The 72,089-nt window shown below is 37.9% G+C and overlaps 3 protein-coding genes and 1 pseudogene across 9 annotated transcripts in view; 2 read left to right on the top strand and 2 right to left on the bottom strand.

The window, feature by feature from the left end:
• Positions 1 to 1,441, bottom strand: part of LOC147486341 (disease resistance protein RGA2-like) — a 4,613-nt gene extending 3,172 nt beyond the window's left edge. The window contains exon 1 of the mRNA XM_086572564.1: positions 1 to 1,441. This exon is cut by the window's left edge and continues 3,172 nt beyond it. Within this exon, the coding sequence (XP_086428690.1) occupies positions 1 to 940 (940 nt within the window). The 5' untranslated portion in view covers positions 941 to 1,441.
• A 4,808-nt stretch (positions 1,442 to 6,249) lies between these two features.
• On the top strand, positions 6,250 to 6,996 carry LOC147486340 (uncharacterized). Its single transcript, XM_086573712.1, has one exon. The coding sequence runs from the start codon at positions 6,250 to 6,252 to the stop codon at positions 6,994 to 6,996; it is 747 nt and encodes a 248-aa protein (XP_086429838.1).
• Positions 6,997 to 23,850: 16,854 nt separating this feature from the next.
• LOC147486338 (stemmadenine O-acetyltransferase-like) lies at positions 23,851 to 53,884 on the bottom strand. Of its 6 annotated transcripts, none has more exons than XR_015200891.1 (4): positions 53,561 to 53,861; positions 53,128 to 53,199; positions 26,010 to 26,088; positions 23,851 to 24,031 (listed from the first exon to the last, which is right to left on the bottom strand). XR_015200891.1 is itself a non-coding variant. In XM_086570259.1 (2 exons), the coding sequence occupies exon 2, from the start codon at positions 53,058 to 53,060 to the stop codon at positions 51,693 to 51,695; it is 1,368 nt and encodes a 455-aa protein (XP_086426385.1). In that variant the 5' UTR covers positions 53,061 to 53,199; positions 53,561 to 53,764; the 3' UTR covers positions 51,522 to 51,692. The 6 variants fall into 6 exon arrangements, 2 of the variants coding, with proteins under 2 accessions (XP_086426385.1, XP_086426386.1); XR_015200890.1 differs by lacking the exon at positions 23,851 to 24,031 and adding an exon at positions 24,215 to 24,676; XR_015200892.1 differs by lacking the exons at positions 23,851 to 24,031; positions 26,010 to 26,088 and adding an exon at positions 35,620 to 38,397 and having other exon boundaries at positions 53,128 to 53,196; positions 53,561 to 53,884.
• Positions 41,186 to 52,075, top strand: LOC147486339 (DELLA protein GAI1-like; annotated as a pseudogene). Its single transcript, XR_015200893.1, has one exon. The product of XR_015200893.1 is annotated as a DELLA protein GAI1-like (transcript).
• Positions 53,885 to 72,089: the final 18,205 nt, after the last annotated feature.

The raw sequence follows: 72,089 nt of genomic DNA, 5'->3' as shown, positions 1-72,089 counted from the left end.
TGGTTACCAAGACTCTACTTCCTGAAGCACCGCCATCTAGAGAGAGTTTCAGTGGGTACCAATGATTAGCATCATCTGTCCAAACATCGTCTAGGACTAAAAGAAACTGCTTTTCCTTAAGTGAGTCACACAAACATTTATGCAGAGCATCCCACCCAACCACATTTGGAAACTTCTCTCCAGCTTGTTCAATAATTTCCCTCGCAACCCTTACAAGATCAAATGGCTTCGAGACACAAACCCACATCTTCTTTTCAAAGGTAGTTATCACTTTCTCTTCTTTAAGGACTAGTTTAGCAAGAGTTGTCTTTCCAAATCCCCCAGTCCCAATTATGGCGATTACCTGGACGGGCATATCTTGATGGCTATTATTCTCATCCAACAGCATGTTCATTACAATTGCTTTGTCATGATCACGACCACATATCTCTGACACATTGACATGAGAGCTTGTTAGGTGTCGAGGTTCCTCGTGGTTCATAACAATGAGCTTGTGCTGATCCTTATCATGGGCGACAACATCTAGACGTTGTCTTATTTCCTTTATCCTCTGACCAATGTCGTAGTGTATAATAACAGATCTAAAACAAAAGCAAGGACAAAACAAGTAGGATACTACCTTCTTGCGCTTGCCAGCGTTGACATCGACATCGGCAACGGCATCATCATCTCCCTGGTTTTGGGAGATTCGAGTCCTTGTCTGCCACTCATCCAACAGATCGTCAGCAACATAGGCAATGTCTTTCAACTCTTCTAACCATACTTTCACTGCACGATCCTTGACTTGCTTCTCCTCCGCATCATTAAGCACAGCTTGCACCATTTTGAATGTTTTCATGAGCTTTCCAACTTCTTCCCGAACACCCACCACAAGTCCCACCTCTTGCTGGACATATGATGCCAATTGCTCCAACACAATAAGAATGAGAGAATCAGCCATTAAGAAGTATTGAGTGATACGATCAGAAGTGAGAAAGCACCAGAGGACGTTCAACACTTCAACTTGTAGGCAGGCCCGAAGTAGTACTGTCTTTCTTTGACTTTTTTTTATTGACCTACTGATTTTTCACTGACAAGTTACAACAAAGTAATAAGATTAAACTGCCATATTGCTCTGAAAAAAAACCATGAAGAGGCATAAGAACGCGTTTGGGTCCACAGCTCCACAAGCAAATTCTGTATTGAAAACTCAACGACAGAAGAGTTGTTGAACTGTCATTTACTGAAAAACACATTATGTAGAATGCTTGGTCATAGAAGATGGCAAGACCAATTCAAAGATTCAGCTAAATTTTATCTTTACTTGGGCTGTGGCTGACAATAATTTGCATCCTGCCGATTCTACAGAACTTAACTAGTGTACTGTTTACTATCGCAAGTAAAATGTTCGATATGGACCACTTATCACCAGAAGAGAGAGAGAGAGGAATCATCCACACGAGTACACGACCATACCTAACGACCTGGATGAATACTGAAGAGCCATGTTGTCACACTCCGAATTTCTAAATAATTACAAAGTGAATATTTGAAATATAAATATCTCAAACATCACTCGGTTCAATTATCTAAAAACCCAGGCCATTCTATGACGGGATGGATAGAACACATGTCAAACCCTAAAACCCATACCATAAATAATCAACTTAATAACAAAATATCTCCAAAAATTTCTCAACCATCACTTTATTAAACGACTATCTTCTGTTTAAAAATCATCATATAAAACTCTAAGAATAATAGGTCTTCAACATCATATTCTCATGTCATATGAATATGCAACTATGTTATTACATACTTCCAAAAAGATCAGACCTATTAAAATAAACTCCCGGACTGCTCCAGAAACAAATCCAAATCAAACACCGCGGTTCCACTGCCTTCCACCTATGTTCCCAAGAACACACCCACGTTACCAAAACAATGCAAACATGGGTCAGCAAAATGGAATTTGCTGGTATGAGTAGACTAACCACATATAAACATTTCTAATATTTAATTATCCAACTAACACTTTAAATATATTATAATATAATCATTCTCAGCTTGGAAGACAGGTAGTTCCGTCATTTCAACCGGCATAGTTTTTTCCCAAGCAAGACTTCCATTTTATTAACTCATTATGATAACTTGTTTTAATAACTAAGTCATTAAATTAAAACTTACCGATATTCACTGCTGTATAAGGGTAGGACCGCGTCCATGCACAAAATGTTATTAAGTCCTACCATCATGCAAAAGAAAGTTAGAACTTCTATATAACATATGTAGATATCCTATAGGTATTCAAAAGTAAGCCGAAACACACTCGCATAATCAAATCAATTTCTCTTATCAATTAATCAATTTCTTTTCTTATACACTCACCATTTAGTACCTATGTACCTTAGGTCATTCCCGCCACATTCAAGGAATACCCAACCCTACATTCCCGTACACTCAAGGAATACAAGTAACCCGCAAGGCGAATACCTTAGTTTCTCTTTAGGGCAGTCCAAAAAATCTAGTCATTCATGGCACATTCAATGAATACCTGGGTCATTCATGACACATTCAATGAATACCCAATTATAACGCTAACGGGCCATTTATGGCACATTCAATAAATACCCACCTATCACATGACATCTTCAGTCATAAGTCTCATTTTCAAAACTTGATGCGTGGAGAGATCTAATAGGTTGCGGTAAATTTGTTTATGCATTATTGAACTTTATTGCATAAATTATTTCAGAAAACGAAGGAGTACCTTAATTCATGTATTTTTGGTTTACGCGTTATTAATTTCATGGATGTATAAGTGTCATAACGTTGTATATCATAAAAGACTGAAATATCACAGAGTAGTAAATACACGTACATAAGTATATTTAGAAAGGTCTTAGCCTAAAGTCAAGCATGCTAATAGTCCTAGACCTATCCTAATAGACTGAATCATAATCTGAGTTAAAAGTCAACTCTGGTCAACTAGTCAAAGTCAACTCTGGTCAACGGTCAAAGTCAACCAGCCCCAAACTCCTCTAACCCAAAAGCCCAAAGTCTAAAACTAAAAATCCAAATTGAAAATCTAAAAATTAAACATTCAAGCCCACCCATTTATATCGGCCCAAGCCCAACAACAAAAAAAAAAGAATGAACAGGACGTTCTTCTTCTTCCTCTTCCTCACGGTGCCCCTACCACTACAGCAGCCACCACCGGCCATCTATCTCCAATATAAAACCCGCGATTTGACTCCTCACAAAAAACCCAATCCACCGATACCCTCAAAACGCGATTTTCTTATACTGAAAAAAAACGGGATCGGCGCCATTAATGGCTGCTCAGAGCTTCACAACACTCATACCATGATTCCACCACTACCAATCATTCCCCGACGACAACAACTCATCTATTATTCACCAAACAACAACCAACAACCAAGGAAAATACCACCCTTCAATTCAATCGACAACAAAAGAAAACAAAGATATCACTTCATCAAAACAGTTTACACTCGTGGCAATCAATAAGTTTTGAGTCCATGTAAGAACAATTAACTATATCATTAAATGGAAACTCGATTTCATTCCTGGTTAAACAAAAAAAACAATCTTGCGAGGTTACAGTTTATCTGTTCTTGCGTTAACAATCTTATGTATTTCTTAGTTTTATACCATTTAGTTCTAACAATCACACGCGTATACAACTATATTTCCGACCTTTACAGTCGACAAAAATGATGATTCCGCAGTAAATCAGTGTTTTAGAATTTTATCAAAGTGTAACATTTTATATCGTTGAAAGTATCTACTCACCTTTAGTGCGCTCCGACTATTAATCAGCTACTAGAAAAATCTTCCTTTTCTATTGTCAGTAAAACCCCTCCCTTTTTTTTTTTCTCCTCTCTATAAAACTCTCGCTGTGTTTTTGACCAACCCTATTCTGTTTCCTTTTTGTTTAAAAACAAACCCCCCGAAATAGAGAAGAAGGTTTATACCATAAACCCACGTCTCCTATTTCCACTAACAATAACACTTATCCTATTTTATTTTATCTATTATCTATTATTATTATTATTAGGAAAAAGAATAAAACACGGGGTGTTATACATGTCATCCACTCCTTTCTTACCAGTTACCCTACACAAACACATATGACTATATATATATATATATATATGAATATAGGTGCTGACTAGTAAAGGTCGGTAAAATTTTTGGATGATAATACTAGAGGTCTAGGACTCGAACCCGCCAGCATCAAAGAGTTACTAATCATATTTAAAATAGGCTTACCAAACAAAAAAAAACTATATATATGAGTATATGTATGCAAGTAAGCACGTGTCTCTCTGTTCGAATTTGTTCTAATCTAGCTGGCTTTTATTTAGCAATATTTAAATAACAAAATAAATTAAACACGGATTACGTTTGATTAAAAATAGAATGAAAACAAAGATTTCTCGTTAACAAGGACATCAAGAATTGGGCGACTTATATTCTCTAAGAAAACAAATTTCAGATTTTTTTTCATTACCTTGATTTAGCATAATAGGAAAAATCAGAGGTTTATTGCCTGGCGACATTCTCAACATATACAAATAGTGAAGTAAGAACTGTATCTACCAAATTCATGACCATGGGGATGACATGTCCCAGAGACCGAGGTAACTTAAGAGACCAGAGAGTGAGAGCATAGGATACAGGCCGCGATACTTGAGGCCGTAGTGGACGGTTAGCGGTTATGGAAGGGAGAGGTGGAGATCGTGGAATCGGAAAGCAGTTAGCAGTTATGAAGTATAAGAAGAGAAGGGGGAAAAAGAAAAAAAAGAAAAAAGGAGGGGTGAAGAGAGAGGAAGTCAGTAGTGAGAAAATCTGATCATACATTTGGCGCCGTCTGTGGGGATCACCGGAGTGACCTACAATTTAGAGACAAGAAGAAAGGGTTATAGGATGGCAACGATAGCTAAGAAAGGGAGAGGGAGACCAAAAAAAGTGAGAGAGGGAATCGATGAGGAAGAGGCTCTGAGTGTGGAGTTGGAAGAAACACCAGAGAAAGTTCAAGACGCGACGGTGGAGGCAACCCGGACTCTTGCGGGGAAAAGAAGCGAGATTGAGGGAGGAGAATGAAGATCTTAGAAGAAAAGGAAACTACACAAAGAGGGGAGGGGACTAGAGAGCCGAGAAATAGCGAGGTGGGGAACAGGGCGAGGAAGCCTCGGGCCAAGAGGTGATCTTGAGGGAGGGGTCACGCCGGGAGGTGATCTAAGCAATGATTGAAAAGGATAGAGAAATAAGTCGGGCAGCGGAAAAAGAAAAGCCAAGGGGCGGTGAAGAAGGTGGTGGCCGGACTTAATCAGAACCTCGCTAGCAGATTCTGTTTGGAATTCCGAGGTACCGAAGAGGTTTACGCAACCGAGGTTCGAGCGATATGACGGGAAGGGTGATCCTGCGGACCACTTACACCACTTTAGGCAGCAGATGCCGCTGTGGCAAGAGAGTAAATATGACGGACTCCGCTGCATGATGTTCCCCGCTAGTCTGAAAGGGGGAGCTTCGGATTGGTATTACCGATTGACGTCACGCAGTATAAATAAGTTCGAGGAGTTGGAACAAGCATTTGTGGACCATTTCATTCATCAGAAACGGAGAGTTGTGGATATCGCAGACCTTTTCAATGTCAAACAGAAATCCGCCGAGACACTGAGGGAATTTTTGTGTAGGTTCAAGGAGGAGACGTTGAGGGTGGAGAATTTGGATGAGCACACCGCAGTAATAGCATTCCAAAGATGGGTTGAAGCGGGTACTAGAGTCCACGAATCAGATCCAAAATCGAAGTCACAACGTTACATGCGTTGTATCCAAAGGTCGAGAAGTACATACAATATGAGGATATACTTTACTGAGAACCGCTAAGAGCCTAGGAAGACGGAGAGAAATCAGTGCATAGTGTAGACGTAACGACCCGGAAAAGACGGAGGAAAAGCTACGGCCCGTGAGGGGGATCTTACAGGAAGAGACACACAAAGTCGAGAGGTCGAGACATGGCTAGGAGAGACATTCATGAGAAAAAACCATACCAGCGATATAGCGACAACTCCTTTGAACAAAACTTTAGAGGAGATATTGCCGCTAATCAAAGGGATGCAGTATTTTGAAGGTCCGAGAAGCACGCCTAGAGAATTGGAAGAGAAGCCGTTTTGCGCATACCACCAGATCCAAAACCACAGAACCAATGAGTGTTTCGTGTTGCATTGGTTGGTAGAGAGAATGATAGAAAATGGGTTGCTGAGAGAGTTCATCAGGGAGGCACATCCGGTCAAAGAAGCGCCAGCCGTAGCGAGGATCCTAGGAACCATCAATGTCATCTTTAGTGGGGAAACAATAGGAAGGAATGCTCACAGGGACAAAGTAAGGAGGACGTCCAGCTTACAGCAGATAAATGAGGTCTCGAGTATTCCGCGGCCAGTTCCAGGAACCACGGAAGGGGATGGGAAGATAGAATTCACGCCAAAGGATCTGGAAGCGGTAATCTCTCCCCACGAGGATGCGCTGGTGATAACAATAGCAGTGGGTAACTACATGGTGAAGAGGGTGTTAATAGACTGCGGAAGCTCAGTTGATTTGTTGTTTAGCGGTGCGATGGAGGAAATGAACATTGAGAAGAAACAATTGAAGCCTCCCCGGACCAATCTGTTTGGATTCAACGGTAGCATGACCGAACCTATAGGGGAACTGGAGCTACCAGTAACTGCAGGTCCGGTAACGGTGTTCACCCGTTTCATGGTCGTGGACTCCACTTCGCAATTTAATGCAATCCTGGGAAGAAGATGGATTCACGAGATGAAGGCAATTCCATCCACCTACTATCAAGTGATCCGTTTCCCGACTAAGGGAGGAATGTATAAGATAAGAGGGGAACAAGCCGTGGCTCAGAAAATACACCAGGTGGTGGTTCGAGAGTTGATCCGCGCACCAGATAAGGGGGCGCGGAAAGAGGGCGGACCCGAGGCGTAGCAATCACAGATCACGGTAACGGCCCCAGAAGTGCCAGTGGGGGCCAAGACAATGGATGAGGTTGAGACAGTGAACGTAGGTACTGGAGAAGAAGAGAAACTGGTGTCTATTGGGGCCGATTTACCGGAGAATTGGAAAGCAAAATCGACCGCCTTGTTGATTGAGAACAACGATGTGTTCGCATGGTCCGTAGAGGATCTGGTGGGACTGGATCCAGAATTTGCTTGTCACAGTTTGCATATGAGAGAAGGGGCCAAGCCCATCCGGCAAAAGATGAGAGGCTTAAAGCCGCAGTATGCGCAGGGGATACGAGAGGAGATACATAGGTTGAAAGCGGCGGGGATTATTCGCGAATGCAAGTTCACGGAATAGCTCTCCAACATTGTCGCGGTTCCAAAAAAGAATGGGAAAGTAAGAATGTGTGTCGATTTCACGGATGTCAATTTACAATGTCCAAAAGATTGCTACCCAATGCCGCGGATAGATGAGTTGGTGGATCAAACTGCGGAGTTTAAGTTCTTCTCTTTCATGGACGCGATCCATGGGATACAATCAGGTGTTCATGTATGAGCCGGACCAAGACAAAACCGCGTTTATAGTAGAAGGGGGAGTTTATTGTTATAATTCGAATGCCTTTCGGCGAAGAATGTCGGGGCTACCTTCGGAGGATAGGAGAGAAGATGTTTGAGAGCAAAATCGGGCGGGGAATGGAAATCTACATAGGCGACATGGTGGAAAAGAGTATGACCGAGGAGGAACATCCGGAGGGATTGAAGGAGACGCGTTCCGCGATACTACGGACATATAAGCTGATGTTGAACCCGGACAAATGCACCTTTGGGGTGACGTCGGGAAAGTTCTTGGGTTATATCGTCACATACCGCGGAATAGAAGCAAATCCGGACCAGATCAGGGCTTTGGTAGAGATGCAATCACCCCAGGATGTGAAGGAGGTCCAGAGGTTGGCAGGAAAAATCGCGGCTCTCAACAGGTTCATTTCAAAATCCTCGGACAAGTGTAGACCTCTGTACCTACTCTTGTGGAAAACAACTGACTTCCAATGGACCGAGGCGTGTGAAAAAGCTTTCCAGGAGTTAAAGGTTTATTTGGGAAGAGCCCCTATCCTGTCGCGACCAGGGCAAGGTGAAAAATTGTATCTATACTTGGGGGTGTCAGAGTACGCAATCAGCTCCGTGTTTATAAGGGTGGTGGACAAGACGGAGAGGCCGGTGTATTTTCAGAGCAAGAGCATGTTAGATGCAGAAACCAGATATAGCAGGATAGAGAAATTTGCTCTGGCGTTGGTTTTCTCAGCTTTGAAATTAAAACCGTACTTCGATGCTCACTCAGTAGTGGTGGTGACAAACTTGCCACTCAAACAGGCCTTGAAAGCGGACAAGTCAGGAAGAATGTTGAAGTGGGCGGTAGTGCTGAGTTCTTACGACATAGAGTACCAGATCAGGACCCTTGCAGAGAAGCGCATTGCTATGGCGAGAATTCTGGCGAAATTCCCAGCCGAGGACCCTACATGGGGAGAAGAAATGGTTATGGAACGAGAGGGCGATCCTAGTCATGACCCATTCGACCCATGGGATATGAGAAATGAGTGGAGGGTCTTCGTAGATGGATCCGCGACTGACACCGGAAGTGGAATCGGGGTGGTGTTGGTTACACCAGAGAATAACCGGTTAGAATTGTCGATGAAGTTGGGGTTCGCAGCTTCGAATAATGAGTCGAATCTGGCGGTGATAGCGAGGGGTTGGAAATGGCGGCTCTCGATCTCGGAGTGAATTGATTGATGTATTGATTCCAACCTGGTAATATGTCAAATGAACGGAGGAGAGTTTGCGGCCCGGTGCCCCGGGATGGCAAAATATTTAGAAGTATTACAGAGAAAGGCTAGCAAGTTTACTCGGATCAAATTAAGCTCACCGGCGCGGTGAGAACGGAACACGCCGGCAGCGTTAGCATATGTTGGGCGGTGCTACCAGAACCGGGCGAGCCATTGAAATTAGGTCTTGAAGCAAACCAAGTACATCAGAGGGTGAAGCGGTTTTAGGAGTCACCGAGAAAGAGACAGGGTGGATGGAACCCATAAAAAGTTTTCTTGCGGGGTCAGAGATCGAGGACAAACGGGAGAGAAGGAGAATGGAACAGGTGTCTCAAAGATACACTCTGATAGATGGTGACTTATACAGACGCAATGTCAGCGGACCGTTATTGAAATGTATTGGGCGTAAACAGGCGGAAGAGGTCTTGAGTGAGATTCATGAGGGGGATTGTGGGAGTCATTCTGCGGGTAGGACGACGGCACATCGATTATTATCTCAAGGGTATTTTTGGCCGCACATGAAGCGAGACGCAACGGAGTATGCAAAGAGATGTGAGAAATGCCAAAGATTCTCACCGCTAATACACGCTCGGCCGAAGTTTTGCATAAGGTGTTTAGCCCTTGGCCTTTCGCCATGTGGGCGCTGGATATCGTTGGACCGCTCCCCTTGGCCAGTGGCAAACGAAGGTTCGTGTTAGCCGCGACGGATTATTTCACCAAATGGGTTGAGGGTGTGGCACTATAGCAGGTTAAGGAGGAGCAAGTCAAGAAATTCATGTGGGAAAACGTAATTTGCAGATTTGGGCTGCCGCATACCATAATCGCAGATAACGGTACTTTCGATTCAGCATCAGGGCAAAAAGCGTGAATTCCTCCAAGCATTCAAGGTGAAGCAAGGATTCTCAGCTCCTTACAATCCAGAGGGGAATGGTCAGGCAGAATCCTCTAACAAGACTATAATGGATAATTTGAAGAAGAAGTTAGAGGATCGAAAGGGGGCGTGGGCAGACGAGTTGAATCAGGTGCTATGGGCGTACCAAACCACACCACGAACTTCCACTCAAGAGTCGCCATTTGCCATGGCCTATGGAGTGGAGGTGGTGATTCCCGTTGAGATGGTGGAGGCGACAACTAGAACCAGAGCCGTAGAAGAAGGAGTCAATGAAGTTATATTAGCTGCGGACTTGAACCTTACAGAGGAAAAAGGAGGGATATGGCGCATCAAGTTGGTTGGAGGAATACCACAGGAGATTGCAGAGGCAATATGACAAGAGGGTGAAGCCACGGCAGTTCCAGGTGGGGGACCGCGTTCTTAGAAGAGTGACCCCAGCCACCAGAAAAGAGAAAGACGTAAAGCTGGGGCCCAACTGGGAGGGGCCATACACCGCGGGTCGCGAAGGGTCAGGGACCTATCGGTTGCAGAGGCTAGCGGCGGGGAGGACATCACGAGACCTTGGAACATAAGAATGTTGAAGAAATTTTATGAGTGATGCTTTATACAGTGTTATTTTAATTAAAAACAAGCTCTTGAATCACCAGAGTATCATTTGAGTGTATGATGATGTTTTGTGTCACCCATCTTTGTCAAAAATACTGTGACCAAAGAATTTGAATCGAGTGCAATTGAGACCAAAGAATTTGGTGGCATAATGGCCGTGAACACAATAAACGATGCTACCCAAAGCGAAGCCGCTCCAACGAGCCTCCCGGGCAGTAGAGGCCAAAACCAATAAGGGGCCACGAGAGCCCCTTCGGACAACGAGGTCTAAAACCAACTGGGGGCAAACCGAGGCTACCCCAAAGAGCCTCACGGCTGTTAGAGATAACGGAGGGGCACGAGCCCTTCATGGATGAGGAGGTCCAAAAAATATCCAAATACATCGGGGCCAACCGAGTTTGTCCCCAAAGAGCCTCAACAAGGTACTTGTACAAAGAGATAAAACGGAGGGGACGAGCCGCTTCGCGGGACGAGAGGTCCGAAAACCAACCGGGGCTAATTGAGCTGCCCGGGATAGCCTCCACGGCTGCCGAGGCGGTGAGGTGGGAAGCCATCCGCGGATGCCGCGGGGTCCGTAAATCAAATTTTGGGCAAACCGTGTTGCCCCCAAAATAAATCATCCGCAGATAGCCAAGCATAATCTGATTGAGCAAGTTGGTAAAACATATTGCACAAAAATATCCTTCGGGATCGAAATACATCGAGATTGCACAAAAACATATTCTGCATCTCTTGGCGGGTGGCCTGCGCTGCGGCGCCGAAGTCGGTCCTCGCCAGCTCATCTTCGTGGTCATGTCCCACAATTTGAGTTTGTTGACATCCATGTTTTGGGTGGGCGGAGGGGAGTTGGAGACTGCAAAATCGTCCTCCCAATCGGCAAGGGAAGAATATGAGCCGGGGACACCTGCTGGGGTGGATGGGTCTGGAGTAGCGGTAGAGGGTTTTTTGGACCGTGCGGCGGCGGCTCTTAGGGCCTCGGCTTGTGAATGGGAGATTTTCTTGGTGTAGCCCCTCTTCTTAGTCTTGGGGGGAGAAGGTTTGGGTAATCTCTCTTTAGGTGGAGGCAGACGGTAGAAAGGGCCTTGGTATGGGCCGAAGTCTTTGAGGGTTGGGTCTAGAAGGAGCGAGTGGCTTTTTCAGGATCAATGCCTAGAGGGCGCGATCGGTCGTTTCCCAGATCGCGGAGTTTCTGGAAGATTGCGGAGTAGACGCCGTTGTAAAGTTGGGAATGAGAATCGGGCCTCCAACCTGTGACAAAGAAAGTTAGCGGCGATGTCAAGAACGGAAGAAGAATAAGTACAAGGACACACCAACCGATCAGCTACACTTACCGCTCTTGAGGAAGTGTAAGTGCCTTTAGAAAACCTCGGGGAGGTATGTCCGCTGACAGAAAGTTCCCGGACACATACAAAGGGTAATGGTGCCACACTTTATCAGAGGTGGTGATGTGAAGAATGAAAGATTTCTTCTGCGGACGACTACAAAAGGATTGATAGCCTACACTGCCAAACTTGGTACTCTTTTTGATGAAGTAATGGGCAATGATATCGCGGAGTTTGATTTGGGGAGAGTTGGTTTTGTTGTAAAAGTTGGCAGCGTACATGACACGCCATAAATTGCCAATGCCTTGACATGGCGGAATGTTGAAATGATTGCATACTTCTACGTCAAGCAAGGACAGGGGGGAACCTTAAGCCGGCCACTATTTGCCCAATCAGAACGACCCGTGCCCCGGCCGCGGTTCTACAAGATGGGGAAAATGAGTTATGCCCGACACATGCTCTAACAGCACATCATCAGGGATGTCGTAAGCGGCTTTGACCGCGTCTAGGTTGGGTCTGCGGTAATATGAAGGGGGTGGGGGAAGCTTAAACGATCTCCCCGAGGTAGAGGGGATAGCGGCAGGGCTTGTCGACCCGGAGGTGGGGGACTCTGACCCGTTCGCGATGGTGTTACTAGATCTAGAGGGCGGGGTGTCCGATTGATCAGATCGGACGACGGGGGAGTTCGAAGACTCCGAAGCAGACATGAGATTCGAAAGCGGGCGAGGCAGAGAAGCAGTGATTTCCAAAAATGGAATCAAGATAACGATAGCACAAAGCCTAATGGGCGGGGAAAAGAGGTGAACGGTGATCGGAAACTAAAAAAAAACAAGAATGGAAAAGAGTGAAAGGGAAGAAGAGCAAACTTGACTTTCAACGTAGCTGCAAGCAAGGAAAAAAAGCGTGTAAGACGGGGACAGTAACCGATAAGAGGACCACTGGAAGAAGATGCCAACGAGAAGAACGGGACAAGGAGAGCAGAGGAAGAGGAAGAAGGGAGAGAGGTGCTGAGGTTGGGGAATGAAGGATGGAGGAATAATGGGAAAGATGAAGGGTTTGAGGGTTTGAGCGGGATTTGAAGCATCGGGGGTAAAAGAGTAATTTTCCGGGGGGTACGACCCAAAAGCCAAGAGAAATGAACCAGAGGATGGGCGCCACGTGGATATCGAAGAACGAGGAGTCAGGTTCTGCAGGTAATCATGACGCGTGCAGCCGTGCTAAGCACGCGTGTGAGAGGGCAGAGCAAGCACGTGCCCGTTGAGAGAAAGCACACGCTGATATCATGAAGCAAGAGAAGGAGGGGCCGCGGATCAATAAAATTGAGGATATCTCGGACCCCCTAACGAAGTTCTTCACAAGGTTAGGGGGGCCAAGAGGGGGCATTTGTATCTACCAAATTCATGACCATGGGGATGACATGTCCCAGAGACCGAGGTAACTTAAGAGACCAGAGAGTGAGAGCATAGGATACAGGCTGCGATACTTGAGGCCGTAGTGGACGGTTAGCGGTTATGGAAGGGAGAGGTGGAGATCGTGGAATCGGGAAGCAGTTAGCGGTTATGAAGTATAAGAAGAGAAGGGGGAAAAAGAAAAAAAAGAAAAAAGGAGGGGTGAAGAGAGAGGAAGTCAGTAGTGAGAAAATCTGATCATACAAGAACCTAATTAACATCATTACAAGCAATGAGAGACTTGAAGTTTTATACGTAACAAATCGGATTGATCAATGTAACGATACTAAACTTCTAATGGAAGTATGGAACAACCCTTGTGATCATGAAGGCCAGGGTGAAAACACCAACATTAAAGATTCAAAATCTAGTTATTGCCATTGTAGTTATATGTGTCTACCAAAATTGACTTTTTAATTGAGATTTCTAATAGCTTATTGCCATTTTTAATTGTTTGTATAATTTTGTATTGACACATTCATTAGTGGTAATTTCCTACTCCTGAAAAATCATATTCTCCTAATTCATTCATTTAAAGAACTAGTAAACGGGCACGTGCGTTGCATGTGTTAGGAAAGAAAAATTGGGAAAAAGAATGAACGCATGTAAATTAGAATAGCAAATTAAAAAGTTCAATAAGGAAAAAACACTTCAATACCCTAGTTGTATTTTTTGTTTGATTCGATTTTTGATGCTCTACCATCAGTTCTTTTTTTTTGTTGGTTTAAATAAGTAGGTAGCTTGGACAGAGAAAGGATTTGTAGCTAGCTTAAAAAAACAATATTTATTTATTTAGAAACGATCACATTTGGAAACAATTAGAAAAAAATGCATTGGACACTGTTAATATTTGGAGTGAATTGAATGTGTAAATAATAGCTTTACGGAAGATGATTATGTGGCAAGATTACAATTTAAAAACTTTCAATATAATATATATCTTATTTCATGTGTATGGAGATTGAATGATCCAAATGATGGAGTGTTGTTTTTTTTCAATCCATCTATATGGAGGCGACAAAAGGAAGAAATTATGGATGTTAGCTAGTTGCATCACTGAATTCTTATATTGGTTATTGGTCCCCATTCTGAAAATGGTATTAGCACCCAACTCCACATGCAGAACTTTGACAGATTTTGGGCTTCAACTTGATTAACATAATGCAATGCAATGTTGGTTCTTTGAGAGTCAAATTACATGTAATGATTGAGTAGTTAGCAGCAGGTGCAGAGTGCACAATGAAAGAGTGCAGAGGCATTATAAGCGTGATCCATTGTGCATAATCACTATGCTATGCCTAGATGATTATAGAAATATTTTGTCAAGCGGCAACAATTTGATTATAGAAACATCCATAATACATACTAGTGTACTGGAAAAAATGGTAGTGCTCTTCGTAAAAAAAAAAAATTGTTGGACTCGTATTAAAAACTCTAATATTGCTTCAACTAAAGATGAGACATGTCATGATTGGTAATTTCAGGTATGCACATGCAGCTCAGGGCATAACTTCAATTCCTATTAATCATCATAACAAATTAATCCAAAAGTTTTAAAACTGTAACACCCAAATTAAGCTTAACTACAAATACCCAGATCGCTAAATAAGTTGACTAAAGAAATGGAGATACGCTAGTGGAAAATTTCATGGGTTCAATGAGAGTAACGAGATTGGCATATCCCAAGAGTTGATCAATCTGGTCTTGGGTAATCTCGTCCTTAAACTTTGCCATCAATACGTGTTTCACCAATCCAGTCGCTTGCTTCCTCCATTTCTATCTCACTGTTATCTCCAAGAAATGAGAAATGGGGCCTTAGCTAGCTACCTCATTTCACTGCTATCTCTCTCCTAGAAATGAGAAGTGATCTAGGAACTGATGACTTTTTTTGGATCTGGGCTTCTATACTCAAAGCATCCCACTTTGAAATTGAAACTTCGAAGTTCAAACATACAAAATGTACTGGAATGCTTATTTGCGTTTCAACCAGTGTTCTAAAAAATGCTCTAAAAAATGGTAGGTGGTAGTCGGCCGGTGGAAGAGCGCCTAGGCCTTCTAGACAGTGCCTAGACGGGCTAGGCGCTAGACGGTTTTTCCCCCTAATATATATAGTAATACATACTTATACTATAAGAAATGAAGAAAATCATTTACCGGCCATCATAATTCAAAAAATAAACACAAACAAAAATACTTATTACAAAAATGCGTAATAGTTAAAAAATATCGACTTCATATATAAAAACATACTCTTTGTTATAGTGACATATAATTTATATTAGACTTTAGTCTTTTAAACTCATTCAAATCTTAAGCCTACACGGGCCTTTAATTTTCGACATTTAATCATTAAAAAAAATAAAAAAATAAAAAATGGCTGGACCGCCTAGAGGCCGCCTAGCCCGCCTAGTCGGTCCACTGATTTTTTAAACGACTTTGGCCTAGGCGAGTCGGTTGGGCACCACCTAGCGCCTAGAGACCGCCTAGACCGATTTTTAGAACAGTGGTTTCAACAACCTTTGAATCAATTAAGAACTATAAAAAAGTTAATTGACTTCTAAATCATTCATTTAGTTGGTTAATTTAATACTGAACTTTCAGGAAAAAAAAACACACTTCAGTATTTGACTTTCTTCTACAGATGGATTAGGATTGAACTGCTAACTACTGTTGGGAGGTTACACAGAGAGTACAAATATCTAAAGTGTAAATTGAAGACATGATATCCATTATTCTGACTCCCCTTGAGAAACCCTGTAAGGAAAATAAATAGAAACTAAAAGTCGATGCAACTCAAAAGCTCTAGAACCATTTCCATAAACAAACATGAAAAACAATTCTCAGATATAAGGAGCGCCATTTACACAGGCTGAACTGCAAGTACCATGTAATACAAATGCAGCAAACCAAGCCAATACACTTTTTGGAACTTCAATTTCTATCAACCTTCTCGTATTCTCATCTTACAAAGCACTGAAAGTTTGGGCGTAGTGATCAAGAAATTAAACCGTGGCAGAACTATTCGCAGTCTGAAATAGCCTAGTAGGTATAAAAAAAATACAGATACAAACAAAACCAGGTACAACCCTCCCTTTTTTTCATTCTCTTGATTCAGTCACTCTAGTTTACTATGCAAACCAATAGTATTTTTCAACTAAAAATTCAAACAACGCTGAAAGCAGACTGTAATGTAGATGAGAAACAGGATGCAATAGTCTGAGAGGCAAAAGCTTGAATCTATTTCTTCGCAACTACAGGAAGATAAGACGTAGTTGAGAACATCAAATCAAGGAATACAAAAATAACAATCCGAGAAGTTGAGAAGTAGAATAACTAAAGATAGAATGGTTACATAGTTACATTCTAAGAAAATAAAAAGGACTATAAGCTTATAAACCATTCAAATGTAATTTAGTAAAAAAGCATACTTTACTAACACAATAACTAACAAAGTCTGATTATTTTTCTCTTCATGATATTGTGAATTTGTTACTTTTAAGAACACTTACCATCTGATCTCGCGACTGCCAGTCTTTTTAAATAGTTCATTTTTAAAGAAATTGGAAAATAAGCTTAAAATATGACGTATTAGTATTATAAAGAGATAGAACAAATTTTTTGAGCTAACGCGTTGTGCTCGCACAGTAAATATTTACTGTCCCAAGACCACATCACAAAGTAGCTTGCTAACAACAAAGTGTCACAACATCATTAACGCCATTTTCAAGGTACACATGTTAGCAGTTTCGACCTTAACATAAATGCACTACAACCATGTTCTAATAAACCTTAGCCAAGTCTAGCTTAAGAATTCCAATGGCAGTGATAACTCTTTCCATTATGACACTCATTATTGTCTAGGTAGCTTCCCTTCTCCCTTAACATCATTTTCCCTTCAATTCAAAGCACTTAACCATGACTCCAAACCTAGTTCCAATACCAAATTTTAAGAATCAACCAACCACAGAAATAGGTACAGCCTTCAAACCCTCAAGAATTTGCATTCAAATCCATTATCAAGAATATATAAAGAAGCCAAAGATCCAAGGTTCCCATGCTTGAGTTTCACATATAAGAAATAAATTAACAAATCAACGCTTGAGGGGACTGTTGCTAACAGTCATTTATGTATAGAAATCCAAGTACTCAAAAGCCAAAAGATGGGAGTAAAATATAGAATGGAAAAATTAATATATGGTTAAGTCTTGGCGAAATTTAGTGTTTTACTGGGAGCAATCACAATATGATATACTGCAACCTTTCATCAAGGGCAGTTCACTCTTATGTAGCTTGATATAATATTTACTGTGTAGTGTGAGAATAATAAAGTACCATGGCAAGGACAACACTTCAAATCAAAACCCAAATATCAAAGACATAACACACCGTAAATTCAGGGGGTAAAGAGCTTAGAGTGCTTTTAACATTTAGTGTGAATTATTAATGTTAGGTTCGCTAATGGGCTAAAGAATTTACATGATCTGATACAACTAATTGAAGAAAACAAAACATAAAGCATAAAACTTTAATTGTCTGAAATTCCAGTTTCCAAAAGAAATGCAAATATAAAAATAGAGATGCAGAAACAAAGTGCAAGGATTTAAAACATGCAATACTCATGGCATGTAGTAAACTATACACATGCAAAGAAAGAGTCTAGCACGAAAAGATTGCTTACATCGTAAACATGATTGTTGGGAGCAAAAGACACGTTGGGGAGAGATGGTGATTGAGGGTACGTTGTTGGGGTTAATACCAATACCAATCGATTCCCCACTACATAGATAACTTGTATTTGAATTTAATTCAACTCCAATCAACAATCTAAATAATCCCTACAACCAAACTAACATGCCTAACTTGCTAAACAACTATTAACAACAAATAATAATGTAAAGCAGTAAAAGCAAACCACAACACAAAGATATACCGTGGTTCGGCCAATGGTGCCTACTTCCACAAGAGCTAGTCCTTATATAAAGTGGGAAGGAAGATTACAATCACTCCTTGCAATCTCTCACCTTACTAGATCACTCCTCTCTCTTTACAAGCTTGTGTCTCTATAAAGGTTATCTCTCAATCTTGATAGCTTTCAAGATTGGGTTTTCTCTGACTTTTGTGTTGTCTCTTGTGTGTTAGGTTTTGCCAAAAATTCCAACATAAAATGCAAAACTCACGGTTAAGCAAAAATAGAATCCTTCCAAAATAGGCATGGGTGCGGGGCGCGCTCTTGCCTTGGACAATGTCCAGGTGCTTGAGCGTGGGGCGCACTTCAGATTTGGTTGTGGAGGGCGCGGGGCGCACTCTTGCTTGAGTCGATGTCCAGGCGCTTGAGCGTGGGGTGCATTTCAGAATAGGTTGTGGAAGGCGTGGGGCGCGCTCTGTCTTTTCCACACAAGCTTAACTGATTTCTCTTCTCTCCTCATGTGAGGGATAACTCCAACAATCTCCCCCTCCCGAACAATGAGGGGGGATACCTCCATGCAATTTCCAAATCAACAGGAGGAGTCTGCTACCATTCCGGCGGTAGCACAACAAACATCAAACTTACCTTTCGGTAAGACTTTGGTTATCATATCCGACCCGTTCTTGTCGGTATGGATCTTCTCGATACACAAATGCTTGTCTTCGAGTACTTCTCTAATCCAATGATAACGCACATGTATGTGCTTGGATCTAGAATGAAAACTCGGATTCTTGCTCAAATGGATGGCGCTTTGACTGTCACATAGAACTACAAACTGTTTCTGCTTTAGCCTTAGTTCGTCGAAGATGCTCTTCATCCGTAGCATCTCTTTGCAACACTCAATGGCTACAATATACTCGGCTTCTGTAGTGGAGAGGGCAACACACTTTGGCAACTTAGATTGTCAAGAAACTGCTCCCCCTTCAAAAGTAACCAGATAACCGGAGGTGGACTTTACTGAGTAAATATCACCTGCCATGTCTGCATCAATGTAGCCTTCAAGTAAGGGCTTACTTCCACCAAAGTACAAACACAATTTGGAAGTGCCCTTGAGATATCTCAATATCCACTTAACACCTTCCCAATGCTCCTTCCGCGGATTTGACAGAAATCGGCTTACAACACCAACGGCGAAACCAATATCCGGTCTTGTACACATCATTGCATACATCAAGCTGCCCATTGTGGATGCATAAGAAATCTTTTCCATCTAACTCTTCTCATGCTCACCCTTTGGACACATCTTTTTGGTCATGCAGAACTGGCCACCAAACGGACAATTGACTGGCTTCGCTTGATCTATGTTGACTCTCCTCAACACCTTCTCAATGTAGCTTTCTTGAGAAAGCCACAACTTCCCACTCTTTCTATCACGAGTGATCTGCATCCCAAGTATCTGTTTTGCTTGACCTAAATCCTTCATCTCAAAGGACTTACTCAGGCCTTTCTTCAGCTTCGATATCTTGTTGATGTTTGGGCCAATTATCAACATATCATCCACATACAACAAGAGCACTATGAAATCCCCATCTGGAAATCTCTGAACAAACACACAATGATCGAAAGCAGACTTCTTGTATTCTTGCTTCGCCATAAAGGAATCAAACTTTATGTACCACTGTCTCGGTGCTTGCTTTATCCCATACAAGCTCTTTATCAGCTTGCATACTAGGTGCCCATTGCCTTTGACCTCAAACCCCTTTGGTTGGTCCATGTAGACATCTTCTTCAAGGTCTCCATGAAGAAAAGTTGTCTTAACATCTAGCTGCTCAACCTCAAGGTTCATACTTGGAGTCATACCCAATACCACCCGGATAGAAGCCATCTTCACTATAGGAGAGAAAATCTCATCAAAATCAATCACTTTCCTTTAACCGAATCCCTTCACAACAAGGCGAGCTTTGTGCCTTTGGTGAGGATTGTTCTCCTCATGCTTGACTTTGTATATCCACTTATTCTTGAGAATTTTTCGTCTTTACGGTTTCTCAACTAACTCATAAGTGTGATTCTTATGCAAAGAATCCATCTCGTCATGCATGGCCTTTAACCACTTCTCTTTGTCTATACCTTCAAGTGCCTCTTGATAGTATATAGGTTTTTCACCATCCGATAGTAGAGCGTACATATGTGGTGGATACCTGGTTGAAGCTAGTCTCTCTCTGTTTGACCTCCTTGCCCCATCTGCTGGTGCCTCAGGAGGATGCACTTCTGCTTGCTCTGGTGGTGGTTCATGCACTTCATCTGCATCTTCTATACCAATAGGTTCTATCCTATCATGAGCAATATGATTCTCATCATGAGCTTCAAACTCATGGTTCTCTGTATTCTTAATGCCTTTTGCACGTTCCACAGTAGGAACTTATGGTTCTGAATCAACAAGATCATTGGTGAAAGCCTATAGCATCTCACCCTCCTCAAAGTCTGCTATTGTTTGGTCTTCCAGGAACACAACATCTCTACTTCAGATTACCTTCTTGTTAATCGGATCATAGAGTTTGTAACCAAACTTTTCATCTCCATAACCCAGAAAAATGCATTGCTTGGCTTTGTCATCAAGCTTGGATCTCTCATCCTTCGGAATATGAACAAATGCCCTGCACCCAAATACCCTCAAGTATCCATAATCAACATCTCTGCCTGACAATACTCTCTTTGGATAGTCACTATTCAAAGGTTTCGACAGCGATAGGTTGATCACATGCACGATTGTACGCATTGCTTCTACCCAGTAGGTTCTAGGTAGCTTAGAGTGAGACAGCATGCATCTCATCCTCTCTAAAATGGTACGGTTCATTCTTTCTGCTATTCCATTCTGTTGCGGTGTCTTAGGAACGGTCTGCTCATGACAAATCCCATAACTCTGGCAATACTCTTCAAACGGCCCAATATACTCACCCCCATTATCTGAGCGAATACACTTCAACAACATCCCAGTCTCTCTTTCTACCATGCTATGGAATTTCTCAAACACGCCAAGTACTTCATCCTTGGTCTTCAAACTATATGCCCATACCTTTCTTGACGCATCATCAATGAAGGTCATGAAGTATAAACCTCCCCCGTGGGACTTTACTTTTATAGGACCACATAAGTCTGTGTGCACTAGTTCAAGGACATTGTCATTTCTGTGAGATGGGAATCTTTGGAAAGACACCCTATGTTGCTTTCCTACCAAACAGTGAGTACATGTATTTAAATGTGTACCTTTGATGTCTGGCAAGGCTTTTTGCTTAGCAAGAACTTCCATCCCTTTTACGCCCATATGACACAGTCTCTTGTGCCATAGTTCGAAGGAAGCTTATTCTTCTACCGCATTCACTTCTACTTTACACAAACTAGCCTGTGTTTTGTGAAGAGAACAAGTTTTCTTCCCTCTGGCTGCTACAATGGAACCTCTGCTCAGTTTCTATACTCCGTTACCAAACGAGTTTACAAAGTCATCGTCATCTAACTTCCCAGCCAAAATTAGGCTTAGCCGAATGTCAGGGACATGTCTTACATCCTTGAGTGTCAAGGTGTAGCCGACATTGGTTTCTACATGAACATCACCAATGCCTATAATCTTCGAGACAGCACTGTTACCCATCTTCACTTCACCATATTCACCACAGCTGTAGGTAGTAAAGAATTCCCTGTGCGGTGTGACGTGATAGGATGCTCCTATATCTATCACCCACTTTGTATCCTGGCATGAGGTACTAAGACAGCACATACCACAATCTGACACAATTCCCACTAGGTCGTCGACTAGTGCGGTAGTATCTCTGCCTGTGTTTCCGTTCCTCTGCACCATGTCTTCATGTACACAATTATTCTTCTCATCCCTCTTCAGTGTTCTGCACTCATATCTGAAGTGACCCTTGGTGGAACAATAGTAACATTGCCTCTCTGCCTTAGGAGTTCTAGCTTCACCCCTAGATTTACTTCTGTCATCACCTTTAAAACGAGATGGTTTTCTGCTTCTACCTCTCCCTCGTTTCTCTGTGACAAGTATCTCTGAGTGAGAGGAGCTGCCTTTTGAACTCCTTCTAGTCTCCTCATTCAATAAAGACATGGTAGCCATCTCCATGGTAACGATTCCATCCTTGGCTACTCCGTATAGAGAGACTGCTAATGTCTCCCAACTTTCGGGTAGAGAGCATAATAGAAACAAAGTCTCAACTTCGTCTCCCAAATTAATCTTCATCAAATGCATCTGATTGATGTTATTCTGTACTTCGTTAAGATGCTCAAACATTGAAGAACCTTCTTAGTACTTCGTGTTGGCAAACTTCTTAATGACCAGCACTTTGTTTCCACCCGACTTCCTCTCATAAAGGTCTTCAAGTTTCTTCCACAAGCCAAAAGTTGTAGTCTCTTGGGATACATGGTGAAAGACACTGTCGTCAATCTACTATCGAATGTACCCAATTTCTTTTCTATCAAGCTTGCTCCACTCAGCCGCAGCAACCGTTTCCAGTCTTTCTCCTCCATTCTCAATAGGTTGTGCCAAGTCCTTGCAGTAAAGCAAGTTTTCCATCTTGACTTTCCAAATGGTGTAGTTTTTCCTATTCAGACTCGTCATGCGATTGTTCACGAATTGTCCATCTCTTCAAGTTATTTAAACTTAAATCTTCTCTCAGGAGTTTTGTCGAACACCTTCCGACTAAGATTTGGATAACACCCTAGGCTAATCTAACCTGGCTCTGATACCACTTGTTGGGGTTAATACCAATACCAATCAATTCCCTACTACACAGATAACTTGTATTTGAACTCAATTCAACTCCAATCAACAATCTAAATAATCCCTACAACCAAACTAACATGCCCAACTCGCTAAACAACTATTAACAACAGATAATAATGAAAAATAGTAAAAGCAAACCACAAAACAAAGATATATTGTGGTTTAACCAATGGTGCCTACTTCCACAAGAGCTAGTCCTTATATAAAGTGGGAAGGAAGATTACAATCACTCCTTGCAGTCTCTCACCTTACTAGATCACTCCTCTCTCTTTATAGGCTTGTGTCTCTGTAAAGGTTATCTTTCAATCTTGATAGCTTTCAAGATTGGGTTTTCTCTGACTTTTGTGTTGTCTCTTGTGTGTTAGGTTTCGCCAAAAACCCCAACATATAATGCAAAACTTGCGGTTCCACAAAAATAGAATCCTGCCAAAATAGGCATGGGAGCGGGGCGCACTCGGAATTGTGCTACAATGGGCATGGGGCGTGCTCTTGCCTTGGATGATGTACATGCGCTTGGCGTGGGGCGCGCTTCAGATTTGGCTGTGGAGGGCCCGGGCACGCTCTTGCCTGAGTTGATGTCCAGGCGCTTGAGCGCGGGGCGCGCTCTGTCTTTTCCACACAAGCTGAACTGATTTCTCTCCTCTCCTCATGTGAGGGATAACTCTAACATACGCAACCTATCGTCACTGACTCATTGTAGTCTCCAACCTCAAATGGAGAGGAAGATTAAAGAGATGCGAGGATTTCAAAATCTTGCACGTGGACAATGAAATTACGCATAAAATCTTTTGTAACTCACCTAAATGGGTTACCAAGATGCTAGAAACCTTATAGATATGGGATTATACCTAAAGTATACGTGTCCTTACCTCATCGCAAATCTAAGTGTTCTTGCAACACCGCCTTACACAATTACACCCAAATTACAGAAATTGAAAACCATTATTCCTATTTCTGAAAAAACAAAAGATTCATACCCACCTTGCTTGATTCATACACACCGTTCTAAAGTTTAAATGTATTGGTAAACCTAGTTTTCATTATTCCAATCATGGAAAAGTTGGAGAGAGAAATCATAGAAAAATTGGAGAGAGAAGGAGAAGAAGATATCGAGGATTCAAATCGAGCTATTTGAAACCACTTGAGAAGTACATAAACTAATGCCTTTTTATGTTAGCAGTGTCGAAGCCCTTACACGTACCATCAAATTTCAATCAATATGTGAATCATTAATTTTGTTCCTGATCAATAAGAAGCAATCACAAAAATAGATTAGGTTCCATTAATAAGTACGTAATGATGAAAATTGCTAGTATATGAAGTGAGCAAAGAAAACTAATCGAAAGTATAAAATACAACATAAAGATGTGCAATAGAAAAGTATACTTCTATGAATTTCATGCATAACGTAGATTGAGAGTGTAAATTGATATTATATGGAGTGGCCTTTAATATTATATAATTTTGAGCAACAACCTCTTCATTAATTGGCGGATACAAACATTATTGTCCAATCAGTTATGTATTGCCTTCATAGAAATCTCTGTGGCTCTTACTGGTAAGCACGCATTTGTCTCTTACTGTTACTACTTTTCGCTGCCGCGTCTTGTTCGGTTCTCAGTGCCATTACATTAACCTTAAACAAAGAGCACAATCCTTACATTACCTAATTCTAAGAGAAGTAAACAATGAAGAAAACAAAACAACCCAGTAAAACAATAACTCAAAAAAGTTTTGAAGAAGGGGCTCCCATAACTTTTCGTGGTTGGGGACTTAAGTCTAAAAAAAGTTTTCATACACTAAAGAAAATACAGTTGATAACAATAGTATACAATCAGACTTTTAAGCCATCAACGTGCGTTCAGAGGCCTCCTTCCAACCAGCTCCTGTCCAAGCTCAGCCAAAAACATATGAAAATCACCCCTTCTTGAAAATAATATCAAAACACTCTCATAAATATATATGCTCAACACCAAAATCTGAACCAGATTTAGAAACCGAAAGATGGGTAACAACAACTGGGGTAGACAGGGCATGTAGTGATTTCAGTCATGTCAAATTAGTCAGAGGTTAAGCTCCTACTTCATGAACTATAAAAGAAATGTATAAAAATAAACCACATAAAGTCTCCCAACCCCCACTTCAAGTACTGAGCTAGATTTGTATCACCAAGAAATACATGTGTTTCTAACTTCATTACATTTCTCTTTATGGAAAAACAGAAACCAACAGCACGCTTCAAAGCGCTAAATCTTTAATACCTTAATCAAGCAGGTGTATTTTAGAACCATTCGATCTTGCTCGTGGGGTGCATATCCTTATAGAGAAAAATAGCTTCAATCCCCTCATTAGTTCATATCAAAGCCATCCAACATAACAACAATCACCCAACACAATCCATATAGACCAACCAAATATAAATATCTCGTTGTTCCCTTAAAAACAGTCAAATTCTTTCCCAACCTTTTCTTTTCTACTGTTACAGTAAAACTTTTCTAACTTGTCTTAGAAGGATATGTTCGTGTAACCAGTAACTTGGCCCACAACCAGTAACCTTCCCCCTAAATGTTCAGTTCTCGACTTAATTGAATAAACTAAAACCCAAAATTGTTTCGACTCCACAAAATAAGAAAATTTGCTAAAAAAACATGTGATAAAAGAACAATTCATTACTCCTAATTTTGTGGTTACTCATGTCAGAATCACAATATATAACTTAGCTTAAAGAACAATATGTCAACAACTAATTAACATAAATTTATTTGCCTGTAACTAACAAAATTTTAATAGTACCTCCACTATTTTTTTTCATCTATATGGTTTTTGACCTCCTCAACCAATACTTGAAAATCTCAGCCATTCCTTGACTGAGATGACTCCAGGACATATACGTGAAAAAACTAAGCTCATATACATGGAAAACTCCAAGACCAAATTGACATGAAATGTTTGTCCAAGTTGAAATGAAAGGTTTGTCTAAAAACAGTTAACAACACGACAAATAACACAAACTTGCAAGAGATTAATGATTAGTTTGATATTGTGACCATCAATGAGGAAGCCATACACACATATTTAGCTCAAACATTGAGAATTGGCCAAGATGCATTGAAGCTCACTATAGTCACTTAAGTTTCTTCATATATTCTAAGATGTGATGTATACATATACAATATGATGAACCAATAGATAAAGGACTATAAGAAAATCAGATTGTACCAGTGAGTTCTTACTGAACTTCGTCGCGTACGTGCTGTCCAATGACGATCAAGCCCCATAGTTCCATATTGGAAGCCATCTGACATAATAAACAGTGAAAAACAAGCAAATCAACTTGAAGGGACTAAAAAATTCTAATTCCTAATCAATATATCTAAACAACTACAAGAACCACAATAACCACACCTGTTATTATTGATTAGATTGAGACCAAAAATTAACTTAATGTTATGTTTGGGTAGAAACTCGCCCAAACACACCAATGGTTTCGTAAGGGAGGTTGTTGTAATAAATTGTTGATATTGTACCTTCAATGGCTGCCTACGTATCCAAATCGTTCTCTGGAATCAAGTCTCTCAAATGAACGTAGTTCTTTCTTTCAAAGGAATGGGGTATTTATAGGATAATAATGAGAAATATCACTTCCTTAATTGCTAGAAAATCTTATGTAATTATGTAAAGTCTTAATATGGAAGCATATCTTGACAAATATGTTTTCTAAATCTAAACCTGCTATATCTAGCTTATGGCGCCATAATTTTGGGCAGGGCAGGCAAGCCATAATTTTTGGCATTGTGCCTAGTAGTGAGTGGCACTATAATGGTACCCAACGATGGTTGTTTATAAGGGTGTAGATATGGTGGCACATACACCGCCCCCTCTTTGCCGAGTGGAACTAGTTTCTTGTGGTGAAGAATAATAACAAAAACTGGTTCAAAAAGGATGCGACAGTGGAAGTTATAGACAGAGGTGAAGATTGTGAAAAGAAAGCAACCAAAGGTTGTTTGCTTCGCATGAATGCCTAAGGCTGTTTGTACGACCATGAAATTGATCATTGTTTTTGTTCACTAGTTAGTTCAGGCAACACCAGTGGTATGAAAACACTCAATACTAATGAGATGGAGAAACTTTTGGGCATTAAACATATTGCAGTCGCCCCCAATTGTTGGTATTTCACTGGAGAAACAACCATGTTCTACGGCAGTTGGATAGATATTCTAACTATTCAATGTCAACCAATGCTTACCCCCAGTTTTAAGTTGTGTATAAAATATTGGTGAAACTCGAGCTTTGTTGTAAAACTTGAGCTTTGTGGTGCATGGATTGCAAATGCAAACTCCACGACCTTGTGGCGCATGGAGAGAGATGTAAACGCAAACTCCATGACTTGGTGAAGCACGAACTTTTTGGTGCATGGAGAAAGATGTTGAAAATGCAAACTCCATGGCTTGGTGATGCACGGAGTAAGGTGTTGCAAATACAAACTCCATGACTTTTTGGTGCATGGAGAGAGGTGTTGAAAACGCAAACTCCATGACTTTTTGGTGCATGGAGAGAGGTGTTGAAAACGCAAACTCCATGACTTTTTGGTGCATGGAGAGAGGTGTTGAAAACGCAAACTCCATGACTTTTTGGTGCATGGAGAGAGGTATTGAAAATGCAAACTCCATGACTTTTTGGTGCATGGAGAAAGGTGTTGCAAACGCAAACTCTATGACTTTTGAATTTGTATATGTTTTGTATAATTGAGCCTTCATATCAATTGTTTGTTTTTAAGAATGGTAACTGAGTAATTGATATATATTATTTTTGACTAACTAACTTAATGAAAATAAAGAACTATGGAATAATGCATTTTGTTGATGATTGATAATCTGAAAAACAAAAGAAGATTACTTCAAGGACCAGTTCTAAGGAACTGTCGACCCAAACTACTAATTGTCTGGCTTGATAAAAACACGTCCTAATCCAGAGCCGGATTTGTTGTGTGATCCATCCGTGTATCCATGAATAGGGTGATGGGGTCGTAAAATTTGTTGGGCCTTCCTCGCCCCCAACTGCTGGCGCTTCACTAGAGATGCCTTCGTCTTAGTTGACTTCAGGGACGATATCGTCAATAGGGAAATCTGCCATTTGGGATGCAAGTGCATGACCTTTTTCTAAAACGCGAGGGTCAAAATTGATGCTATAAGCACTTAAGTAGATGTCCCATTCTGCGAGTCTACTTGATTCCTGGGCACTTCGAAAAACTTTGCGTAGAGGATATTCCGTGTATACTTTGACCAGTCTTCCTTGGAAATACGGCTTGAGGCATCTGGCAGCAGGAACCAACGCTAGAGCAATTTTTTCAATTCTCGAATATCTGCTTTCTGCCCCCATTAGTGTTTTACTAATGAAGAAGATCGGATGACCGTCTTCTCCATCGATGAACAAGACTGCACTTACTGCAGTATCTGTAGCGACCAAGTAAGCTCCAACAGGTTGCCCTGTAGCTGGGCTGGCCAAGATTGGTGGCGAGACCAGGTAGTTCTTGATTGATTGAAAGGCATTTTCACAATCATCATTCCACCTTGCTAAGTCTTTTAACGTCTGAAAGAAAGGACGACACCGGTCCGAGTACTTAGAGATGAAATGATTTAGTGCTGCTAAGCGCCCTGTGAGCTATTGAATCTCCTTTTTTGTTTTTGGAGAGGGCATGGCTTGAATGGATCGGATATGTTCTGGGTTAGCTTCGATGCCTCGACGAGTCATCAAATACCCTAAAAATTTCCCTGATACCAATCCGAAAGCACATTTCAAAGGATTTAGCCGCATGTTGAATTCATCAATTCTGTCAAAAAATGATTGTAAGTCAAAGATGTGATCTCCACTATGTTTGGATTTTACAACCATGTCATCAATATAAGCCTCCATTGTCTTGCCCAACATATCTCCGAATATGGTGTCGATCATCCTCTGGTACGTAGCCCCTGCATTTTTTAAATCGAAAGGCATAACTTGGTAACAAAAAATCCCTTGGTCAGTTATGAATGCAGTTGCTTCTTGGTCCTTCACAGCTAGTGGGATCTGGTGGTAACCCGAATACGCATCCATAAATGATAATCGTGGGTAACCAGACGTGGCATTCACCAATTATGATATTCATGGGAGAGGGTAGGGATGAATCGGGCCAGCTTTATTAAGGTTCGTGAAATCAATGCACACTCTCATTTTACCCTCTTTCTTGGGTACTACAACCACATTAGACAACCACTGCGGATATGAAACTGGCCGTATAAACTTAGTTGAGAGTAAACAATCAATTTCCTCTCTTATTTTGAGTTTTCTTTCTGGGGCCATGCTCCTAAGCTTCTGCCGAACTGGCTTGATGGTAGGATCAATGTCAAGTGTGTGGCATGCAACTTCTGAGCTAATTCCTGGCATCTGCTCGACTGACCAAGCAAAGATCTTTTTGTTCTTTCTGAGGAGTGCTACCATTTTCTTTTGTTCATTTTCCGTCAGTTCTGCCGATATGAAATTTGTTTCTCCGCCTAAATTCCCAATTTGAACTTCTAAGAGGCGGTCTATAGTCGGCGGTCCTTCATTTCTTGAACTAGCAGTGTAAATACTGTGTGGGACTGATTCTGATTTAGATACTTCTTGCGAATTACTGAGAATTGTATTTCCCCACATATCCGACTGACGATATTCCTCCAAGACCTTTTCGTGACAGCTGTGGGAAGTCATCTGGTCGCCGCGCACCTTACAAATTTTGTCAAGAGATGGGAACTTTACTACCTGGTGAAATGTAGGGACTACTGCGCCCATACTGTGGAGCCAGTCCCTTCCTAGGATTGCATTGTAAGGGGATTTGCAATTCATCAGAAGGAATTCAATGTCGATTGACTTGTCTATTAGCGTGACTGGTAAAGAGACTCTTCCTACTGGGGTTGTTGTTGTTCCGTCAAACCCAATGATTGGATTATTTTCTGCAATAATTAAATTTTCTAACAGCTGCATGTTCTTGTAGCAACCTACAAAAACGACGTACGAACTTCCAAGATCTATCATGATCTTGTTGAACTTCGCCATAATCCAATGAAAGCTGAGATGACGACAACATCATAATGAGGATGATGGATGCCAATTAGATCTCTATCACTAAAACATAGGGGACCAGGCTCTGTAGTTTCTTAATGAATTCCTTCAACAAAATCAATGTTATTGACGTGATAAAATTCACGTAAGAAACCGAACTTGGCTCGTTGTTCACACTTTTGCCTTGCTCATGAAATGACCTTGATTTTAGTATGACCATCTAGTATGATATTGTGGCTAGTCATTGCTAAATTTTGCTTCACATTTTTTGAAAGCAAAAACTCGTCTAATTGTCCCTTGTTGACTAGTCTCTATATTTTTCCCTTGAGGGATCTGCACTCTTCTGTTTCATGGCCGAAATCATTATGGAAGTGACACCAAAGATTTTTGTCACATTTAGACTTAGTGTGTTCAGGTAAGGGTATCGGAGGAAAAAGTAAGTTGCGTCCCTTGATCTTCTCATATATCGCATCATACTTGGCATTTAATGGAGTGAGCTTCATTTCCTTACGAACTGTGTTAACCTTTTCAGATTTCTGTTGTTGCCCTTCCGATATGTTTTGCTTATGTTTTCCTTTACCTTCGTTTGAGTCTTTACTTCAAAAGTCTTTATCTCTAGAAGCTTTTAATCTAACATCTTCCTCCACATTAATGAACTGTTGTGTTCGTGTAAACAAATCGGACTTTGATTGTGGGGGGTCCCATACAAGGGAGTTGTAGATTCCGTTTTTATCAAAATGAACTCCTTCCTTGAATGCATGAATGATCATTACGTCAGGGACATCGGTGACCTCTTCTTGTACTTGGCAGAAACGAATTACGAAATTTGCCAGTGCTTCATCCTTTTGCTGCTTGGTGTTAAGCAAGATGTTGACATCCTTAGGACGTGTCCAATTATGCTTAAACCGATATGTGAACTGGTTTGCTAATTCTTGGAATGACGCGATAGATTGAGCTGGCAAGCTGGAAAGCCAACGTAGAGCTTCTCCTTTAAACGTAGACGGAAAAAGTTTGCATAAGAGGGGGCCATCTCTGCGCCAGAGAATTAACCTACTTTTAAACTTCATAATATAATCGTTCGAGTCACCTCCTGCTTCTTTGAACGTAGGAAGTTCTGGTTGTTTGAATCCTTCCTGATGCTCTGCATTTTGTATCTTTAGGGAAAATCTCCCGACGACATCTTCATTCACTACAAGGTCTTTCCATAGTGACACCCACATTGGTTATTGTTTTCTTGACAATGTCTTTTATTTGTTGTTCCATGAATGGTGCGCCTATGACTTCTAGATTTCCGATTTGAGGAGTAATTTCACCACGTTGCATCTCACGGTGTTGTCGCCCCCAACTATTGCTTGCTTCTATATTTGGCTGGTTCCTTGGGCTGCGAGACCTATGCCGATAAAAAGGGCTAAGCTATCGAACTGGGGAGCCACTTCTTTGGTGTCGTCGTACTCTAGGCTGACCTTTGTTAACCTGTCTGTATCGGTTTGTTGTATTCAAGCTATGTCTAAGGTCATGTTGCAATTTGTCTATGAGATCCTGGTCTTGGCGTCCAACATTACGCCTTATGGTGGATGTTGTCCACCTTTCGGATGCGCTATGATGAACCTTCAATGATCTTGTCATGTTATGACCACTGCTACGCCTAGTGTTGTTGGTATTTCGAGATCTGGATCGCCTTCTTGAATGGGATGTATGTCTGCTTGACCTTGAGTGATTCTGATGATGCTCAGGGATAGGCTCCAATGGATGGGATGTACCGTAATTAAATTGTAGTCGGTTGAATACACTCCGATTTTCACCAGATCTGGGGACTCTTGCTGGTGTGGAAGATGCAGCATCGGCGTCATCCCTTTGTACTTGCTTCCCTTTGTCCAGTTGCTTCTGCAAGTAGTTACTATGTTCTTTCTCTCTTCTGAACCTCTGACGGAACACTTCTAAAAGCACATCTTCATCTCCTATCTCCATATTCTCTAAATCCGCTTTGCTTGCCTTTAGATCTTGAGAATGAGTTATTGGAGCCTAAAGTCGTGTACGTCTAGAGCTGCGTTGTCGTGGTACCTGGAGGTTTGAAGGCTGAGCTTGCAGATCTGGAGCGACTAGCTGATTCATCAAGGTTTGATTAGTCGGAACTTCGGGATTGGGTAAGTTGTTTTCTTCTTCTTCTTGTAATCTTGCATTCTTGCTCACTTGAGATCTTGTTGTTTTTGCCATTACCGAATCTTGGAAGAAAGAACATGGACGAAGGTTCGTTGGTAAGAACCACAGACGGCACTAATTATGTTTGGGTAGAAACTCGCCCAAACACACCGATGGTTTCATAAGGGAGGTTGTTGTAATAAATTGTTGAGACTATACCTTCAATGGTTGCCTACGTATCCAAATCGTTCTCTAGAATCAAGTCTCTCAAATGAACGTAGTTCTTTGTTTCAAAGGAATGGGGTATTTATAGGATAATAATGAGAAATATCACTTCCTTAATTGCTAGAAAATCTTATGTAATTATGTAAAGTCTTAATATGGAAGCATATCTTGACAAATATGTTTTCTAAATCTAAACATGTTATATCTAGCTTATGGCACCATAATTTTGGGTAGGGCAGGCACGCCATAATTTTTGGCATCGTGCCTAGTAGTGTGAGTGACACTATAATGGTACCCAACGATAGTTGTTTATAAGGGTGCAGATATGATGGCACATACACGTTAATCAAATATTTAATCAACCCTAAGAGTAGTCATGGTTAGGGCTGTCAATGGGTTTCGATAACCCGATAACCGATCCGAACCAAACTGATAAAAACCGGTTTGGGTTTTGATAATTTAGTTTGCCCTCTACCGACCCAAAACCGAACCGAACCGATAAGATATTGGTTTGATTTTGGGTTTGCCCTCCACCAAACCGATATGAACCCGAACCGATAAGATAATATTTTAGTAATATTTATGATTAATTTTGTATGTGTTTATCAATTTTGTGGTTAAAATTAATAAATTTAATTTAAGATTTAATTGATTTTATTGTTTTCGGTTCAGGTTGCTTCGGATTCGGGTTGCAATATATCTTTTCGGTTCGGTTTGGTTTCGGATTAGATGTAATATTATCGGTTCGGTTCGGTTTCGAGTTCCCAATTTTCTTATCGGTTTGGGTTCGAATTTTCCAAAACCCGACCCAAACCGATCCATTGACAGCCCTAGTCATGGTTGTTAATAAATTCAAACTACCATATATATAGAAGCCAGTGACATAAGAAAAAGTAAAAAGGTTGCAAAAAAAAATAACTTTAGTAGCACTAAAGCTTGAAGTAAAATTAACACCAATAACAATATTACTAACCACCAAATAGATGCAGGACCTGAAAAAGAGTTACGAAAAAAGCGATTTGTTTTTTTTTTTTTTTTTTAAATTTTTTTTAAAGGCCCATTAGGCCCATAACCACAAAATGGTGATTTTTGGTTTTTTGGTTTTTTTGGTTTTTTGGTTTTTTTGGTTTTTTTTTTTTTTTTTTTTTTTTTTTTTTAAATATTGTTTAGAGGAAAATGAAAATTTGTGGAGGGAATAGAAATGATTATTGAAGTGTTGTGACCAAATTAATTTATTTTGCAAATTTTATGGAAAACGCAGCAACGCCATTGATCTGTCTGTAACACGGCGGTCGGGTTTGTTATTTCGTTCACATTTCAATAAAATTACAAAAGTTTATTTATAAATAAAAACTAATTCGATCACGTGAATTTGTGAAAGTAGATTTAGGTGAGAAAATGATGAAAATAAACTAAAATAGACTTTGATTTCAGAGATAGAAAATCCGTTTGAGCAAATCCTATCTCCGTTAAAAGAGTTAGTCTCAATTTTTTTATCCCTAATAACGACTCTTCATCTCTGAACGAGTGTTATTAGTGTGTGAAATCGATTCAGAACCCCATTTCTGGGAGAACTTACTCGGTTCCTAATCGTTATAATTATCGAAACACCCTCCCTAACGGAGATAATCCTCACTCGGGTAGAGTTTTTGCTCCGAGATCACAAAACTAAGGTGTTATTCTAATTAACATAAAATAAAACTGGAAACAAACTGGAAATTAAATTCTTCATTACACTAGAACAACAGTAAACTAATCTACTCCTACTGATGGAATGCTAACTATTCCATGAGAAAAACTAAAACTAGAACCTTTTATTTATAGTTTTTCTGAAGGTCTAGATTCAATCCATCTAATCTAAATCCAACAGTTATAAATAAAATATAATATCTCAAGGAATATTCTAGGAATATTCTCTAGAATAGTAATGGGCTTGGACTAAATAGTAACAGACTTTAGCTTTATCTTCATATTCCAAACCGTATGACCATTTTTTGGAAGCTAGATACCATTGCGTAGAGTTTTCTGCACTGATCAGTTTAGCTAGTCGAATGCTTGAATCAGAGTTAGGAGATAGAAGATATCGTCGTTTGAAGTTTTCTCCTGACTTTCGGGCTGATTTAGGTCAGTTTGACCAAAATCTCTTCTTTAGCTGGCTTAGGGACTCAAGTTTGGATTCTTCAACTTGTTTCATGGTTCTCGAGTCCATGAGCTTTGCTGGCTATTTGGAGCTTTAAATGAGCCGACATCAAGATTTCAAGTCCAAGCTTTATTCTAATTTGTTTTCATGCTAAAACACGTGTTACGTGTGTATTTTTATCGTTAATCTGTTGAAACCTGTGAAAACATGAAAATACAATTAATTTACATTTATTAAATACATAATTGACCCAAATTTAATGTCTTTACGGGGTTTAAAACACAATTTTGGGTACTTATCATAAACCACCGCCAAGTTTTTTTTTTTTTTTTGTCTAATACTTAATTAAGAATTTTAAGTTCATTGGAAATTCGAATCTAAAAGAGTAAAAATTTAAAATCGAAATTAAGTGAATATGTTCAAAATATACACTTCAAGTAATTCTGATTATAATTTGATTTTTTTTATCGAAAAAAAATTGTAATTTGACTTTGGGCAGTAAATTTATGGCATTTTGTTATATTAGAATTTGGGTGATTTGGGTTTGAGGTGAGTGATGATGGAAAGTGTAACTAATCAATTTCAATTATTATTCGTGGTTTACAAAGATCGAGAGAGAGTCGCAGTGGTAGTCACAATGGTGGATTAAGATGAAGAAGAAGACTAAGTCATTGGTCAGGTAGTCGCACTTCCCTTTTTTTATATTAGAAACCGATAGTTGTGGTAAACAAGTTTCCCATCCACATGGTAAGACCCTATTTGCTTGTGTTAGAGCATTCTCAATGCAAACAACAACTTGTTACCTCCGATCCACATAGGACTATTTCCCCTCATAGCTACTTTGATGATGAAAAACTACCAAGGGTTGCCTAATGCAAATGTGACTTTAAACTTCAAATGGAATGTTTCATTCCGTCTAAATGCATTTTAGACCGAGACGGAATGAAATATCCCGTATGATATTTTATAACGAGACAGAATGAAACATCCCGTCCCATCAGTCTAATTTAACAGACTCGAAACATACGAGATCACTTCATCTTCTCCACCTCCATTATTATTTTCTTGCAATTTCTTCAATTAAACCTTGCACCTAATGACTACCCCCAAATGGTCCCCATAAAGCACAACAACACATTCTGATGCTTCAAGGGAGAGATTGTTATCTCACATGCTTGCGCTCATTGACCCACTCATCCTCATCTGCCCCGAAATCGGCGAACCTAACTCGGACTTCCAGATCAACTGTCTCAAACATCCTATGAGAAATAAAAGTAGCGACGTCGTACCATGCCCCATCCTTCAAACTCCATTAAAGCATTATTATCCAACCTGTTCCTTATTGAAGGAAAACTCACATAACTATTAATGTTCCTCATGGGGAGTGAATCATCATGAGGCATAGACAAGATAGATAATTTGGAAGGAGACTTAATAGTTTTGGCCTTATGAGCTTACAATTTTGTCAAATGATATTGGAGTTAGTTTTGACGACATTGGAGGTTTAGAAAAAGTCAAGGAGACGTTAAAGGAATTGGTGATGCTCCAAGACGTTAAAGGAATACATAAATTTTTTTGAAAGTAATACTGGCCAACGAAGAGATGGTTTCCTCAGCATATTGATTCTTCATCCTATTAGCACTTCTACTTCGACAGAAGAAACAAGCTAAATTAAGCTCTGTTGCAAAAGAGGTGGGGTTTCAACTTTTATCTGATGATTTTGAGTTTAAATTTTGTTGAAGTTGCAGACCGATAGCAATCTGACATTCTGACAAAGCATTATTGGAAGTTCCAACAGGAAACATTGCTGAGAATGATGTGAATCCAAATAAGGCAAATGTTCATAAGGATGAAATTTGAACTCTATTAGAGCCTCAGTACATAAGAGGACTTGAACCTTCCAAAATTAAAGAAAGGAAAATAACTTACATTGTGAAATGTGAAACACACACCGATTGTTCCTTTATCACCAGATAAAGATCCATTTCTTATATATATATAAAGAAAAAAGAGAGATTAGGTAAAACACTTGATTAATGCGGAAGTGATCAGTTAGCAACAAAAACACTTGATATAAACTGAACTTTTATTTATATATATGGAACTATATTACAGGGGGGAGAAAAGAGAGTACACTTATCACTCAAACAAAGAGAAAATTGAAAGCTAAAATGAAAGATGATCCTCAACAAGGGTGAGATATCCCTTATATAGTAGTCAAATCTCAAAATATAATTTGGAGTCCGCACAGGAAGTGGCTACGTGTGCTAAATCAGTCGCAGTTGGTAGGGCCACTATGACAAAGCATACTTATCTTTTACTTCTGTCTTAAAAGGATAAGAATCCTTATAATGCTAAAATCCTATTCAACTTTTAACTTTTAAGAAAAGCAAAATGTTGGATGTCTTCCTCAGGGGTCCACCTTGACAAAACTGTTTTGCTTGTATTCCGTCTTTTAGGGATAATAATCCTTATTATGATGAGCAAAAATAATGCTTCTTTTTATATCTCCTTCATGGAGAATAATTTTGCTTTATGTCCTCTTCATGGGCCATATGTGGTCATCATTTCTTGGAAAACTTGCCATACAAACATAATCTTCCTTATGTTGTAGAGGAAGTAGGTTTGGGCTCCTGGTTAGCCTTAAGAGCTTGTTTGAATTTGTTTGATATGGCAATTTCAATAGGCTTCACTGGAGAATTAGAAGAACTTGGATATATCTGAGTTAAAGCTTCAGTAAGATTAAAATTGTCACCCAAATCTTCCTTTGGCTGACTTTCTCCTGCTAGGCAAGCAAATTGATTTGCTTCTTCCTGACTATTATTAAATGTTATAGAAACATCATCTTGTTGGGAGGACACTATTGCAGTTCCTGAGGATGATATATCCTTTGTGTTGGAGGATGCTTTTGCAATAGACGGTAGCTTGAATGAAGTCAAAAAATGACTCTTAAGCTTCTCATACATAAGTCATTAATTTGGCTTTCTGAGAAACTTGGATTCTGAAATCTGATAAGATTCTTCCTCATATCAAAAGGGTTTTCTGTATCCATTTCTCCTAAAGGATTGCTTTTAGGAGTCTGTTCAATGAATGATTTTGAATCATTATCAATGCTGATAATGGCTTCTTCGGTTGGAAAATTAATCCACCAGCTTGAATAAAACTTTCTTTTGAGAAATGGAATTCGAAGGTGATTATATTCACATTTAAAATCCCACTTAAAAATCCATAGTATACCATATAAGGTTAAAAAAAATGTTAAGGATGGTAATCCCATAGGAATCTTGTCATTCCCCTTTAATTGAAGATGATACTCTGTCCATTTTAGAAAAATATCTAAACGATTTTCAGGGAGAATATAAAGTTCAGGACCAAAATATTCCCACCAATGAAAAATCCAATATGGATAATCAGTCTTAATAGACAGGGAATATAGTTTAATAAACCATGAATGTTTCTTGTGAGTATTTTGGTATAAAAATACATTAGTATAGGCTGAGATATAATCCCAATAATTATAAAAGATATTTGTCAAATTTGACTTTCTGCATTTGTTGGGATCTAAACCCTACTCATTATAAGAGATAAATCTCTTGAATATTGTCTTGCTGTAAAAGATCAGACTATATTCCGAATCAGGTTTCTATAAGGTATGCATGGTTAATTTCCATAGTAGAAATAGCCGAATCTAAAATTTCCTCATAGATATATCTATGTTTGTCGTTAACAATAAGATACTGTTGTGTGTCAAAATATCTTATCTGAATTTCCCAAGGATCAGGCATCCACTACTCATAACTTGGTTGAAGATAAATGATTGTTTGATCTACCCTTTTATTAGGGATATAAGGAGTCGGAGGAATAAAACTGCCTCTTTCATTTGCTTTCCTTTCTGTTGAGTATAACCATGAGACAAATAAGGAAATTGCTCCTCATTGTCTAGAAAATTATATTTTCCTTTGCTCTTTTCTCGGCCTTTAGTGGTATAACCACGAACTTTGCCTCGCTGGGAGGTGCTCATGATCCCTACAAAAATTCCCTTGTTAGAAAATTTGGCAAAGAATTAAAATCACCATTGATATATTCAATATCAAAATCAAGGCAGAGAGATCAGCTTGCATCCTACAAAAATCAGTTTAGATGTAATATTCTTGATATCTTTCTGTAATACCTGTTTAGCAACACTACAATCAATACGAACCAAGAATTTCTGATTTAATAAATCATCTTGGAATTTATGAATACATTTTACCAGCGAAAGAATCTCCTGCTTTATAATAGAATAATTAATTTGAGCCTTCTTCCAAGTTCCAGAAGTGAATCAGATTAATTCTTGTTTACTAGTGATATGATTTTTCTGTTTTAAGATACCACCATAACCAATATTGGAAGCATTTGTTTCAACAAGTTTAAACCACTGAAAATTAGGTAAAGATAAGCAAGGTAATTGCTTTGCTTTAAGTGTAATCTTTTGTAGTGCAAGAGTATGTGCTGAACTCCAAGCTGTTGGAACCTTTGCTAGTCTAGAGTACATGATAGAGGTATCCTGTGAAAGATTTTTATAATAATTTGCGAAATAATTAAGACTACCAAGAAATCTTTGTAACTGAGTTTTGTCTAAGATTTCATCAGGAAATTTAGATGCTGCAAACTCAATACTTCTGTCTATAGGAATTATTTTTCCTTCAATAATGTTATGACCAAGAAAACGAACAGTTGTTTGAAACAATTTCATTTTAGGTGCAGACACTACTAAACCATTTCTTTTAATAAGATCTTTAAATATCTTTCGATGTTTAATATGTTGTTCTAAAGATTTATAATAAATCAAAATATCATCAATATAAACAATATAAAATTTTGAATAAGGATTGCAAATATCATTCATAATATTCTGAAATTCTGAAGGAGCATTTTTTAATCCAAAGGGTACAGTAAAGACAGTTTTATACATATCTTCAGGAGCTATTTTGACTTTCCAATATCCTGACTTAAGGTCAAACTTCGAGAAAATGATTGTTGTAGATAAGCGATCTAAAAGATCTTTTTTATTAGGAATAGAATATCTAATCCATTGTAAGGCATCATTAAGAGGTTTGAAATTAATAACCAATCTAGGAACTCCTTGTTCCTTCTCTGCTGCCTTATTAACATAAAAAGCAGTACAACTCCAAAGAGTCTTACTCGGAGTAATTAATTTCTTATCCAGAAGACTCTAGATTTTCGTTTGGCATAGTGCCAAATAATCAGATTTCATTTTACTACATCTAGCCTTAGTCGGAATAAACTTTTTATTAAACCTTGATTCATAAGGCAAAGAGACAATATATTTCTTTCTTTCCCAAAAAGCATTGGGGACCTCACTACAAACTTCAGTGATAAATTGATTCTTGATCTGTTCAATTTGTAACTGAAATTCCTTAGTCTTAAGTCGTTGTAATTTTAAAGAAGTTCTTCTTTGAGAAAGTTTAATTGACTTTCTTTAGTAATCAAATTATTATTAATCAGTTGAATCTGTTTCTGCATAGGAGAAACTATAAATTCAAAAATAACTTTCTGATTAGCAATAGTTGAATAAATACCTTTCTCAGTGATCTTGGTAATAGGCATAATAGAATTAAGAAAAGGATTCCCTAAAATAATATGCCGAGAAAGATCTTTAACCAGAAAGAAAGTAAAAGACAAACAATGAGCTTCATTACAGATGAATATATATGTAATTTGCATAGGGATACCACTAGCAGTGGAAAGGTTTTGAGTAGATTTCTCAAAATATTTAGTAGGTATTAAACCTTCTTGAATACAATTCAAATCAGCTCCACCATCAATTAAAACAATATTATTTGTAAGAATGTACTCATTATTCATAACCAAAGTAATAAAGAACATTCTATCTTTGGAAAACAAAGCTATCTAGAGATATCATATTAGGGTGCTGGGGACCAGAATTAGTGACAAGATTTTTATCAATCTTTAATTCTTTTATCTTTGTTTTAAGGTTATTAACTGTAAATCAAGGATATTTGTAATACGAGATTTACCATTAAAGTAAATGGTATTAGGAAGTCTTATATTATTATAAGAACAAAGATTCTGTAAAGTCATAAACTTTTGAAGATAGTTAAGGTTATAAATTTTAGGGTTTTTTCGACTTAACCCCCCACGGATGTACCCCCTTTTGAGATAACCCCCCATTTTGAAAATCATTACTGATTGCCCCCCATTTCAGAGTTAATTTTTCATATTGACAATTTTGCCCTTATGTCAAATTTGTAAAAACCCCCTATTTTTAACATACGTCTTTGAAAAATTCAAAAATTCAAAAAAAAAAAAAAAAAAATCTGAAAACTCAAAAAATCAGGAAAATTGAAAAAAAATATATATATATATATATAACAACTTGAAAACAAATTTAAAAAAATATGGTGATGTAGCTTTTAAGATAGAACAGCTTGAAATGACGATAGGTTCTTCATCAGCAGCTCAAGAAGATGTTTTACTTTCTCATCTTGGTGGTTCTGATACAGTTCATTATAATCCTTATGATCTTTCTACTTTGCTCGAATCCATGATTTGTGAAGCTGAACTATCTCTTCCCCAACAACAACAATCATCAAACAATCACATATTCCCCTCAATAATCTTCAACTATCAAAGCACGGATCTATGATTTAACCCGTTTCTTCAAATTACGATTTGAGTGCAATACTTGGTGAAAGGGGAAGAAAAGAATCAAACAAGAAATCCCATCAATCTTTGCCTCTTCAAATAACAACAATGGGATTGTTACTCTAACCGAAATCAACTTCGGCCAAGAGTACTAATTGACTTCGCAGGAAAATGGTATTCGCCTAGTTCACACTTTAATGGTCAGCTGAAGCAGCTTCAACAAGATAACCTCAAACTAGTCAATCACTCGTTAAACGGATAAGCCTACTCGCTAGTTTCACAATGAGGAAAGTAGCTACTTACTTTGCTGAAGCACTTGCTCGTCATATTTACGGTTTATATCCTCAACCTTCACTTGATTCTTCTTTCTCTGATATTCTTCAAATCCATTTTTATGAAACTTGCCCTCACCTCAAATTCGCTCATTTCACTGCAAATCAAAGCGATTCTAGACTCGCATCGATTCCAATCGGGTTCATATTATCGATTTCGGTATGAAACAAGGTATTCAATGGTCCGCTTTAATGCAAGACTTGCAATGCGTCCGAATGGGCGCCTTAGTTTTGATTATCGTGTGTCGGGCCACCTCACCGATAACATAGATGCTCTGCAACAGGTTGGTTGGAAGTTAGCTCAATTTGCTAAAAATTTACATGTTGAGTTTGAGTATAGAGGGTTTGTTTGTAATTCATTAGCTGATCTTGACGCATCCATTTTGGATCTTCGACCGGGCGAGACGATTGTAGTGAATTCGATGTTTGAGTTGCATCAGTTACTAGCCCAGCCCAATGCAATTGATAACGTTTTGGGTACAATTAAAGAGATGAAGCCTAAAATTGTTACGATTGTGGAAGAAGAAGCAAATCATAATGGGCCGATTTAATTCGACCGATTTACTAAGGCACTTCATTATTACTCAACCCTGTTTGACTCATTAGAAGAGTAAGCTACATCAGTCATATTTTTTTTTCTGATTTGTTTTTTCAATTTTTGGAAAATTTTGGATTTTTTTTAATTTTTTTTTTTAATTTGTTTTCGAGTTTTTTTTTTTTTTTTTTTTCAATTTTCCTGATTTTTTGAGTTTTGATTTTTTTTTTTTTTTTTTTGAATTTTTGAATTTTTCAAAGACGTATGTTAAAAATGGGGGTTTTTTACAAATTTGACATAAGGGCAAAATTGTCAATATAAAAAATTAACTCTGAAATGGGGGGCAATCAGTAATGATTTTCAAAATGGGGGGTTATCTCAAAAGGGGGTACATCCGTGGGGGGTTAAGTCAAAAAAACCCTAAATTTTATCCTGTGGATTAATCTTGAATTTTCTTATCTTCAATAAATTTTTATAGTCTTATGGTAGGATAGAACACTGACCAGTATTATAACCATATTGATCACATTTATAACACATACGAAGAGCTTTGTCTTTAGGCATGAGTATCTTCCAATGTTGTTTCTCTTTAAGACTTTTCTGTTTTTTAGAAGTCTTGGATTTGTTATTTGTATGTTGTAAACAAAGCTTATTAAAACCATTAGCTTTAACCAATATGTTATACTCTTTAGGTGGTTTAATATGCTTCACAGTTTTAAGACTATCTTTCAGCTTTAACGGTGTAGGTGGAGGATGAACAAATGTCATCTCCTTATCATCAGAAGTAGTCCAATTCTTTTGATGAAACTCTAAAATACCAATATAATTATTAGTAGAGGTAACATCTATTTTTACCTCAGATTGATTAGGTAAAACTACCTTTACCTCAGATTTTATTGATTGATTTGGTAAAGGAATAATCTTATCTGGTAAATGACTATTTACTTGTTTAACCTGTTGAGTAGGTAAACTAGGTTTTACCTTATCAATTAACATATAATTATCATATAACATACCTTTGGATCTTAAATAATCCTTAACCTCATGTTGTAGAGTAGCATGTTTAATTCTAGAATTGAGAATGTAATTATTCTAATACTCAAGACAAAACCATTTAGCCAGAGTAGTACCATAATCCTGGTACCATTGAAAATACTCTTGATAATGTTAAACAAGAGGTTTCAATTCTGTAGGAGTAAAATATTTACTCAATTCTTCATATTTAAACTTATAAAATTGATTTGTTTCATATGATGTATAATCCATTGTAAAACAAATTCCATTTCTGATGCTGTTGGAGATTCCCTAGCTTTCTATTTATAAATACCATGTGGTATTTGTTGATTAGAGATACGACTCTCTTCTACAGATTGATTATACTGAGAAATCGATTCAACTTCAGAAATTGAATATCTAGAAGATTGTGGTATAAAGATCCTATAAAGAGATCTCAAAGACAAACTTCTGTCCATAAAAGGTTTTTTAAAGTTTAATATAACTTCACCTTCTGTGGATTGAATAATTTGATCTAAATCATTATTAATGATTAGTTGTGGTTGAACGACATTCCTACATGTCCAAGTCTCTAGAAATTGAATTTCACTCCAAGGAATCATCCTAAGTGTTGCTACACTAGAAGTTAAAAGATTTGTATTGATTAACACAGTTTTACCTGGTCTAGTTTTATGCCTAACATTAGGAGTTAGAGTTTGTAAAACTTTATAGTGAATTTCGTAGGTAACCCCAATTACCTCAGATCTAGGTAAAAAGTTGTAACCTTTAGCTTGAATTTGCAATGATAAAGAATCATATAAATTTCTATCCGTTAAAGGCAAACTTAAATTAGGATAGACATCAAAATAGACTGGTCCATGACAAAGACTAGTCTCTACTGCTCCCATAAGAGATGGTAAATAGTCCAAACATCTGGCATCTCTTAGAGTTGCTTGAATACAATCATTCATACCTAAAAGGGTCAAAGGTCTAAATGCAACCTGTATCAATCCTACATAAATAAATTTATAAATTTTCATATAAGGATATAAATCACGAGAATTTAATAAATTCAAGTTATTACTCATGGAATGTAAACTAATAGTTTGTTCCATAGTTTTTACTACAATCTTACTGGTCAATTTTTCATACCAGTTACCATATCTATATATGGTCTTGGGATCCATATTAGGAATCGTCCATTTGTTCATTTTATCTTGTGTATCGAGATCATACTCGATTAATTATGTATTATTTTTTTTTTTTTGAAATAACTAGGGGTCACCCCAAACTTTATTAACTTCAATTTCTCAAGTACATAATGCCTTCCTTATCCCTCGTGATCAGTACATGCATTTTTTTATCCATCGGGGGACTAAAGAGCAAGAAACCATTACACTCGTCTCTATTTAGTTTCGATAACTAGTCAGCTACTTGGTTACCTTCCCTGAAGACATGGACAAAGGATAGTTTGTCAAACTTCGAACACACAGTTTGAATCAGGCTACCGTGTTCCTACAAAGATCCCGCGGTGGCTTTCCTTTCTTTGTTAATATCTGTACCCTCTCAGATAGAGTCCGATTGCACTTGAATGCGTGTAATCCTCAACATGCTTCGCGACCTTCCAAACCTTTAGAACAAACTAGAAGTTCCCGTAAATCACCGATTTCTTCTTTGAATTGCCACTATACGCCAGTAGCACTTCCCCATCTCTATCCCTCAAGACACCGATTAATTATGTATTCTTAATTGAACTCATATCATCATTTGATAATTGTGCCATTAGTGTTGAGGTGTCAGTCCAATAACAGGTAGAGTATACTGAATTAAAATCATACCAAATAGTATTAAAACTATTCATGATATAATCTTTGATATATCGTCTTTTTCTCTAACATTATAAACAGTAAAATCAAAATCAAGTCTTCATTATTTATAATAGTAAAACCACGTCTGTCAACGCTTTACGGGGAGCAGACGGCCTAAAACGCATACCATGCTAAAATGGCACTACTAATTCCCTACGCGACTTGGGTGACGTCCTAGAGTTACCATCATAAACGTAAAGAAACAATAATGACCTAATGCTTACACAAATAGTCTTGTATCATAAAGAATGAAATTAAGTAATCTTAATATCATCTTTAACAAAATACTATTCATTATACTGGAAAGGAAGAGTCAACAATATTTTAGGAAACCAACGGATATTCTTGTTGTCGGAAAACCAAACTTTTAGCAAGTAGTCCTCAAATGTAACCCACATGTCTTATTCCTTAATCATACTAGGGTTATCCCTTACTTACATCTTTCTTAGAAAATAAAACAATTAAATATAATTGTAAGATATTTCCTCACCGTTAATGCACTAACCTCAATTTAAACTGGCATGGCTCTGATACCAAAGAAAAAGAGAGATTAGGGTTTAGGATATTTCCAGTGATATATATATTCTTTCTTTTCAAGTAATTTAACATATTGTCTTTGTTTTCATGTAAACACAACTCTCCAAGTCGACTCCCGGGATTTTGAGGTTTTGAACACTAGTCTTGGCTACACTTCATAAAAAAGAATGGGTAATTTAGGAACCTAAATGTGGCTCAAACAATTTTATTTATTTATTTTAAAATTATGAATACGGGAGTATTTTTATAGGGTGTGTCCAACAACACCCTTTTGGTTTTGGCCGTTTTGGGGTTTGTTGACTACAAGATTTGGGATTTGTTCATTTTGTTTTTTGTGATTCCCCGTCAGATAAAATGTTAACATTGTAGCACAATAGCTACCTTGGTATTCTCTGTGATGGGTTTGTATCTAGATTATACTCGCGAGGTTGGTGTGTTTGGAATATTGGATGTAGAATAGTTCTATTAGAATTTGAGTTTTGAATGTTTACTTGATCTCTAAAATAAATGTTTATTTGATCATTGTTTCTTGTTCAGATTACATATTTTTTGTTGTATTTGTTTGTAAAGGATTTGTTTTATAAATTGATTATTGAGGAAAACAATACCAATCGATCCCCACTAAAATAGCTTGTACTTGGACAATCTACTACTCCAATAAAAAATCTAAACTTTAACTACAATTAACAAGCACAACCTAAGCTATGGATAAAACTATCACAAACAAGTAATAGTAATAAAAAGTAACTTACCACAATGAAAACACAAAATGTAACGTGGTTCGACTAATGATGCATACTTCCACAAGAGCAAATCCTTTTATAAATGTGGGAAGAAAAATTATAATCACTCCTCTCAAGTCTCTCCAAACTTACTAGATCACTCTTCTCTCCTTACAAGCTTTTTCTATTTGAAAGGGTTTTCTCTCAATTTTGATTACTCTCAAAATTGGGTTTCTATTCAAGACTTTGTTTTCTAAAAACCCGAAACTCTTCTATTTATATTGGGGTAAAATTTTAGTGTAAAAACACGATCTCGATTTTCTGGCGAAATATCAAAACCCGATATGTGTAGGCATGATCGTGGGCGCGCTCTGGGCAAGGCCAACTCAAGCGCGTGCGCGCCCTCTTCTATTTCCACTTTTCCCAAACTTCCAGTAGACATGTTTCGTGAGAGGCTAAAAAAAACTATCTTCTTTTTTTCGAGTGCAAGCATGCTGGCACTTCTGGCAGGCTAACTGAAAGACGCTCTTTCTTTACACGAACAATACCTGTCTATGTCACATGGTGAGGGACTCACACCCAACAATCTCCCCCTCCCGAGCCATGAGGGGGGTACTCCAAACATTTCTAAATCAACAGGAGAAGTGTGCTACTATTCCGGCGGTAGCACAACAAACATCAAATTTTTCTTTCGATAAAATTTTGGTCATCATATCCGACCTATTCTTGTCAGTATGGATCTTCTCAATGCACAATTGTTTCTCTTCGAGAACTTCTCTAATCCAATGATAATGCACATATATGTGCTTGGATCTTGAAAACTCGGATTCTTGCTCAAATGGATGGCGCTCTGACTATCACATAGAACTACAAACTATTTCTGCTTTAGCCCTAGTTCATCGAAGAACTTTTTCATCCATAGCATCTCTTTGCAACTCTCTGCGGCTGCAATGTACTTGGCTTCTGTAGTGGAGAAGGCAACATAATTTTGCAACTTAGATTGCCAAGAAACTGCTCCATTTGCAAAAGTAAACAGATAACCGAAAGTGGACTTCATTGAGTCAACATCACCTGCCATGTCTGCATTTGTGTAGCCTTCAAGCAAGGTCTTACTCCCACCAAAATACAAACACGCTTTGGAAATGCCATTGAGATATCTCAAAATCCACTTAACACATTTTCAATACTCTTTACCTGAATTTGACAGAAATCAACTTACAACAACAACGGCGAAAGTAATATCCGGTATTATAAATACCATTGCATACATCAAGTTGCCCACTGCAGATGCATAAGAAATCTTTTGCATTTATTTCTGCTCATGCTCACCCTTTGGACACATATCTTTGGTCATGCGGAATTAGCCACCAAGCGAAAAACTGACTTGTTTCGCTTGATCCATGTTGAATCTTTTCAACACCTTCTCAATGTAGCTTTCTTGGGAAAGCCACAACTTCCCTCTTTCTGTCACGAGTGATCCGCATACCAAATATCTACTTTGCTTGACCCAAATCTTTCATCTCAAAAGACTTACTCAAGTCTTTCTTCAGCTTGGATATGTTGTTGATGTTTTGACTAACTATCAATATATCATCCACATACAACAAGAACACTATGAAATCCCTATCTGGAAATTTCTAAACAAACACACAATAATCAGAAGCGGACTTCATGCACCACTGTCTTGGTGCCTGCTTCAACCCATACAAGCTCTTTTTTAGTTTGCATACCAGGCGCTCCTTGCCTTTGACCTCAAACCCTTCTGGCTGGTCCATGTAGACATCTTCCTCAAGATCTCCATGAAGAAAAGTTGTATTGACATCTAGTTGCTCAACCTCTAGGTTCATACTTGCGGCCAAACCCAATACCACCCTAATAGAAATCATCTTAACTACAGAAGAGAAAATTTCATCAAAATCAATACCTTTCATTTGACCAAATCCCTTCACAACAAGGCGAACTTTGTGCCTTGGATGTGGATTATTCTCTTCATACTTGACTTTGAAGATCCATTTATTCTTGAGAACCTTTCTTTCTTTCAGTTTCTCAACTAAGTCATAAGTGTAATTATTATGCAAAGAACCCATCTCATCTTGGATGATCTTCAACCACTTCTCTTTGTCTGTACCTTCAAGAGCCTCTTGATAATATATAAGTTATCTACCATCATATAGTAAAACATACATATGTGATGGATACCTGGTTGAAGCTTGCCTCTCTCTCTCTCTCTCTCTCGATCTCCTTACCACATTTTCTTGTGGCTCAGGAGGATGCACTTCTGCTTGCTCAAGTGGTGGTTCATGCACTTCATCTGCATCTTCTATCTCAATAGGTTCTATCCCATCATGAGCAATAAGATCATCATCATGAGCTTCAAACCCATGGTTCTCTGACTTCTGCACGTTCCACAGTAGGAACTTCTGGTTCTGAATTAACAAAATTATTAGTGAAAACTTCTTGTTTCTCACCATTCTCAAAGTCTACTATTGTTTGGTGTTCTAAGAACACAACATCTCGACTTCGGATTACCTTTTTGTTGATTGGATCATAAAGTTTGTAACCAAACTTCTCATCCCCATAACCTAAAAAAATGCACTGCTTGGCTTTGCCATCAAGCTTGGATCTCTCATCCTTGGAAATATGAACAAATGCTCTACACCCAAATACACTTAAGTATCTATAATCAACATCTCTACCTGGCCATATTCTCTCTGGATAATCACTATTTAGAGGCTTTGAAGGCGATGGTTTGATCACATATATGGCTGTGCGCATTGCTTTTACCCAGTAACTCCTTGGTAACTTAGAGTGAGACAACATGCATCTCATCCTCTCTATAATGATACGCTTCATCCTCTCAGATATACCATTATGTTGCGTGTCTTGGAAACTGTCTGCTCATGACGAATCCCATGACTCTTGCAATACTCTTCAAACGACCCAATGTACTCTCCCTAATTATCTGAACGAATACACTTCAAAGGCTTCCCTGTCTCTCTTTCCACCATGCTATGGAAAGTCTTGAACACGCCAAGAACTTCATCCTTTGTCTTCAGACTATATGATCATGTCTTTCTTAACGCATCATCAATGAAAGTCAAGAAGTACAAATCTCCCCACGTGGGACTTCACATTCATAGGGCCACATAAATCTGTGTGTACTAGCTCAAAGATATTCTCTTTTCTGTGAGAAGAGAATCTTTGGAAAGACATCCTGTGTTGCTTTCCAACCAAACAATGAGTGCATCTATTTAAATGCGTACCTTTGATGTTTGGCAAGGCCTTTTGCTTGGCAAGAACTTTCATGTTTTTTTCTCCCATATGACACAATCTCTTATGTCATAGTTCGGAGGAAGATTCTTCTTGTGCCGCATTTAACTTTGTTTTACACAAACTAGCTTGTGTCTTGTAAAACGAGCAAATTTTCTTTCCTTTGGCTACTACAATGGAACCTCTGCTCAATTTACATACCCCATTACCAAACAACTTTTGAAAGCCTTCATCATCTAACTTCCCTGCGGAAATTAAGCTTAGCCAAATTTCAGGGACATGTTTTACATCCTTGAGTGTCAAGGTGTAGCCGATATTGGTTTCTACATGAACATCAACAATGCCTATAATCTTAAAGATTTCATTGTTACCCATCTTCACCTCACCAAAATCACCCGATTTGTAAGTAGTGATGAAACTCTTGTGGGGTGTGACGTGGTAAAAAGCACATGTATCTACCACCCACTTTGTACCCTAGCATGAAGTGCTCAAGCATAACTCACCATCTGACACAATTCCTACTTCACCTTCTGAAGCTATGATAGTGGAGTCTCGACCAGTGGTGTTTTCTTTCAACTCTAACTTGTCTTCGTGTACAGTACTAGTCTTCTCATCCCTCTTCAATTCTATGCATTCATACTTGAAGTGGCCACGGATACCACAATGATAGTACGACAAGTCTTTCTTAGGAGGTCTACTTGCGTTCTTAGATTTTCTTTTGTCATCACCTCTATAATGAGATGGCTCTCTACTTTTGCCTCTTTCTTGCTTTTCTGTAACAAGGATCTCGAAGTGACAGAAACTACTATGTGCGTTCTTTTTTGTCTTCTCGTAGAGGTCTTCTAATGTCTTCCACATGCTGAAACCGGTGGTCTCTTGGGATACAAGGCGAATTACATTGTTGTCAATCCGTTGTCTAATGCACCTAATCGCTTTTTCATCAAGCGTTTTCCAATCGGCATCGAATACTGTATCCAGTTTTACTCATTCATTCTCAATGGATTGTGTCAAGTCTTTGCAATAAATCAAGTCTTCCATCTTGGTTTTCCAAATAGTATAGTTTCCTCTATTTAGACTAGTTATGTGAGTGTTTATAGAATGATCCATCTCAACAAGTTATTTCAACTCGAATCTCCTCTTAGGAATTTTATCAAATACCTTCCAAGCAAGATTTGGATAACTATCTTTGTGATTAATCTAACCACGGCTATGATACCACTTGTTGGGGAAAACGATATCAATCGATTCCCACTAAGATAGCTTCTACTTGGACAATCTACTACTCCAATAAAAACTATCTTTCACTTTTTCCATTTTTCCTACACTTCCAGTAGACATGTTTCGTAAGAGGCTGAAAAAAAAACTATTTTATTTTTTTAGGCAAAGGCACGGGCGTGCCTTGGGCAAGGCCAATCTGAGCACGCGCTCTCACTTCTTCACATGAACAGTACCTGTTTATGTCACATGGTGAGTGACTCACACCCAACATTGATAACACTTAAGTACAAAGATTTTGGGAACAATCTAAAGAAAAAGGGGAAATTTAACGACTAACGACCAATCAATATGTATAAATCAACTAAATTCACATCGGATTTTCTATTTCATTTGTATTGGGAAAAAAATGTTCCCTGCTAAAAGCCCTGTCCACCCTCCAATCAGCATTCATAACTTCTTTCAGGTGCCAAACAAACACTACGTTAAATTGGATCGTAATGGATATGGAGCTTTAAATCCGGTACCAGGCTAGACTATGGATAATCAATCAAGATAATCTCTTATCAAATCAGAACCCCATTACACCAACCAATTTACAGCCCTGTTTAGAGTTACATGCCTTGCGAATATTATAGTTAGAGTTGAGATCCAAATGTCACTTCCAACTGAACCCTAGAGAGAACAGTGTATTCTTAGATAGCTAGGCCCAAAACTTAGGTGAAGCATATTATGATAACATGTATCAAAGACAGTGGATCTTCAGCTACACATTTAGTATTTTTCTGCTGAGTTTGGTTTTCTTTCCTGAAATCAACATTGCTTCAATTTTCATAGGTAAAAAATTAAAAATTGTAAGATGTACTACAGCAAGTACAGCCTACAGGCATGACCTATGTGGTGAACTTTTTCCCAAGTACATTACGAGAGTGTGCCTGTTTGGATACAATCAAAGCACACACAAGGGAATTATTCATGAGAACTTGTGCAAGATGATGTAGAAGTCTCACAAGATGAATGCACTAGCTCCAGTATGACTATGCTTTTAAGTAAATTAATGACATGAAAATTCTAATTAATATTCTTAGAACCCTGTATGACACAGTTTTTTTTTCCTCTAGCTACTTTTATATAACTACTGAAGAGAACTTCATCACTGTGGGTCTGTAGGCCTCACTACTTATTTAGAAGAAACAAAGGAAAGGAACTCCTGATCATTTTCCAACTGAGCCATGTCTTCCTCCAACATATTTACCCACGCTTCAATTCCATCACCTGATTTTGTGTCTATCAAAATAACCAAGTTCATACCTGGTACCTTTGTCGTAGCAATCCAAGTAGGTTTTCCCCACCCAAAATCTGCTTCATAGAAAGGGAACCTACACCAGCTATTGAAGTTAAACATAACTAGCCCGCGTTCAAGAAACTGCTCCTTTGCCTCTTTGATGCAATTCATGGACAATTCATTGCCCCTTTGAAGTTCCATCACAAAATTTCCATCAACTTTTCTAATTGAATCTCTCATATACCCAACCAAGTCATGGTACTCTGATACGGTCTCTCCTTTTATAAATGGCGTGACAGTAAAACTAGAAGCATTCCCAAAATAGTCATCTGACATTGGTGGTACGATTCTTTGGCGCAAGTCCACTGCATGCATTGCTGCATATGCCCTTGTATGCTTGCTTTCTGATGGAGCTATTGCCATAGCACGCCACCAAATTAGTGCAGAAACCAATTCGACACGCGTTGGGTAGTCTATGTTTGAAAACTTTTTAGACCTAACATAGTCTCTTAAAGCAGCAATGTTGGGCACATCAAACACAAACCTCCTAGTGACAATGTTCTGTTTTCCTCTGGGACTACTTGGCACCATTTTCTCTTTACTTTCGCCAATGTTTTCCAACAATTTATTTTCCTTTGGCCCAATGCTTGGCATCAATTTCGGTAAATTAGTCATTGGAAAATGCAACGACAAGTCGAAATACATAGATGTACTGGCTTCATTTGCCCCACAACACATAGCTGCCCAACCATTAATAAATTTTGCTAATGACACTCCATCACCAATCTTGTGTGAAAAGCACATACCTATAGCAATTCCACCACAATCAAATACATTGACTTGAGCAGCCAAGAGTGCTTTGGAACTCAATTCATCAACAGTAATACAGACCTCGTATGGAAGAAACTGCTCGAGTTCATCAACATTGACATGATCGAGATATTCCATGAGTTGACCCTCTACCCTGGCTTCAAAAAAATCAACCCCGTCGTCGTTGCATTCAATGGAGACGCCATCTTTAACCCTCCCACCCACTCGGTAGAACTGAGCTAACGTTTCTGATAGTGACTTCTTAAGTTGATCAGATATTTCGCCTTGTTCAAGTTTCTTATTATCGCCTTGAGATGAATAGAAGAGGATGATGGTCACATAATAAGGAGTAGCTTTGTTATCTAAATGGGAGAAGCTGATGTTCTGAAGGTGCTGTGGTGTTAGAGTTGATGGTTTAATTATTTCTCTCGAGGTGACTTCAACTTCTTTCATGGTCACCAATAAATTTTATAAGCAATTTTCAACTGTAATAACAGAAGGACTACCAAAATATATGTACCATAAATCGCGTTGATTCCACTCCCTCCTGGTTTGCTCGTTCTCCTTCGATTCCTCTGCCACTCCGTTCCTTCTGTTGTCATACAAGTTTCAGAAGAAGAAAGAAAAATAATCAGATAAAAAAAGACCAAAAATTTCTTCAAAGTTTCTACAGTTAAGCTCAAAATCTTTAAATATTGCTTTCTCCCTGTTGGGAAGCTTTTGGGAACTACTATATAAAACTCCAATTTGCCAGTCAAAACTGTTTAAAAAAACTTCAGGATGCATTAAGCTCCAAGAATAAACATCGGATCTCTCTAAGAGCTTAAGACACTTTATTGACCACAAACCATATATCAGCAACCTACAGGAACTCAACTTGATCTTTGTATAAAAACTAGTTTCTGTTCTTATAAAGAAATAGCCTATAGATTATAGGGAGAATAGAAGGTTACCTCTTTTCAGCTCAGCAGAGATGGTGATGAGGTTGCCGAACTTGGAAGACTGTTGGTTACAAATTTGGACATAACTGGTGCTAGAGGATTTCTTTTGCTCAGTAGAAAGTCAATATGGAGAAAGACACCCATCTAGCAAGGTCACGGTGTCACAAATCTTACAAAAGATATGGTTCTAGGGACATATTTTATCTTCACCCTTGACCCGTAAACAAACTCAAAATTGTTAGGATATTTATAAGTTTCGGATTAAGCTATTATTTTGTAGATATGATCTCCTAACTATTCTAAACATTGTCTTGAGAATAAGTTTTCATTTCTTTTAATTATACAGACTAATATTTGTACAAAATTAGTATGAACCTATATGCAAAGTTGTGCACTTTACATGTACTGTATACTCTATACTGATGGTGAACTCCTATTCTACTAATCAAAGTACGCAGTACGTACCTTCTGCTCTCAACTGGATATTTAGTACATTATTAGTTAATTACTGAGGTGCGAGGTGATAGCACATCAGATTTAGTTCCCTATATCTGATTAACGCTCGTGTTTGCCGCTGATGTTTGCAAACACAAACCAGATAAATTCCACGATTCTATCGGTTGCTGTTAAAACAAGAAAGCCTTTTCAAACTGTTGTTGTTGAAAACTTTGAAATATCCAAGTTACAGTTGCCTTGGGTCTACACTCAATTATCTGCACTTAATTACAAGTTGGTCGTCTACCGTTTATAGATGTCACTAAACGAGAATTCATTGCCAAATAACATGTTTCTCATACAAGCAGTCTGACTCTCCACTTTTTCTAAAGCCTCACTTTGTATGCGAACACGGCTGCATTTGGTATACACAGTAGTACAGGGATGGATACAGAGTTTTCTTCATCTGGTTTTGGTAGAAACCTTACGCCTAAGGATCTGATAATACTCTCATCTCTGTTTAAAGTATAAGATATATAACCAAAAATTAGAAAGGCATTTCAAGGAAAGGTGTACAAAATCCTTATCTTACAATGTAATAGATGACAGAAAGACAGCCAATCATAATAAGAACAGGCTTCAAACATATGAAACAAAAGTTCCACAAAAATGGGTAATTCTGTTTACTTGAAAGAAAATTACAGTTGTAAGAGTCGAGTATCCTGGTTTAACTAATAAGAAACCTGGTGACACAGTTTAAATACCAAGTTCTAATCAATCCAACTCAACATTTCTTTATACAAAATGAACTAACTTGTATTTTTATATTTTGTTTCTCTCCTTCATCAATTTACAATATGAACAAGAAGTTTTTCTGTTACAACAACAAGAAGTAAAAAGAAAAAAGTAATCAAAATTTTACTATTGACAATAGACTGTTTTTCCAAACACCTTTTCGTACCAATGTACCATATGCAAACAATAGTACTTTCACCTTGGGATGTGTCTATACAGCTAAAAGCTGTTGACATGATGCTCTAACTTGTAAAGAAGAGGACTTGGTAGTTTGAATACACGTTTGCCCAAGCATGGGCCTGTTAATGCAGCCATATTGCTGCTAATCACGCTTGTAATACGGTAGCCAAAATCTTGCAACTCTGCTCTTCTTCTGGATAAATATTTCCAGTTTTCATCTAGCGTTTCATCATCTGGTCTGCAAAAGCACTGATATCAAAAAAAGAAAAGTCCCTAATACTAATTTACACTATGTTAGAATATATCAGTATTAGAATATGTCCAATATGGAAAGTCCCATGTTTCTATAAGTGTGGACATCCATATCTAGTAGTTACTATTATCATATTTTAGGTTAGTATAAGTATATAACTCTGGATAGAGAACAATCTCTCTCAGACTCTCTCAACCAAAGAACTCTTTAACCCTAATAAATCTCTAGTCTCCTTTGGTCTTCTTCTTGGTGTCTTTAATATATCAATATCACAACTCTCCTAGCATCACCACTAACACAGAATTTAACATGGTATCGGAGCGAGGTTCAGTGGTATGCTAGGAGAGGAAACCCTCTCACTAAGAAAAAAAAAAAAATCGGTTTGTTTTAATTTTCAGTATAGTATTCAAGTCAAGTTTCAAGAAGAAGAAGGATTTCTCACAAGAAGAAGTTCTTATATCTCAATTCAAGTTTCAATTTTTTTTCTCTGACGGTTTACTGTTCACCGGCACTGTTCATCGTCATGTTAAAGTAAGTTTTTAAGATTCCGCTAGTGTTTGAAGAATGATAGGAGAGAGATATTAAGACATTCAGTATTGGTTTATTAGTATTGTTTCGCTTCCGCAATCTACGTCTTCTGCAATCTCTCTGTCTTAGTATTGATAAGAGGGCACAACCTCTCTCAGATCCCTGAGTCTTTGAAGTTAGTATTGACATGATGCGCGTGCTCCAATATGCCTTGACGAAAAAGCGCTTCCAGCTTCCACTCATCATCGGTTTTGAGATTTTTGAAGTATCAAGCCTTTGGAAGGTAGTTTGCACTCTCATCCGTGGATTGGAGGGTAGTATTGTTTGTATCTGATTATGGATGTTTGGGTTTCTAGCTTCTGCACAATTGGTATTGATGTCGTCTTCTCTCTCAGTTTCTAGAACATGATCAAGTTGTTTGTTTGAAGTATTATAGGGGCACATGACCTCTATCTCATGAGGAATTATTCTTTCCATCTTCCACTGTTCCAGAAGTTTGCAGTCATAAAAAGGCGCGACCCACCTTCCACCCTCTATAGTGAGTATTGTTTGATGCATGTTCTGTTAGAATTGTTTTTGTGTATTGGAGTATGAAGTATTGTTTTTTGAAGTGGGCATTGGTTGGTTGTATAAGTTGGGATTTAGTTTTCTTAGTTTCAAGTTCAAGTCGGAATAGACAAGCCTTTGTATGTTTCAACAGCCTTGTATATTCCAACTTGAGAGGGGGAATAAGGATATATGAAGACATTCAGTAGTATATGAGGGAAGGAGAATATGGAGACGTATGAGGAAGAGTACTCATGTCTCCATATTCCAACAAGCCTTGACGAACTCTTCATGACAAGGCAATCCACTATTCGATCTTTCATGATGACATCCCCACTCTGCGAGCTTTCAAGATTCGTAGCAGTCAATTGCCTAAAACGCAAAACAAAGTTTCGTGTAGCGATCAAGCCTCAATCGCACGTATGTTTTGTGTGCTTGATCAAGCCTCAATCAGATCGTATGTTTCGAGAGTACCCATAATAGTATTTTGTTGACATTAATGGTGATATTGATAGTAGCGACCAAGAAGCGCACATCAAGTCATCATTATTGTTTTCAATTTATATTATGACGACCATAACAACGAATGAAGTGAGTAGTAGCCAAGCGGCAGATGCCACTACACCGTGTTATGATTTCCGGTTTGTGGATCGAGGTACACCTTCAATATTCGAGTTAGGTCATTGCCTACACCGACAGTTCGAATTTCGACGCGTCTCAACAGTTGTTTGAGTTCTTCAACCTAATCTGATTCTATGTGAAAGGGGAGCAGTATTCTTATCTTTTGTTTTTTGTAATCCAAGTTGTAATTTGCATAGTTTGCGTAATTACAGCTTGAGGGGGAGTGTTAGAATATATCAGTATTAAAATATGTCAGTATTATAATATGTCCAATATGGAAAGTCTCATGTTTCTATAAGTGTGGACATCCATATCTAGTAGTTACTATTATCATATTTTAGGTTAGTATAAGTATATAACTCTGGATAGAGAACAATCTCTCTCAGACTCTCTCAACCTAAGAACTCTTTAACCCTAATAAATCTCTAGTCTTCTTTGGTCTTCTTCTTGGTGTCTTTAATATATCAATATCACAACTCTCCTAGCATCACCACTAATACAGAATTTAACACACTAAAATATTATATAGGAATGCATTTAACTGAAGTTACTGGTACAACAATTAAATTTTTGCCTAATACTGCAAAATGGAGAAAAATGAGGTTGTAGATCTCAATCTAGATTATGCAATAATTACTAAGAGTAAAGTTTGGCCATAAAATCTGGTATGAGTGTATCGGAGGCATTAAATGATTTCCAACTAGATCCCCAATGGCAAGGAAAATAAATAAATAAATAGATAGATAGATATATAAATAAATTGAACCGGTACATACATCCCAATACTTGTCGTGTACAAAAACCACCCTAGCCAAGGGCACGACATGAGTCAATGATGAATGCTATTACAATTAGAGCATTCATCATTGCCTGCAACTAATCCACAAGATACAGGCTGCTACATAGATTAAATTGGGAAGAAATCAGATGCAAATCCAAAGAGAAAAAACAATCTCTAAGTGTTCTACACTAAATCAGATAAACAAAATCGGCTTGTTATTCAACAGTCACGTGATTCTGTTAGTTCCTGTTTACTTCACTTGTAAACAGATAATGTGTAGCGACCTAGTGGTCAAGTTTCTTTTTCTGTGACCATGAGGTTTTGAGTTTCAAACTTACTTGATAGGTTAAAGATTTGAAATGAGTGAGGCAGAAAATGAACGAACAAGGGTAAGTTGTCACTTGAGGGGTTTAAAAATGCAGCTGATCCAACATGAGATGTGAAACAATGGATATAATATCCACGCACATCTTGCTTATCCGCTTCCACGTTGTGGTTAGCGTCGGCATACAAACTGTGGGGATGCAGGGACTAATGGAGTCCAAGCACGAATGGGATGAAAATCCAAAACATTTGGATAAAATGACTGGAGATGCGCTTTGGTCCCTAGTTTTGGCAAATAATGCTCAAAGTTCAAATCTGAATGTAAGTTGCAAAGGAGGCTGAAATTAGTGGCCTTTTGTAGCTACTACAACTATCGGCATCGAAGGAGCATGCCAACCCAAGTTGGAAGTAAGAATTGAACAGTAAGCACTGAGCAAAAGGTTTAGACTAAATAAGTAAATCAGAGATCCCCTGGTTCTAATAGTCATATCACCGGAGAAGCCACATACCTCATGATTAAAGAAGACCAGCCTCCATATCCAGAATAAACTAGAACCTCTAAGTGGCATTCCGCAGCTTTTCAGGCTTCCTAGAGATTAAAATCAAGGACCACCCTCTAGCTTGGAGCTTTGTGTACAATTCAAGAAAATATGCACCTGCTTGAATCTTTTCCACTTCAAATTGATCCATCATCTCATAAAGATTTATTCTGTGATTCAGGGGGAAAAAGAAGCGGGTTATATACTTGCCAAAGGTTTTACCACCTTTGCTAGTTTGCCGCATAGTATATCATTTATTTGGCTCACATTTTTTTATATATATTATATCTTTATATATATATTATAACTCTATACTTTTCAATTGAGGAAGCGTTTCTAGAGTGTCCACGTGTCATGGCTAATTAAGAAAAAATATGAGATAAAATATGAAACAAATATTTATCTTTATCTTTAGATATATATTATAGCTATACCCTCATAGAGATTCCAGTTTTTCCTAAACTCTATTACTAAATATAAAAAAGTATGATATAAATAAGGAAACAATCTCATCTAGAGTTTCCCTGACTCTTCAACTTTTCCTAAACACTATAGCAGCTATACCCTCATAGAGACTCTAGTTTTTCCTAAACTCTAATACTAAATATAAAAAAGTATGATATAAATAAGAAAACAGTCTCATCTAGAGTTTCACTGACTCTTCAACTTTTCCTAAACACTATAGCTAATTACGAAAAAAACAATCTCATCTAGAGTTTCACAGAATCTCTAACTTTTCTTAAACAATATTACTAATATAATTACGAAAAAAAAAATAGGAGACAAAAAAAATAAATTGCTAAAAACAATAATTTCCACCGAAAACGATTTTCCTAAAACCCTTTCGATTTGATGCGTCATCCACTGTGTGATTTAGACATTTATTCAGTTAAGGATTCAAAAAATCACAATTACGACCACAATAATTACGACATATTTCAATTTTCTTAGATATATATTATAGTTATACCCTCACCAATCTATTTTTTGGAACACTTGCAGGGACTCCAGTTTTTTCTAAACTCTATTACTACTTATAAAAAAGTATGATATAAATAAGAAAACAATTCCATCTAAAGTTTCAGAAAGTCTCTAACTTTTTCTAAACACTATAACTAATTATGAAAAAAAAAAATCTCATCTAGAGTTTCACAGAGTTTCCAACTTTTCCTAAACAATATAGCTAATTATGGAAAAAAAAATGAGACAAAAAACTAAATTACTTAAAGCAATAGTTTCCACCGAAAACGATTTTCTTAAAACCCTTTCAATTTGATGTGTCATCCACAATGGGATTTAAACAATTATTCATAGTTAAGGATTCCAAAAATCACAATTCTTGCCACAATAATTACGATATATTCCAATTAAATTTATAAATTTATAAATTTTCAACACTGTATATATATATATATATATATATAGGCGAAATAATGAGATTCAGTTAAAGTGGACGTTGGGCTTAAATAAATTATATACCAAACCAAAACAAATTACATGTGGAAAATTAAATTATACAAAAAATAACATCACAAAATATATAATAGAAAATAAAAAAAATAACAGCAAAGCAATAATGACAAATATTTTAAAACATATATAATACTGAATAAAACTAACGTCAAAGAACAATTAATGGGAACCAAAAATTGGATGCATTTGCATCCATCAAACTAACCTCAAATAATATTTAGCAGAAAATCGGAAACTGGATGCAAATGCAAGCATTAAACTAATCTTAAAAATTAATTAATAAAAAATCAGAATATGGAAACAACTGTATTAAACTAACCTCAAAGAATAATTAACGGAAAATCAAAACTTGGATGCAAATACATCAAACTAATATCAAAAAATAATTGTCGAGAAATCGGAAACTGGATGCAAATGCATTGAACTAACCCTCAAAGATTAAATTAACGGGAAATCGAAAACTAGATGTAACTGCATTGAACTAACCTCAAAGAAAAATTAATTATAAATTGGAAACATGATGCAAATGCGTGGAACTAATCTTAAAGAATAATTAATGGGAAATCGAAAACCGGATACAACTGCACTAAACTAATTAATCTTAAAAAATAAACTGGATGCAAATGCATTGAACTAACCTTAAGAAATAATTAACGGAAAATTAGAAACTGGATGCAAATTCATTGAATTAACCTCAAACAATAATTAACGGGAAATCAGAAACTAAATGCAAATACAACCTTATCAAATAATAAACGAGAAATTAGAAATTGTATGCAAATGTATTAAACTAATATTACAGACTAATTAACGGAAAATCAAAAACTGGATGCAAATGCATTGAGATGACCTCAAAGAACAATTAACAGGGAATTGGAAATTTGATGGAAATGTATTGAACTAACTACAAAGAATAATTAATGAAAAATCGAAAACTAGATGCAACTGCATTGAAGTAACCTAAAAAAAATAACGGGAATCGAAAATTGGATTCAACTGCATTGAACTAACCTCAAAATATAAATAACGAAAAATCAGAAACTTGATGCAAATGCATTGAACTAACCTCAAAACATAGTTGGATTATATATTGTGAGAATGTCTCGATAAGTATAATTTTGCATTTAAAATTGTGTTTATCTTATCTTTTTCCGTATGATTGGTAACTCTTTGCTATTCAAGTAGCTTCAATATATATAAACTTCGCCTTATTAGGCAATCTCACAAAACTTCAATTAAACTTCTATTATTAAACAACAAAATAAAGTTGAAGGGTTTTATCAAATATAAGTTTTTTTTTTTTAATGAAGAGTTAGGTTTTCACGTTATAAGAAATTTGGATGAGTGATCAATATAATATTAATATATAATAGTTCTGCATATTTGCAAATATTTTTTAGAATTATTAATATAACAATACTCGTTCGTAGATAATCTTTGCAGATTCCACATAGTAAGTCATGCATAATTTAAAGAAGAATTAATGGGGAATCGGGAACTGTATAATCTTTGATAATCCAACATAGTAAATCAAACATAATTTATTTTTTATGTCATGTTTGCAAGGACACTGCAGATGGATTAGTAGAAGTTGGTATTACACACCACATTGAATAATTAAAAGGAAATCGAAAATTGGATTCAAATACATAACTAAGCTTAAAGAGTAATTAACGAAAAATCGAAAACTTTATGCAAATGCAATAAACTAAACTCAAAAAGTAATTAACTAAAAATCGGAAACTGGATGTAATTGCATTAAACTAACGTCAGAGAATAACTAACGGAAAATTAGAAATTGGATGAAAATCCTTGAAAAATATTTAATGGGAAATCGTAAACGGTATGGAAATACATCAAACAAACCTCAAATAATAATTAATGGGAAACCAGAAACTGGATGCAAATGCATTGAACTAAACTCAAAAAATAATTAACAGAAAATCAAAAATCGGATGCAACTGCATTAAACTAATCTCATAGAATAATTGGTGGGAAATCAGAAACTAAATGCAAATATGCATTGAAATAACCTCAAAGAATAGTTAACGGAAAATCAGAAATCAGATGTAATTGCATCGAACTAACCTCAAAGCATAAATAATAAATTGGATACAAATGCATTGAACTAACCTCAAGAAAGAATTAACGGGAAATTGGAAACTGGATGCAAATTCATTGAACTAACCTCAATCAATAATTAACTGGAAATCTAGACCTAGATGCAAATGCAATCTTATCAAATAATAAATGAGAAATTGGAAACTGGAAACTGGATGCAAATGCATTGAACTGACCTCAAAGAACAAATAACATGAAATTGAAAATTGGCTGCAAATGTATTGTACTAATCGCAAATAATAATTAACGAGAAATCGGAAATTGGATTCAACTGCATTGAACTAACCTAAAAAAATAAATAATGGGAATCGAAAATTGGATGCAACTGCATTCAACTAACCTCAAAATATAAATAACGAAAAATCAAAAACTAGATGCAGATGTATTGAACTAATCTCAAAGAGTAATTAACGGGAGATTGGAACTTTGATGCAAATGCATTGAACTAATCTCAAATACTAATTAACGAAACATCGAAAACTGGATGTAATTGTACTGAATTAACCTTAATGAATAACTAACGGAAAATTATAAAGTGGATGCAATTGCACTAAACTAACCTCAAATAATAATTAACGGGAAATCGGAAACTTGATGCAACTGTATTGAACTAACCTCAAAGAATATTTAATGAGAAATTAGAAACTGAATGCAATGTACTACATTGAACTAACCTTAAAGAATAATTAATGAAAAATCAGAAACTTGATGCAAATGCATTGAACTAATAACTCTAAAACATGTTTGTATTATATGTAGGGGGAATAAATGTCACGACAAATATAGCTTTGCATTTTAAGTAGTGTTTATCATAATTTTTTTATTATGATTAAAAATCTCATGCTATTCAAGAAGCTTCAATATTATTTTCGTCACATTAGGCATTCTCACAAAACTTCAATTAAACTTCTAATATTAAACCTAACAACAAAAAGAAATCGATGAGTTTTATCAAGGTTTGATACTTCATTTTTATAGAGAGTGGTGCAAGAAATTTGAATGACTGATTAATATAATTTTCATATCTCATAGCTATGCATAGTTGCTAATATTTTTTACAATAATTTAATATAACGGCACCCGTTCGTAGGACGGGTTTGAAAGCTAGTATATATATTATAACTCTACCCTCTTCAATTGAGGAAGCGTTTCTAGAGTGTCCACGTGTCATGACTAATTAAGAAAAAGTATGAGATAAAATAGAAAACAAATATTTATCTTTATCCTTAGATATATATTATAGTTATACCCTTATAGAGATTCCAATTTTTTCTGAACTCTATTACTAAATATAAAAAAGTATGATATAAATAAGGAAACAATTCCATCTATAGTTTCACAGACTCTCCAACTTTTCCTAAACATTATAGCTAATTATGAAAAAACAATCCTGATGTTAGCTTTTTCTAAGTCTTTAGAGATTTGACTCTCTAATTTGATGCGAAAGCGAACTCAAAGTTCCTTACTCACGATCTTCGTTTCGTAAAGTTGGAATAAGAATTCGAACCAACCTAAAGTCTAGGACAACTACAAATTGGTTGTTACTCTTAGGGAACTAGTGAGTAAGTTTACTACTAATGCTAGGTTTCTTTCCTATACAAACATTAAAGAAAAAACATTAAGATTTGAAATCATGCAATTAATACAAAATACAATTTACTAAAGAAAAGGTGGAGAGCTAATCCTCCTCATGTGAAAATAACATTTAGTTGTTGATTTGAAAAGGTTTATTTGATTCTTCCTAGACTCATAGACAAGCCCTAATGGAAGAAAACTTGATCCCAAACATGTGTGGCTCATTAAAGAGTTCAAACATGCTAGCAAGTGGAACCAAGCAATGACTTATCTCTAAGCTCATTACTTTGATTCCTAACTAGACACTACACCAACTATTATTTTGGGATAGGATGTAGGTCTAGTTGTTCTTCCTAACAACCTACCAAGCCAACCACAAATATTCTCCCTCACATGAGATGGATTAACTCCCCAAAAGAGAAGTTAGCTCATGATCCTTGGGAGGATGAATTACAAGCTAGAAGAACAAAAGAGAGAGAAAGAAGAAGAAGAAAAACTAACTAAACTCACTTGCTTTTTATTTATTTCCTAGAAGAAAACCAAGGTTTCCTCCATTAAAACTATTACAAGCTTTCTTACTAAAAGCTAAAACTAAATTATAAAAATGGCTAAGGAACTAAAATAATACAAGGTAAGGAAAATAAGTCAAGGGAGTAAATGGAGTGTCCCCCCCTTTGTTTTGTTTTCTTCTCCATTTGAGAGACATCTCATTTCCTCCCATGTGAAACATCAAACCACATTTACTTCATTTTTATCCACCACATTAAAACAAAGTGACACCTTGCCTTTTTTTCACTATTAACACCTAATCTAATAAATTACATGCAAGGTGTCAACTTTGCACTAATAATTTGTCATTTTTGTCTTGACATGCTCCATGATTGATGACTCATCCAATCTTGCGGGCCCGTATAGTGGGTCCTATGTGTAGTCCAGTGGCGGTCCAGTCTTTGGGCAATTTTACAACTTCCCGCCTATGCGTAGAGTTCATCGTCCTGATTGTCTGAGCAGCTCACTTGTCGCATTCGGAGTCCTGGTTCAAGAGGTAAGAGCTTCGGAAGTTTGATGCTTCAAAATGGTTGGAAGATTTCATATATATGTCGTTCCTCGTGCTTTATCGCAGGTTTAAACCATATTTCCATGTCTACTGCGAATACCTGCAAAAGTATGAAAACCTATTTATTTCATGATTATTAAACACATAGTTAATCAAATTTATATGTCTCAACGGGGTTTCATAATACACTTTTGGGTGCTTATCACACAACCCCCAAACAGCACTTTGCTTGTCCTCAAGCAAAGAAGAGACATTAAAACAGATAAGTGGCCAAAAATGTGTAGTCCTAACTAATTCTCGTTTCGCAGAGTGCGATTGCATTGACCATATGCAACAAGGCCTTAAACCACTAGGAATTCCCTAGTGGACGAGTTATAGCATCGTGAGAGTTTTCCAGAGAAGATACTCACAAACTTCATTTATACTACAACGACTCGGATGTAAACTTCGTTTCCTAAATTAATCTCAGATATCCATACATCTCCTTAGCAGGGAATGAGGATTTATTTCTTTGAAACTCAAGTTAATATGTATTCAATAATTAAAACATCTACATATGATTATGCAAGCAGTGAACTTTTCATTGAAATGTACTAGCAGGGTTGTTTCTGAATCCTTTGGAGAGTGTACCTAAATGGGTTCTCACAGGTATGTGTCGAAACACAATTTCACTCAAAAAATTTCCACTCAGGTTTTGTTAACTCCGGTTAATGCGATGGGCACACGTTTCCTCACATCTCAATGACAAATGAGGAGCCGATGTCGATCAATCACTTCTACTACTTATTATCACACCACCCTACTCCTAATTGAGCTAGAGGTCTTTATTAGGTATTGTGGGGCTTAGGTGATAATGTACAAGAAAATGGAAATGGATAATCAAAATTTACGAGTATGAGAGAATAGGGTCTTCATATATTTACACTAGAGAAATCCTTGTTTTCTTTCCTTCTTCTAACCGAAGTTTTCCAACCTTGTTCTTAAGTTCTTAATGGATTTTTTTTTTTTTTTTTTTGTAACCGCTTAAGAACATGATTATATTTTTCTTTCCCGAACAAGTAACCCGACTTTTATTTGGGACAAGTCTTTCTCTTTATTCTTTCCACATTTCATCCTATTTCTCATACTCATCACTTAGGTAGGTTCTTTTATTTGGTTTAATAGATGGGTAAGGAATTTTTTTTTGTGAAAGTGAAAGGTTTGATGAAAGGTTCATGGAGTGACTAGCGGTAAAATTTGTAACGGTAAGAATTTTTAGCTATGTCGATCCAAAGATGGCCTAAATTCTACCCCAAGGTTCCGGGTGGTGATCAAGTAAGTAGATCGCGTGATTTTCTCTAATCGGGAAAACTACTCCTCTGTGTCATCACACACAAATCACTTATGTCAAGGTTTTTTGTTAGATTCTCACAGGATTTATAGTTTAAGTAACTAACCGTTGGTTCCAGAAACTTACTGCTATGTACAATCAATGATACTCAGTACATGAATGTTCATGAAAAGATGTATAAACTATTGCATACATATTATCTTAAGTTTCTTAAAAAACAAATCCTAATTCGGATACTAATGTGAGATTTCTAGACAATTTTTATCATTGATTTCTAGACAATTTTCATCATTGAAAAGGAAACAAGACTTTGTCACTAAGTACAATTATTAACATGAAATAAAAACTATATACAGGTTACAATTTGCCTAATATTTGCTACAGGGTTAAAGCACCCCCAACAGAATGATGCTTAGTCCTCAAAGTATCAATAATTAAAGAGAGAAAGTACCTGAGAACCGTGAGCAAAATTAGGGCTAGATTTCTGGAACAGAAAGGTTAGAAAACATAATATATTATTCAGAAAGAACAAGAAAATGTTCAATAGCACACTAAACATAGCACACCAAACATAAGGTTTACCATCCAGCAGGATGTGAAGTTCTGGCGTCCTCTTGAAGGAAATGCATTTCCTTAGCATCGCGCCAAAAGATAATAGTCTGCCAAATTTCTGCCCATTCTTCGTTTCCACTTTCCTCAAATGTGTCTTCATATTTTCATCCTTCGGTAACAACGAACATGCCTCGTAATACGAAGCGGGGCGCTTCCATTGCCTAAACCTCAATGAACTTAATGATTCGTTTTTGTCGGGCACATAGAATCTACCCCGACTACCATCATGAAAAGAAAAGTAGCCGCAAACCGTGGGAAATGTGTTTTCATGATTCGCAAGCGGTGACCGGTAAGAGTATATACCGATCCCGGTCGCGAGCTCGTTTTAGGTTGGAGATAACACAACCTATGATGTTAAATAATGTATGACCTTGAGCTAGGGCACCGAATACAACGCAAGTAGCCTCATTGGAAGTAGAAAAATGCCAATCTCCCATAATGTTCAGGAGTACAAATAACATCGCAGTCCCCATGTTCATGGTCATGCTTGCCAAGGGAATGGTGACGTCACGCCATGCCACATGGCCATTTCCTTCTCGTTTAATCTCAAGACCATCACCGTAAGTTTCACGTAAACGCTTGCCACCGAAAGGCACGGTAAGAATTATGATAGATGTAATGCCATAATGCAACAGGGATCGCGATATGGAAGATCCAAAGTTAGTGCAAGTTGTTGTTCGAAAAGATATGAGGTGTGTCACCAACTTGGATTGTGAACCCGTCTAAGTAGAAACCATGCACATGGTTGAAAGCTGGTGTGTCTTCCATATTAGCATAAAGTATGCAGCCAAACTCGGAGAATAAGTTTGGTCGTTGAAGAATTAGGGAAGACCATCCGATGTTTGTAATGTAGTCACGGAAGAGATGGCCATAGGTATTGGAATCCATCATAGACTGAAAGGATTGCTCAGGAATGAGTTTGGGAGATACCATGTTTGATGAAGATGCAATTGATGAAGATGTCATAGTGGATGAAGTAAAGAAATAGGTAACGACAAAAGGCAAACCGGATGGATAAATGAGTATGTAAGAGAATAAACCCTCCCGTAAGCACATGTTAAATTATATTAGTCACACCGCAAAAATGATGACAATCCTATTAATCATTTCATACAAAAGAAGACACAAAAAGTAAGACAAAATTCATAATACAACGAAAAAATGTAATAACATATACGGTATTTATTTATTGACTTAGTAATATTAGAAAATTATGGATTGTTATGTTGATCTTGGAGACGATATTGTGCACCGTGATCGCTTTAGGTCTTCTATTTGTCAGTTGGCGAAGTTGCTTCCAATGTCCCTTTGGTTGGCGAGAGTACGGTTTGATTTTCCATTAGAGAGCGTGATTTTGCAAGGAATGAGAATTATTTTCCAAGATCTCTTCCTGTTCAAAGATCATCGCGTTGCTTGACGATCTTGGAAATCTGAAGAGTTGTGATGATGATATTCCTCGACAAAGCGTGTAGTTCCATCAAACCCGATGATGAAGAAGTTTAATGCCTTCCATGGGATTAATAATGTTCAAAGATGGCATTTTCATCAAATAAATGGTCAAATTTGAGCTTGGTCGCTTACGTTCCTCTATCAAAGTATCAGGAGTCCAAAAACCAACGGAGTAATCTATTTGGAGTACTTTTATTTGTGCTCTTTGAAGGGGTGTCTCTAGAGAAATTACTAGATAACCCCAATGCATCATAATCTGCGTTACTAAAGTGGGTAGGGGTGCTGACCTTCTTGTTTTCTTGGTGATTACGTTCCAGAGGTGTTGGATTAGACAAAATTCATCTCTTTGAGTCTGCAAAATCCAAAGTAGGTGAAGTTGAGGCTTTGTGACTTCTGATTGGTGTGATGTACCTACCACATTGTGTCCCAACTAGTGGAGCACAACACGTTGATTCTGTTTCAAAGAGCGTTGAAGAACAATGTGATGTGTATTTCCGACCTCGTCATGAGATACGGTAGCTCGTAGTAAAGTTTTGGCGGAATCAAATGATGACTCTTGAAAAAGGGACCCCTGGGTATTCACTGGGATTTGAAGTATGTCGGAGATCATTTCCTTAGTCAATTCCGAACGTTGTCCATAGGCATTGAAGTAGAATTTTCCATTTTCAGATCCACTAAATTGGTAGAACATCAAAACCAATTCTCGGGAATAACCAGCTGCTGAATGATATAGAAGACGCGTCCATCTGCGACGTATGATTTCGGTGTCAAAATAAGGAGAAAACCGGCCATCTTCGAAAGTTTTCAGGTAGTCTTTCTCTGCCGTTATTTTTCGTGGTTGATCCATTAGTAGTATTACTGAGGGAAGGATAGGGAAAATTGTTTGAATAAGAATGGCTGAAAAAGAAGAGATTTATAGCCAATCTATGAGTCTGTACCAATCTGGAGTCCAAGTGTAGTTAATGACCCATGTGATTATGAAACAAACATCATAGGGGATCCACAATAGAAGTCTTGTCATGTCAGATATCCAAATACAATTAATGAGATGGTTCAATGTTAGAAAATACGGAGGAAAGTTTCACAGGGTAGTTAGACTTACACGTAATTTCAGAAATGATGATCATAACTCAGTAATAGAATATGAATAGAATAATCGAGCTGCATGTGTGACAAGTGTTATGCGTACCTTGTAGTGTGCGCGATCTTCTCTGAACACCATATGTATCATTATGTTCAAGAAATTGAGAATTTGTGAAAAAGAATTTGTGAAGAGGGAGAGAAGGGAATGAGTGAAAGTGGAAAAGGAGAGATGTATTTATAACTTGATTTCTGACCGTTGGGCATCTGACCATTGGAATCAGTCCGTTTGGTTCTGACCGTTGGGCTTTGAGAGTAGGCCCAATGCATCAAGGGACAACTAATATAGTAGGAATTACAATAATTGCATAACTTAAATAATTTCTTATTCAAACCGTCTGGAGATACAAAATTATGAGAAATCAACCGATATATAATATTTTTGTCACAAGAAAACTAAAAATGCAAAGCATAAGGGAAATAAACAACTACTGGGAATCCTCCGGGTTAGCAGAAGATGAACCAGGGTTTCTACGTCGTCGGCCACGACGAACTTCTGGCTGAGTTGACTGGTCTGGAATGTGGCCTATAGACTATAGCAGTTGATCTTGGAATTGAAGTTGATTTGCCAACATCATTCTCTGGAAACGGCCTTGGCGATTGCGCATTTCTTGCTAGAAGTCATTTTGGGAAGTAATCATCTCTTCCTGACGAAGAAACATCCTGCGTATACTAGTGTTCATGTGTCTCAAGGCTTCCATGGGAGTGTTGATTCGGTGCATGGTAGTCTCATTAAAACAGTCGGGTGGTGAAGGGGGAGGAGGAGGTACGTTATCACACTCAATGTCATCTCTAGCTACTGGGTCCCAGTGGTCCAGAACACAAGTCTCAAAAATTATGAAATTCTTGAAAGACCTTGTTGGAATGAAAGGAGTAGCGGACTGGAACCCTAAATTAAGCATAAGCTGAGTAACAAGTACAAAGAAGAGGAGTCGACCGCTTGACGCTGGTCGTAAGAATATGGCCCAAAAAATAGACCATACAGAAAGTGTGCTTCTTCTCCTAGAGGATCCACAGCAGGTGCAAGAATGTCTTGTTCACGTCAGACGTCATTGAAGTGCCAATGACGTTGCAAGCCAGCCATTGAGTGACGGCTAGTTGGTTTCGTCTGAGCGAGTGCTGGTACACGCAGTTCGAGCCACCATTGTACTCTCCCTCGAGAAGCGTGTCAAACATCAAATCCCTCGTAGTCGGATACTCTGACAATAACAGGGTCGGACTATCAAAGTTTATCGGAATTTGTGCTGTATTCGATATTAACTCCAGCGGCACGTTCACGTTCCAACCCATCCGCCATAATCCAAAATTCATCACCCCGGAAACCTCCATTGTTGTAAAATTTCAACACTAAATCTTCGGAGTACTGAGCTGGAATTCGATGCAGTAGATATTCCCACTCTCTACTAGCTATTTCCTCATCGAAAAATGGGTGAAACATCCCTAATTGTAGAGGTTTTCAAATTTCTCTCAACTGTGATTCTCCTTCGCTGCCATAGCCGCGGTGTATGATATTTTGAGGGTTGAAATAGCTAGGATTGGTGGAGGAGATGGTGCCGAGGAAGGATTTTTATTTGGTGGAGTTTGGCCAGCGTCTTGTTGGTTGAATTCCCCGATGGAGAGTTGCGTCTTGGTGGGTTGTGTGGGGAGACCAAGATCCGGATTTTGAGGGGGGAAGAAATGAGAGGTGTGGACGCGTGGTTGCCCCGCGTGTGGGTTTTCTAGCCGGGTCATTGATTTTGGGTTAGGTCCAATATTTTTGCCCAAGCCCAAATGATTTCCAGAAATTCCCCTTATGTCATGAATTGTTCCGAAATTTCAAACTTGGAATTTCGATTCGTTTTAACTCCAAATTGAACCAATGATATATCAAAACGATCGGCATTAAAAATTCCATCCACTGGAATATGACATAATCACATTCAATTTTTTTTTTTTTTTTTTGGTTTTTATTTATTTACACTTTTATATACAAATGTACAAGACGAAAGGAACGTGTCAACAACACCGGAAATCCAAATAAAACAACACATCACAACAGCTTAACTCAGGCAACTTTCATGTCGACTCTAGGGTGAACCCAATCCTGCCAGACTGTGGCTTAACCTTTATGTTATAGGGGCCTAGGGTTCAGGACGGTACCATCCCTGACCAATGTGCAATAGTCTAGTAATAATATTACCCTTAGTACATATGATATAGCCTCAAACCGCCCTTGATCTGATCACATATAAAAACCGATCCGGGGTTGGCGGTGGAATCCATTTCCCGCACGAACTAGGAAATGTCCGATGTTGCATATCACGACTTTCTTTGGGCACCATTCTTGGTGCTAAGGAAAAAACGAGTATATACATGTTGAGTCTTTTAACGTCAGATCCTCAAGACGAATGTAAGTCTTTTAACGTCAGATCCTCAAGACGAATGTGAGTCTTTTAACGCCGATCCTCAAGATCGAATCCCAACCTGTGGGAACAACGGGACGACAACGAAGTTTATCCCATTTGAGCTAGTGTCGACAATAATATACCTTATACCGCTCATCTCTGATAGAAGATCAAGACCGACGAAAGGAGTTTGACGGTTCATACACCACCCCATCCTTTTAACGCCCCGCTTTTGAGCAAAAGTACTACGACCATTACCTATTCGAGATGGGTGAGATTTTGACCAAATGATGAGTTGGAGTTCACGAGGAAGAGAATAGAAAAGGGAGGAGAAAGAAGGAGTTGAAATTTTTGGTACCCAATGTTTTCCAGAGGCACGCTTTGCTCGATTATCGGAA

This window comes from Coptis chinensis, chromosome 7, assembly GCF_015680905.1.
Source record: "Coptis chinensis isolate HL-2020 chromosome 7, ASM1568090v1, whole genome shotgun sequence".
Taxonomy (NCBI): domain Eukaryota; kingdom Viridiplantae; phylum Streptophyta; class Magnoliopsida; order Ranunculales; family Ranunculaceae; genus Coptis; species Coptis chinensis.
This window is presented reverse-complemented; position numbering and strand designations above follow the sequence as displayed.

Excerpts from the sequence above, each read along its gene's own strand:
- LOC147486340 (XM_086573712.1), top strand. The coding sequence starts at position 6,250 with ATGATAGAAAATGGGTTGCTGAGAGAGTTCATCAGGGAGGCACATCCG.
- LOC147486338 (XM_086570259.1), bottom strand. The coding sequence starts at position 53,060 with ATGAAAGAAGTTGAAGTCACCTCGAGAGAAATAATTAAACCATCAACT.